The following is a 66,319-nucleotide window of genomic DNA, read 5'->3' on the forward strand; positions in this document are numbered from 1 at the left end:
CTCTGGGGTTGCGCGCTCATCTCGCATTATTGGCCGAGGGCTGTGCTGGTCAAGAACCGTAATAATAAATCAATCAATCAATTGGCCGAGGGAGCCGGCGTACAGCTTCCAGATCATGTGGCCAGCATGACAAAGCCGCTTCTGGCAAACCAGAGCAGCACATGGAAACGCCGTTTACCTTCCCGCTGTAGCGGTTCCTATTTATCTACTTGCATTTTGATGTGCTTTCGAACTGCTAGGTTGGCAGGAGCTGGGACCAAGCAACGGGAGCTCACCCCGTCACAGGGATTCGAAACGCCGACCTTCTGATCAGCAAGCCCTAGGCTCAGTGGTTTAACCACAGCGCCACCTGGGTCCCGGGTGATATGATAGCCATGTTCAAATATATGAAAAGATGTCATATAGAGGGAGAAAGGTTGTTTTCTGCTGCTCCAGAGAAGCGGACACGGAGCAATGGATTCAAACTACAAGAAAGAAGATTCCACCTAAACATTAGGAAGAACTTCCTGACAGTAAGAGCTGTTCAGCAGTGGAATTTGCTACCAAGGAGTGTGGTGGAGTCTCCTTTGGAGGTCTTTAAGCAGAGGCTTGACAGGCATGTGTCAGGAATGCTTTGATGGCGTTTCCTGCTTGGCAGGGGGTTGGAATGGATGGCCCTTGTGGTCTCTTCCAACTCTGATTCTATGATTTCAACATTGCCTGTACAGTCTGGATGTAGCCTATGTTCTTAAACTCTGATAATGCCTCTTCCTTGGTGAATAGAGGACAGATTTGTCTACTATGCCAAGTTCTGCCAACTGCATTTTTTGTTTATGACCAGTGGGACCAACAACACAAAGTTATTATTATTGAAATTTCTATTCCACCCTTCATCTGAAGATCCCAGGGCAGTTCACAAAACAAAACAAAACACAAAACTGAGAATGCAAAATACATAATAAAACTAAAACAAACCAATAGCTTGGGATTAAGAATTAAGATTGCCGGAAGAAATATCAACAACCTCAGATATGCAGATGACACAACCTTGATGGCAGAAAGTGAGGAGGAATTAAAGAACCTTTTAATGAGGGTGAAAGAGGAGAGCGCAAAATATGGTCTGAAGCTCAACATCAAAAAAACCAAGATCATGGCCACTGGTCCCATCACCTCCTGGCAAATAGAAGGGGAAGAAATGGAGGCAGTGAGAGATTTCACCTTCTTGGGCTCCTTGATCACTGCAGATGGTGACAGCAGTCACGAAATTAAAAGACGCCTGCTTCTTGGGAGAAAAGCAATGACAAACCTAGACAGCATCTTAAAAAGCAGAGACATCACCTTGCCGACAAAGGTCCGTATAGTTAAAGCTATGGTTTTCCCAGTAGTGATGTATGGAAGTGAGAGCTGGACCATAAAGAAGGCTGATCGCCGAAGAATTGATGCTTTTGAATTATGGTGCTGGAGGAGACTCTTGAGAGTCCCATGGACTGCAAGAAGATCAAACCTATCCATTCTTAAGGAAATCAGCCCTGAGTGCTCACTGGAAGGACAGATCCTGAAGCTGAGGCTCCAATACTTTGGCCACCTCATGAGAAGAGAAGAATCCTTGGGAAAGACCCTGATGTTGGGAAAGATGGAGGGCACAAGGAGAAGGGGACGACAGAGGACAAGATGGTTGGACAGTGTTCTCGAAGCTACCAACATGAGTCTGACCAAACTGCGGGAGGCAGTGGAAGACAGGAGTGCCTGGCGTGCTCTGGTCCATGGGGTCACGAAGAGTCAGACACGACTAAACGACTAAACAACAACAACAACAAACCAATAGCACACACACCATTTCACAAACACATTTTAAGACCCATAGAATGTTAATCAACCCAAAGCCAAGTTGAAGAGAAACAATTCCCCAAGGATATGTAAATTAGGGTACCAGCCATAAGGATGCTATTTAGGTGATGGGTTTGGGTGGCGGGGGGAGGAATGTTAGTGAGGTTCAAAAGTATCCCATCTAAGTTTCCTCAGGATTGAATCTGGCTGGCTGCATTTCTTATGTACTGTATTCCTCCTAAGCATAGGAATATAGGAAACTGCCCTCTGCCAAGTCAGATCCTTAGTCTCTCTTGTATTAATTGACTGTATAAAATATTCTGTGATTATAGAACTGTAGAGTTGGAAGAGGGACCCCATGGGTCATCTAGTCCAACCCCCTGCAATGCAGGTGAAGGGAAAAAGCTCTGTTTTCTTGTTTTATCTTGTTTAGCTGTTTTCTTGTTTAGCTTAGCCATAGGCACATGAACTTCAGCTAGCCCTTTTCAGTAGACTGATGTTTATAGATAGCGACTATAGCAACCAGATTTCCCATGCTCTGGCAGAACGCAAGGAATTCATCGGGTTAGAACGACTATATAAATCATAAGTCAATAGAAAAGAATGGAGTCAGCCACGGAGAACCGCTGCACTTAATCATTAATTAATTAATGAGGATGTTGAGGAATAGCGGCATTTAATCAAAAGTTAACGAATAAAGGAAGGATGTGACGGCTTTGTGAAAAATCCCTGATTGGTTTTGCCTTGCTACTGTGTGTTGTAATGGTTATAAAAGGTTTTGTTCTAACCATATGGTGGTCTGATAGGAGACACGTGTATATCATAGAAATGCATGAGGACAGGGGGTCAGCAAACTTTTTCAGCAGGGGGCCGATCCTCTGTCCTTCAGACCTTCTGGGGGGCCGGATTATATTTTGGGGGAAAAATATGAATGATTTCCTATGCCCCACACATAACCCAGAGATGCATTTTAAATAAAAGCACACATTCTACTCATGTAAAAAACATGCTGATTCCCGGACCGTCCGTAGGCCGGATTTAGAAGGCGATTGGGCTGGATCCAGTCTCCAGGACTTAGTTTGCCTACCCATGCATAAGAATGTTCTTCACTTATAAAGGTAAAAAAACACATTGCAGTTCTCCTTCAGAGAGATTTGTCCCTGTGTGTGTTGTGCCAATAATAGGCTTTGTTTTTGCTCAGAGTGTGTCTCTGTCTGCCATTCCTCTGGGGATCCCCGGCCAACAGACCCTTAAAAATTCATCACAGGAGTCAAAGCTCAGGGAAATCTCTATTGTACGGCCATCTGCATCTTTCTTTCTTTTTTCAAATTGTTTTTATTAGAAGATTTTCTTGGGTCCGTCTGCATTTTTCTGATGCAGCTGACCAACTAAGCAACCCCACTGGAGTTTGGATTATTACAGACAGATAGACAGACATAATTTTATTCGTATGCCACCTTTCCACATGCTCAAGGCCGCTTTCAGCATGAAAAAATGAGAGCCATCATTGCGATCCATAGGTAAAAGTAAAGGTAAAGGACCCCTGACAATTCAGTCCAGTCACAAACAACTCTGAGGTTGCGGTGCTCATCTCACTTTACTGGCCAAGGGAGCCAACGTTTGTCCGCAGACAGTTTTTCTGGGTCATGTGGCCAGCATGACTAAGCTGCTTCTAGCGAAACCAGAGCAGCGCACGGAAACGCCGTTTACCTTCCTGCTGGAACGGTACCTATTTATTTGCACTTTGACGTGCTTTCGAACTGCTAGGTTGGCAGGAGCAGGGACCGAGCAACGGCAGCTCACCCCATCGCAGGGATTCGAACCGCCAACCTTCTGATCAGCAAGCCCTAGGCTCAGAGGTTTAACCCACAGCGCCACCCACGTCCCACAGTTAAAAGTAGAAGTCGACAAACGTGTCCTCTCTTTTGCTCTCTTCAAAATATGGCAACCCTAATTTATTTGTATTTTTAGTTATTAGATCAAAGAATTAATGTATGTTTTAACCAAGTCAGCCTGGTTGAGCCAACCACATCAGTTTTTGGGGTTTGTAGTTAATTGTTTCCCTGGAGTGAAACGAATCCTCACAAGCGACTGATTCTTATCTACAAAGAGATTGATCACTTCTGGACAATGCTGGGATGGTGTCTTTCCTTAGCTCCTTGACTCTGTCCAAACACTAGCATGCTTTAAAAAAAAAACACCAGCTAGGCAATAAATAGCCTTGTGGCACCTTGAAGACTGAGGAATGCATAATGGCACAAGCTTTTATGGACTGCTTTAATTGTTATGCTGGGTTACAGGAATATTCTTAGTGTTTTTTAAGTGTCAGGTGTAACTTCAGCCTGAACACAGCAGAGTTTGCGCAGGTTTTTCCGGAAGCTTCTGGCGGTAACTTAAATGACTAGACGACTGGACACAGAGTATACTATATACAGGATTTATTAAAATTAAAAAAACCCACAGAGTTTCTATGTACAGCTTTAGAACTCAAAAACAAAGTAAAATAAATCCTTTCCTCTCTGTCTCTCTCTCACACACACACAACCGATACAGCACCTCTCCTCCTACACTGACCACACTCCACACACACGTACTGTGCTAGCTTTCTCTGATAACAGGTCTCAGTGCTGATATCAACCAATGAGAGCGCAGTTACTAAGGCAGAAGTAGACCTTGGCTTTCTGCCCAGTGTTAATTGCTTGTTCTAGAGCTGATTGTGTGAAGAAGCAATCTGATGGTTTCTCATGCTACTAATTTAGCAAAACCCAAACAAATATATGGTTTTCCTTTTTTTTTTTTGCAAAGTGTGAGGTCGCTGGAAATGAAACGCAGAAAAAAACACAGCCGACAGCTGCAATTTGTAAAACAGTTACAGTATTGGAAGCATAGATATCCTGGCGCTAGCCAATTAAAACATAATGTGCTGAAAATAGTTTAATCCACAAGTGTTAACACAACTGCTTGATACATTTCAATTCAGAGGTTTCGATTTGCAGCAGGGGTCAGCAAACTTTTTCAGCAGGGGGCCGGTCCACCGACCCTCAGACCATGTGGTGAGCTGGATTATATTTTGAAAAAAATAAAATGAACGAATTTCTATGCCCCACAAATAACCCAGAGATGCATTTCAACTAAAAGGGCACATTCTACTCATGTAAAAACACACTGATTCCCGGACCGTCCGCAAGCCGGATTGAGAAGGCAATTGGGTCGGATCCAGCCCTCGGGTCTTAGGGTTGCCTACCCCTGATTTACAGTCTCCTTTTGATGCTGCATGGCTCCAGGAAAGCCACTATTGAGGACCAGTGACATTTCAGCTGCAAATGACCTTAAAGCCCAAGATGAAACCTTGCATCCTTTCAATACAAGATCTTGTGCATCCTAAAGAAGCTTGTGATTTCTGTCACGCCCCCCCCTCATTTGATTGGCTTTGGTGTGCAAGGTGTAAAAACACTTCTGCTCAGACAGGTCACATCTTGAAAAAGGGGGGAAAGAGGAGACCCAGATAACAATTGACTGGTCAGCTTGATGTTTATACCAGTGTTATAAGAAAAAAAACTGCTCCTTTTCCCCTTATGGGGTACCCAAGAGCCCGTATAGAGTCCTTATGTAGGTTTTCTATCAGTAGGAGAAAATAACAGAAGCCAACCAGAGAATATTGAGAAGCAAAGCAGCTAGTAAGCATGATCTTTATTAAACTGTTGCATCAGGGTCCCCCGCTCACCCCACGCAGGGAGGGAGGAGAGGGACCCAGAACATTGGTGCTATTTCCTTTGGGAAGATATAGAAGGACAGATCCTGAAGCTGAGGCTCCAATACTTTGGCCACCTCATGAGAAGAGAAGACTCCCTGGAAAAGACCCTGATATTGGGAAAGATGGAGGGCACAAGGAGGAGGGGACGACAGAGGACGAGATGTTTGGACAGTGTTCTCAAAGCCACGAACATGAGTTTGAAAGTGTGTTGCTTCTCTCCTGTCTGCCAGGACACCTGATACTTTTATGCCTTATCTGATTTCCTTTTCTGGGTAGCCTGGCCATTCCTTTGAGGTGGTAAATACTTCCTGAATCTCTTATGCATATATATAGTGTGCTCAGCTTAACAGATACTTGCCAGACTGTATTCGAAAAGGGAGGTGTAAACCCCTACAATCCAAAGAGAATTGGAAAGCTTCCCCCATTTCCTTCCTCCTTGCAGAGAAATATTTGAGGTAAAAACAAAATAAATGCTTCCAGTAGCACCTTAAAAGGTAAAGGGACCTCTGACCATTAGGTCCAGTCGTGACTGACTCTGGGGTTGTGGCGCTCATCTTGAGTTATTGGCTGAGGGAGCCGGTGTACACCTTCCAGGTACAGTGGTGCCTCGCTTAACGAATGCCCTGCTTAACGAAAGGATTTTTTGAGCGGAGGTTGCCTCGCTAGACGAATTCGTTTTATGAAAAATTCGTCTAGCGAATCGCGCTTTCCCATAGGAATGCATTGAAATTCAATTAATGCGTTCCTATGGGCAAAAAACAAATTTAAAAAAAATTCAATGCATTCCTATGGGATTCACTAGACGAATTTTTCATTATAAGAAAAGACCCGTGGAACGAATTAAATTCGTCTAGCAAGGCACCACTGTAATGTGGCCAGCATGACAAAGCCGCTTCTGGCGAACCAGAGTAGTGCACGGAAACGCCGTTTACCTTCCCGCCGGAGTGGTGCCTATTTATCTACTTGCACTTTGATGTGCTTTCGAACTGCTAGGTTGGCAGGAGCTGGGACCGAGCAACAGGTCTAAGGTAGCACCATAAAGACCAACTAAGTTTGTCATTGGTATGAGCTTTCATGTGCATGCACACTTCTTCAGATACATATCTGAGGTCAGTTTGGCAGAGTCAAAATGGCTTCAGGATTGTTCTCCTGTACTATTTCAGACACATGCTTTATATACTTATGTACATATGTGTTTGCCTTGTATATTTATGAACATTATATATATATATATATATATATATATATATATATATATATATATATATATATATATATGAATGAGAGCCATCTTCAAACATCTCAGGGAATGGCTGTCACATGAAAGGAGCAAGCCTGTTCTCTGCTGCTCTGGGGGGGGGGGGTAGGACCCAAACCAATGGATTCAAGGTACAAGAAAGGAGATTCCAACAATTTTCCGGTGATAAGATGACAGTGGAATGGACTCCTTGGGAAATGGTGGACTCTCCTTCCTAGTATCTCTGGTCTGAACCTTGTGTAGAAATTAATTCTCTCCACCACCAGAATGAGTTTGAAGCTTTACTACAGGACAGTCTTAAATACTGTGTTACAAAGAAAGAACGAAAGAATGAAAGATATTGCAAAAACAAGCGAGTTTCAGTTCCATAAAGTTCCTCTCTCTACTCCCAGAGTAAGATATTAAGCATCTGTATTAAAAGGGAGTTTCTCTGTATCTCTCCAATAATACCACTGCTTCTGTGGTTTGCAAGCGTCCTCTAGGGGTAAATTCACTTACACAAATTCTCAGGTTACATCCCGTGATGGTTCATGGGATCAGTTTTGCTCATTCACAATGGAAAAACACTAGATTTGTGTTTAAAGAAAGAACTTCCTATGCAGAGTTTCTAAATACAACGCTGTTAAACACAGCCTTTTATGTACAGTACATTAAACTGTAACAAGCTTTGTGCGCGCGCGTTTATTCTACCGGTACTACTTAGTTTCAGCCCTGGCCCCTTAGAAACCTCCTGCAAAGAATCATTCCGGAGAGACAGGGCACTGCGTGAAGTCCACGGGAAGAGATCCTTCTTTCTCAGCTGCATCCAGTCGCGTCTGCTTTTCATAGGACGACTCAGATCTGGCAGAGTCCGGATTGGGCAAAACTATGGAAACGCAGCAGGGGCCTCTCTTCGCTTTCGGTTTCCTTTCCCTTTGCAGAGGCAAAAACCTCCCGGATTTCTGACTTACTTTTTTTTTTTTAAGCGGGAACAAACAGTGGCTGGCACCAGTTGCTGGAAACTGGCACCAGTTCTTGGAAACGAAAGTGCCCAGAGAGCATATCCAAAGGGAAAGCGCGCGCGCTTGCTTCCCACGCGTTGCTTTTTCGTTCTGCGCGCCTTTGCAAGAAAACTCCGCGCAGTTTGCGAAGCTGAATAGAAAGAGGGCCGACCCCCTAAGTCCCCGCCTCCCTGGCCCTCAGGCCGTCCAATCCAGCTGGGGCTGGCCGGGAGTGGCGTCTCGAGGAGTGAATTGGAGCTTTGCTCGTCTTCCTCGGGGAAAAGCTCTCCTCCTGCGGCTCCCGGGCGCATCTCTCTCTGTCCGCCTGCGGGGCTTGGGCGCACTGGGCGGGGTGCGTGCTGCTGCTGCCTGCCTGCGTACCCGCGCTCTTGTCCCTGCTGGAGCGCCTCCTGCCAGCTCGGGCAGGCAGCCTGTGAGCGGTGAGAAGGGCTTGGCGGGAAGGCGTCGTCTTGGCCGGGGCGAGCCGGGCGTTGCAGAGCTCTGGGTTCGAGTGTCGTGCTTCGGGCCGTGGAAGCGCAGGGTGGCCAAAGGGAGGGGGGGTTCCGTCCCGGGGAGAGCGGCCTCGGGTGTGCAGAAGCCCCCTCGGGGGACTTGTAGAACGAGAGAATGGTAGCGTTGGAAGTGACCCCGAAGGTCCTCTAGTCCAACCCCCTGCCGCCACTTTCCGAGGGCGACCCTGGGACTGGAGCGGCCACCGCTCGGGTCTTTTCTGCGCATCCAAGGGGACATGGCAGGGGCTGGTCTACCTTGCGGGGTTCGCGTTTTGGCTTTTAAGGAGGTCGTAGGCAGGCGTGGTCCGAAACATGCCCAGGCGACCCCCGGAGCATTCCGGCAAGCGAGTTCTCTTATTTGGAGATGGGGAAAAAGGAAAAGCTGCGGTTTTGCGCGGCGGGGTTTGCGAAATTTAAGAGCAGCGGGACGACGTGGGGCAAATGTTGTGATGTGAACCCCATGTGAAAGCGAGAGCAGAGGTCCTCTTTGGGACCAGGAATTGGTTGCAGGAAGCAAATGGTAGGAATAAAGGAACAGCTCTCCAAATGGAGAGATGTATTAAAAGGTAGAAAAGGTAAAGGAGCCCTGGACAGTTAAGTCCAGTCAAAGGCGACTACGGAGTGCAGCGCTCATCTTACTTTCAGGTGGATGGAGCCAGCGTTTTCTCACGATTTAGGGAGCTGTGCTTTTAAACTTGCTCTTAAACGATACAGAGTTCCGAGTGAGCAGTGAGGTGGCCAAGTTTGCTGATGATACTAAACTGTTCTGCGTGCGTCCTTATAGCAAAAAGAGATTGTGATGAACTCCGAAAGGACATCTCCAAACTGGAGTGAATGGGTGGTAAAAGAGCAAATGCAATTCATTGCACAGTGGTACCTCAGGTTACAGACGCTTCAGGTTACAGACTCCGCTAACCCAGAAATAGTACCTCGGGTTAAGAACTTTACTTCAGGATGAGAACAGAAATCACGCGGTGGCGGCAGCTTGGAGGCCCCATTAGCTAAAGTGGTACCTTGGGTTAAGAACAGTTTCAGGTTAAGTACGAACCTCCAGAACGAAGTAAGTTCTTAGCCCGAGGTACCACTATAAGCAAGTGTAAAATGCGTGTCAGAGCCCCAAAACCTTAATTTCACATACAGATGCTCATAATGCCTGAACTGCCAGTGACTTTGCAGGGGGTTGGACTAGATGACACTTGGAGTCCCTTCCAACTCTGCAATTCTATGAAGCAGACCTGGCGCCATGGTAGATAGCTTGATGAAGATACTAAATTAGCCATGCATAAAACACTCCCTGTTGCTTTTTCGGCCTTCAGAGAAAGAGCCCAGACCCTCCTCAGAACTGGTGTATGGTTCTGACAGCTAACGCTATCACACAAAATAAAAAAAATCCTTCTAGTAGACCTACTAAGGGCAATTTCTAAACCAGTCCTGACCTGCATTGCAGGGGGTTGGACTACATGATCCTCGGGTTCCCTTCCAACTCTACAATTCTATGAATCTTTCCAGATCTGCTATAGTTTCTCTGCTGGACAGGCTTCAGGAGTAAAGCGACTTCCTATCAGGGCTGACATTCTGGCACACGGTTTTGCAAATTATTGCACCAACTGTTGTCACCTTCTCATCAAGCTGCTTGGCAATAGTCTTGTAGCCCAGTCCAGCCTTGTGCAGGTCTACAGTCTTGTCCCTGACATCCTTGGACAGCTCTTTGGTCTTGGGCAGGCATCCCCAAACTGCGGCCCTCCAGATGTTTTGGCCTACAATTCCCATGATCCCTAGCTAACAGGACCGGTGGTCAGGGAAGATGGGAATTGTAGTCCAAAACATCTGGAGGGCCGAAGTTTGGGGTGATGCCTGGTCTTGGTCAAGGTGGCTGCTTTGGAATCTGCTGGATTGATTGCTGTCGACAGGTGTCTTTTGTACAGGTACTGTAAAGAGCTGGGATTACAGGTAAGACCTCTCCCTTACAGCAGGTGCACCTGGCTGGTTGATAGGGGATCAAATACTTAATTTCACTCATTATAATGCACATCAATCTCTGACTTTTGTCTTCTGGGTTTCTGGGGGTTTTTCCTGTTGTTATTCTGTCTCTCACAGCTACAATAAGCCTACCATTAAAATTATGGACTGGTCATTTCTTCGTCAGAGGGCAAACGGGCAAATTTAGCAGGGGATCAAATACTCCCCCCCCCCTGTATGTCTGGAATTTCCTGGAGTCATCTGAAACACTCTTCTTTGCCAACATCTACTCTTTGATTCAGGTTTTTGACTGTACTCCAGAGTTGCCCCCCCTCTCTCTCCCCACCCTGCCAGAGTTCCCTGTCACTGAGCAGGGCCTGTAGAATTTCCAGCTCTCAAAAGCCCCTTCCTTTGGTCTTGAGATTACGGAGGGGTGGGTGGGGAAAAGTGATGCCAAAGTATATAGCCAAATATCTAAGAGCTGTTTAACACTGGAATGGTCTCCCTATGGGCAATCTATCCAGAAGATAAATTGTTAGTGATCTGACATGGTTACGCTCCCTGCCTCTGTTCCTTCCCCGCTCCCCGCCTCTTGTTAAGTTCTTTGACGGCATGTAGAACAGCTTTTAATGTCCTAATCAGTTGGGAGGAAGTGATAGAGCTGGGTACCTTCTTTGATGTTGGACATTGTTTTGAGAAAGTGAGGCACTGGGAGGGGGTGGCTAAGGAATAATCAGCACGTAGCCAGTGGGGCTGGCCACACAGGCTAGCTAGCTATAAATTGGATGGTTTGGGGGCAGAATTGGGAGAATCTCATGCAAGGACTGATGGCCACAGGGCAGTGCAAACTGCGGCTACCTGGGGGAGTCACTTTGCCGCTTCCAAGTGACAGATTGAAGTGCTTGCTTGGTATGTATATTTTGCTTGCTGTTTAGAATAAAATCTTTAATCTTCTCGCTCACTTGTGTTCTGTATTGCTTCTGAATCTCATTTTAAAAGAACCACCTTGCATTTGGCAAGACACCTTCCTCGGAGGTTTTTGAGCAGAAGTTGGATGGCCATCTGTCCTGGATGCTTTAGCTGAGATCCCTGCATTGCAGGGGGTTGGTCTACTCTAGAGGACTCTTGGGGTCCCTACCAGCTCTACAATTCTGTGATTCTATTATCGTTATGGCAAGAGCTTCTGTGTCATTTATAGCTGCGTAACAGCTTTTGTGAAAAGGGCTTGAAAACTTGCTGTGGAGGTTGTCCAAGAGAGCTTCTGGTTTAGTTGTGTACTGGTTGGTTGGGTCTGTGGTTTTTGAGCCGTCCGTGGCTCCTTATTTCCTCCTTCTGGTTGCAATTTCCTTGAGTGCCTCTACCTTTCTGCATTTTTCTTTTAACCTTGCCGTGACTGTTCAACAAAAGGCTTCCGAATTCCTTATTTCTGTCATTCCGATTGTAAGCAAAAGTTAGTGGTGGACCTTAGGAGCGTGTTGAGGGCCAACCAACTTCTCTGCTAAGCATGCTAGAGAAGTATTTATATTTCAGCGCTGGGGTGAGGGCCGGTAGGCAGTGTCTTGCAGAGAGAGGCGCAGAACTACTAAGTCCCTGCCCTCAAAGTGCCTGCAATTGAAAACACGTTTATATTATTTATTTCTCAGGATTTATATGCAGCTCGATTGGAACAAAGCCTCAAAGCTGCGCATGATAATAATAAGACAATAAATAACCTGTTTTAAAAGAAAGAGTTAGAGGATTGGAGGAGGAGAGGTAGGCAAATACAGGTGAAACTTGGAAAATTAGAATATCATCGAAAAGTGCATTTATTTCAGTAATGCAACTTAAAAGGTGAAACCAATATATGAGATAGATGCATGACATGCAAAGCAAGATATGTCAAGCCTTTATTTGTTGTAATTGTAATTACTGTATTTGTCGTTAGGCGGGTCAATTATAAATGGAATGTAATTAATGAAATGTAAGAGAGATGTTTATTTTTGTATTATTGTAACTATTTGTTTTATTACCGTGGAATTTCCAAAAGAAAGCATTTGTAAAAATTAAAAGAAAAATAAATAATAATAAGTTGCATTACTGAAATAAATGCACTTATCGACGATATTCTAATTTTCCGAGTTTGACCTGTACAGCAACCTCACAAAAGGATTGAGAGGAATAAGCCAGAGGTCACAGATGTTTGGAAAGTTGATCTGTTTTTAGGCTAATGTTACTTTAGCTTTTTGGAAGACTTAAGTTATTGCTTCTTAGGGATAATTTAAATTGTTTAATCTTTTCTTGTGAACTGCTTTGAGGTTTTTGTTTATACAGTCAAGCAAGTTTCTGGACTCAGAAACTAAAATATAAACCATCACAAAAAGAATGGCCAGGCTGCCCAGCTAATGCAATCAGTGGCCATTATCAGGTATCCTGGCAGACAGGATTTCTGCTGTAGACCACCTCCTCCTGTGATGTATGTATGATGTTTTGGGAGGTGGTCTTGGGCTGCAGAGTGGGCAATTTCAAAAGTCTATATAAGGGCTTGCACACCATTGTTTAGGGGGTTCTCTCCTTCCTCCTCCGTGTGGTGAGTGGGGAACCTGTTGCAACAGTTCCTTTAATAAAGATCAGGCTTACTAGCTGCTTTGCTTCTCGATATATTCTGGTTGGCCTCTGTTTTCTCCTACCAATAGGGAACGCACTTAAGGACTCCATGTGAGCTCCGGAATACCCCATAAGGCAGGCATAGGCAAACTCTGGCCTCCAGGTGTTTTGGGACTACAATTCCCATCATCCCTGACCACTGGCCCTGTTAGCTAGGGATCATGGGAGTTGTAGGCCAAAACATCCGGAGGGCCGAGTTTGCCTATGCCTGTCATAAGGGGAAAGGAGCAGTTTTTCTTATAATGAAGGCTCGGGCCTAATAAAGCAGGCTTGCTGAAGGAATCACAGACTCAGAGTTGTGGAGAAAAAGAAAGTAGAAAAATTTTATTGCAGGCTTGCAACAAAATTAATACAGACACAGCAAGTTGGAATTCTAAAAGCTGGCCACGATCCCTATTTCCCTTTGACCTCTACAGTGGAACCTCGGTTTATGAACACCTCAGTTTACGAATTTTCGGTTTATGAACGCTGTGGACCCATCTGGAACGGATTAATTCACTTTCCATTACTTTCAATGGGAAAGTTCGCTTCAGTTTATGAACGCTTCAGTTTATGAACAGACTTCTGGAACCAATTGTGTTCATAAACCGAGGTACCACTGTATACCTTTAGGACAGGCATCCCCAAACTTAGGCCCTCCAGATGTTTTGGACTACAGTTCCCATCATCCCTGACCACTGGTCCCCTTAGCTAGAGATCATGGGAGTTGTAGGCCAAAACATCTGGAGGGCCGCAGTTTGGGGATGCCTGTTTTAGGGGCAGTCCCATCAGTACAAAGCATCCAATCAATTTGGCCAGTTGAGATCAAAGAAACACCAATTGGAGAGGGCAAGGCCTATTCCGGGTACCATCTATGAACATCCGGGATTGCTTCATGTGGAGATGAGCATCCCAACCCTTATACAGCACATCTGGGGTTACTGTGACCCAGTGAGTTGCGAAAGATGTGCCTTTGTCCCAGATCATAGCACCCTGCATCTTATGAGGCAGATCTCCAAGGTTCCCTCCTGTGTGTGCTCGCGTCCAGCGTCCAGCTATAACGTACAGGCAGAATCTAGGTGCTTTCCAATCATAAGTGCATTTCCATCACAGTTACAATTATTGATGCAATTACAATTAAACTTTAGTAAATATTAGAAAGCAACATAATACCGTACACAAAAGACACTTCATCAATGCATATACAACCATTTGCAATACAGCGTGGAAAGACAGGCATAACCCAGAGCCCACTTCTTGAAACATCCGTCCTTATCTAATGTTCTTGAAACATCCATCTAATGTTCTTGAAACATCCATCTAATGTTCCAGGCGTTCTGCCAGCCGGACAAAAGGAACAAGAACATTCTTTAACCAGGCAGAATCTATCTTATCTGAAGAAGTGTGCTTTTACACGAAAGCTCATGCCTATGACAAACTTAGTTGGTCTCTAAGGTGCTACTGGAAGGAATTTTTTTATTTTTTGTTTCAACTACGTCAGACCAACACGGCTACCTACCTGTAACTAATTCTTTAACCAGGTGGCTTTATGTAAACACAGCCAATGCTGATGGTGATAGGAACAGCATTTTAGTAAGGCAAAGGGGAACAAAACATATGATTCTTAGAAAGACAAAATGACTTATACCAAAAGGCAAAATGGCTCATTCCCTGCAGTTATATGCCAGGAAAGCATAGTCTTACTTCTCGTACCTGAGACCTATGACCTATGCCTACTCACTTCAATAACACAAGTTTGCACTTAGATCAATGTCAACCCAAGGGGTGGGGAGCCTGGATGTTCATGGACGCACCCAGTAGCCACCTGAGCTTTCGGGTAGCGGAGAGCCTTACCCAAGGGGGAGACTACCCAAGATCGTAGAGCTGGATCAGAGGCTGTGAACTTCCAGCCTGCCGGCTGAATTAGACCCAGAAGGGGTCCCAATTTGGCCCCCAAGGAGGCTAGTTAAAACAGCCTTAGTTGCTGTTTTGACTGTTTTAACTCCAGGGCCAGATGAACTACATCCAAGAGTATTAAAAGAACTGGCAGAGGTGATTTCAGAACCACTGGCGATAATCTTTGAAAATTCTTGGAGAACAGGTGAAGTCGCAGCAGACTGGAGGAGGGCAAATGTTGTCCCTATTTTCAAAAAGGGGAAAAGAGAGGACCCAAACAATTACCGCCCAGTCAGCTTGACATCAATACCAGGAAAGATTCTAGAGCAGATCATTAAGCAAATGGTCTGTGAGCACCTAGAAAGGAACACTGTGATCACTAAAAGTCAGCATGGGTTTCTGAAAAATAGGTCATGTCAGACTAATCTGATCTCATTTTTTGACAGAATTACAAGCATGGTAGATGAAGGGAACGCTGTGGATGTAGCCTATCTTGATTTCAGCAAGGCATTTGACAAGATGCCCCATGATATTCTTGTAAAGAAGCTGGTAAAATGCGGGCTAGACAATGCTACCATTCAGTGGATTTGTAACTGGCTGGCTGACCGAACCCAAAGGGTGCTCATCAATGGCTCCTCCTCATCCTGGAGAGTAGTGACTAGTGGGGTGCCACAGGGTTCTGTCTTGGGCCCAGTCTTATTCAACATCTTTATCAATGACTTGGATGATGGGCTTGAGGGCATCCTGAGCAAGTTTGCAGATGACACCAAATTGGGAGGGGTGGCTAATACCCCAGGGGTGATATGATAGCCATGTTCAAATATATGAAAGGATGTCATATGGAGGAGGGAGAAAGATTGTTTTCTGCTGCTCCAGAGAAGCGGACACGGAGGAATGGATTCAAACTACAAGAGAGAAGATTCCACCTAAACATTAGGAAGAACTTCCTGACAGTAAGAGCTGTTCGGCAGTGGAATTTGCTACCAAGGAGTGTGGTGGAGTCTCCTTCTTTGGAGGTCTTTAAGCAGAGGCTTGACAGGCATATGTCAAGAATGCTTTGATGGTGTTTCCTGCTTGGCAGGGGGTTGGACTGGATGGCCCTTGTGGTCTCTTCCAACTCATATGATTCTATGATTCTATTATTCTAGTTTCCCCAAACCACACCCACCTTCCCTGCACTGACACCCATGCCATTATCTCCTGGCTCCCATTTCAATTGCCTTAGTTGCTGTTTTGACTGTTTTAACTGATGTGCTCTTGTTAATGGACTTGCCTGTTGTCCATTTAGAATACACTCGTACCTTGGAAGTCGAACGGAATCCGTTCCGGAATTCCGTTCGACTTCCAAAACGTTTGGAGACCAAAGTGCGGCTTCTGATTGGCTGCAGGAAGCTCCTGCAGCCAATCGGAAGCCCCAGCGGAAGTTCGGATTCCCCCCAAAAACTGGAACACTCCCTTCCGGGTTTCGATTGTTTGGGAGCTGAAACGTTCGGCAGCTAAGCCGTTCGAGATCCAAGGTACGACTGTACATGTTTTTGTTTAAACGTTTCAATGAAATTGTTTTGTTGTGTGTTTCAATTATGCATGGCTATGTTTTTATTTTTTAAAAAAAGAATTGGATTTATGCTCCTAGACAGTTTGGAAGCTATTTGGACAACTAAGCAGTGTACAGATAAATGTCTTGCAAAATTATGCCGGTCTAGACAATGAGTGCAGCTCCCAATCTGCATTGACGCCCCAAACTTGGGGTCAAATTCTAGGGGTTTACATGCACAAGGTGGTTGCTAAATCCAATTGGCAAATAAATCATTAAGACAGTGTTTCTCCAACTTGGGTCCCCAGCTGTTGTTGGACTACAACTCCCATCATCCCTGACCTAGCTAGGGATGATGGGAGCTGTAGTCCAACGACCGGACTTCTGCTGGAATAGCTTATTTGCTGTCAAGGTGTTTGATTGTATGGATAAAGCACCTAAAACAGGGCTTCCCAAACTTGCTTCTCCAGCTCTTTTTGGACTACAACTCCTATCATCCTCAGCTAGCAGGACCAGGTGTCAGGGATGATGGGAATTGTAGTCCACAACAGCTGGAGACCCAAGTTTGATGAAGTGAGGGCCGACCAAAGGGATTCAGGATTGAAGTTGTTGAGGGTTTTTTAAATGATTTTACACCAGGAAATAAACTGCCACAAGGGCCAGATTAAACTGACCAGATTAGGGCCCCCGAAATGGACTTTGGAGATGCCTGCCTTATGGGGTACCCAAGAGCCCATATAGAGTCCTTATGTAGGTTTTCTATCGGTAAGAGAAAATAACAAAGGCCAACCAGAGAATATTGACACAAGGTTTATATACTTGCCTATGTGTTTGCCTTGTACAGTTATGAACATTTATTTTATATATATATAAGACCTTAGAATTCCTATAGCACCTACCCAAAAGCACTGTTCAGAATAGTGGTTTGCACAATCCACCAAGTAAGGTAAGGAGACTACAAAATTAAAAGCAGCGACAATTAATTGCGTAAAAGTAAAAGTGGATTTTGACAAATCAGATAGTAATTAACGCTTCCGGTGCCCCCCTGCTGCCCCCTTCCTCTTAGCAATGCCCCCTTCTCCAGCTAATCTTCTCTCCCAGGGAATGGCACTGCCCATTTTGGAAACCACTGCTTTAAGAAATGCTGTAGTGGGTGTCACTGCCCACATCCACAAGTCCTTTTATACCATCCCAACAGCCATAGATTCTTCCAAACAATCTGGGGGAGTGTACTATGGAGGGAGGGGGCTGGCCTCAAGCCTATGGTGGGTGGTGTGACCAGAAAATGGGGTGTCTGTGTGTGTGCCTTTAACAGCCCAGCTCCCCTTTTAAGGGACTCAAGAGTCCCCCAAGTTTGTCATCGGTCAGTAAAGAATGAGGTGAGGCAGGATCCAGTGAAGGGAAGGGCAGATCTTTATTATTCTCTTGCAATAATTATATATTTTTTATTCTGTCCCCCATTTGGTAGGAGGCAGGGACCCAGAACAAAGGTGGGCAAGAACTTTTAAGGGCTTTAGGAATTGCCCACCCTAAAAGCATCATTCATGTGTCATGCAAAGAGGCTGGTTTGCAACAGGAATTGTGGCTTGTCTGTCAAGATACCTGATAAGGTTTGCTGATGGCTTTACCTGGCCAGCCTGGGCTATTCTTTTGAGATGGTAAATGTCTCAGTTCCTGAATCCCATCCACAAATTTACACCTATTGATACACAGAAGTTGCTTTATTAACAGTCAGCTCTGCTTAACAGACACCTCCCAGCAGTTCATAGAAGTTTGTTTATTTATGGGATTTACAAGTGAAAAACCTGGAAAGGACTCCTTCTACTGCAGAGAAATGTCTGGGGTCATTTAAGAGAGCAAAATACAGCTTCAGGATAGCTCTCCTACACCATTTCAGAATATGGCTTATTTATTTATGAAATAATTTTAAATTGATTTTACAAATATAAAATTATAAAGATAACATAACACATATCCACAATTAAGAGATTCCTCCGAATCTCTGGACTTCCCATCATCCCCGCCATGGGTTCTGTTATTAAATCTTTTTTACTGCATCTTTTTCAATACTCAATTTTTTTAAAATATAACTTCATTATCTCCTTAGTACTTGCTACATTACAAGTGTTATTGCAATCCTACTGATGTTTCCATCTGTTTACAGTGGTCTCCAAGAAAAATTATAAATTTTTCCCTTTTTTATAATAATATTTATTCATTTTATAAGAAACAGCAAACAAAAAAAGAACAAAATACAACATAATTTTTTCCTATTCCTTATTGAAGTTTTGGTCTTCTTGGTTCCTGAGCTTTCCAGTCAATTTTGCCATTTCAGCGTAGTCCAACAATTCAATCTGCTATTCTTCTCTGGTAGGGACTTTATCTTCTTTCCATTTCTGGGTCAGAATATGGTTTATGTGTTAGGTTTTTCCTTTAAGACTGATGTGGTCATTGGTGCTACACAGAGATGTGTGTTTGTAACCTTGATCTGAATATTAACACCCCTGTGAGCTTTTGCTAATTTGAATAATTGAAGGTAGAGTTTGCTCACTGTAATGTGATTGGTTAATTGACTATTTTGAATTCTGTACCCTGTTTCTCATATTTTAAGGCATCCCCATAAAATAAGCCATAGCAGGATTTTTAAGCATTCAAGGAATATAAGCCATACCCCGAAAATAAGACATAGTGATAGGAGCAGCAGCAATGCCGGCCGCGGCAGGAGGAGGAGGAAAAAAATAAGACATCCCTTGAAAATAAGCCATAGTGTGTTTTTTTGAGGAAAAAATAAATATAAGACGTGTCTTATAATATGAGAAACACGGTATTTAAGCTACCCAAATGGTTCATGGGTGTGGTGGTGTGGTGTGAGATATAGAGGAATGGAGTAGAGGAGTGTGTTGTATATAATCCTATATAATAATGTCCAAGATGTCCCTGCGTCCAAGCTGTCCCGTGTGTCCCTGGGGTACTGCGCATGTGCCCCAGGGATACAGGGATTGGACAGCAGAGACTGCGCGCGCGCACTCTCCCCCCCCTCTGCCTCCTCCAACCGCCGCTCCCGCCGGACACTGCCTCACTGCAGGGCACGTCAGGGAAGCGAGGGTGGAGGCCGGCGAAGGCCTCCTCACAACCCTCCCTGGCCCGTGAGAGGAGCGGCGGTTGGAGGTGGGGGGGGGAGAGAGTGCACGCGTCCTTCCTGTCGGCGGCTGGGGGAGAGGAAGGAAGGAGGAGAAAGCGCTCCTCCGTTCCTGTCCCCCTGCCGCCGACAGCAAGGACAGGTCCCAGGGTTCGGAGAAGCGCTGCGCAAGCGCTTCTCCGAACCCTGGGAGGTCTCCTTGCTGTCGGCGGCTGCGGGAGAGGAACGGAGGAGGAGAAAGCAGCGCTTTCTCCTCCTCCGTTCCTGTCCCCCTGCCGCCGACAGCAATGACAGGTCCCAGGGTTCGGAGAAGCGCTGCGCAAGCGCTTCTCCGAACCCTGGGAGGTCTCCTTGCTGTCGGCGGCTGCGGGAGAGGAACGGAGGAGGAGAAAGCAGCGCTTTCTCCTCCTCCGTTCCTGTCCCCCTGCCGCCGACAGCAATGACAGGTCCCAGGGTTCGGAGAAGCGCTGCGCAAGCGCTTCTCCGAACCCTGGGAGGTCTCCTTGCTGTCGGCGGCTGCGGGAGAGGAACGGAGGAGGAGAAAGCAGCGCTTTCTCCTCCTCCGTTCCTGTCCCCCTGCCGCCGACAGCAATGACAGGTCCCAGGGTTCGGAGAAGCGCTGCGCAAGCGCTTCTCCGAACCCTGGGAGGTCTCCTTGCTGTCGGCGGCTGCGGGAGAGGAACGGAGGAGGAGAAAGCAGCGCTTTCTCCTCCTCCGTTCCTGTCCCCCTGCCGCCAACAGCAATGACAGGTCCCAGGGTTCGGAGAAGCGCTGCGCAAGCGCTTCTCCGAACCCCAGAATTTTCTAGAGCCCGTTATTGAACGGGCTGAAATACACTAGTTGTAAATAAAAGCAAGCAAAGATACTGAAGACGACTTTGTTATTTCGTCGACCCTGCCTCTGTTGCCACTCGGTTGGTGCGTATTGCCCAACATTATGTACCTATGTGTGTGTGCCCAGTCTTGTGTATTTATTAACATTTTTGGTTTTGACACCTTAGAATTACAGGGGCGGGGGGATGCTTTGGTCGTTTCTCGGGGAAAGTGGGATCTGCGTGGTACCCGACTGCAGAAGTTGATGGGACCACTGGACCTTTTGAATGGTTGTACAGAAGAGGAGATTTCAGCGAGTGCTTCTTGCCATGCCTGAAATTGCCCTCTGTTTGCATGCCCATCTTTGGAGGGCTGATTGCTCAGGGGGGAAGATACCCATTGCATGCCCAAACCCCTGGTTCAGTCCCTGGCCATGCCCAGTTAAAACAACAAAGGAACAGATAATGGTATGATTTTTATTTCTATGCTGCTATTTTCTGAATGAAAAGCAGCTCCTCCTCCTTCTTCTTCTTGGCATCCATCTGTCTCAAACATCTCTCGAGACAGTTGGATGACAACATGTGGCATTTCATTCCCCAAAGTTGCAAAGCGGCTTATAAACAATAAATAGCAATAAAATTCTAGAACATCACAATGATTATGTAAAGCAGTGTTTCTCAACCAGTGTGCCTCCAGATGTTTTGGGACTACAACTCCCATCATTCCTGACCACTGGTCTTGCTAGCTAGGGATGATGGGAGTTGTAGTCCCAAAACATCTGGAGGCACACTGGTTGAGAAACACTGATGTAAAGCATATAGAACAGGCATCCCCAAACTGCGGCCCTCCAGATGTTTTGGCCTACAACTCCCATGATCCCTAGCTAACAGGACCAGTGGCCAGGGATGATGGGAATTGTAATCCAAAACATCTGGAGGGCCGAAGTTTGTGGGTGCCTGATATAGAACAATTAACAAATCATCAGTTAAAATAACTAAAATCTGTGACAAAACAACTAAAAAAATAAGCTAATCAGCACAATTGCAACATTATAAGAGTCACAAAGTACTACAGCATTCCTAATCTATGAAATAATATTAACTCAACATAATCTAAGCACAGTTGAATTCTTAGCAGAGCACACTTTTTATAGTTTGTACCTTAGTGGAAAGAGGCGTTTGCATATGTATTTGGGCCTTAAGTATTTTGACATCTGAATTAACATACCATTTGTTATGGCCTGTGGCCTGGGGGAAGCAATTCTGGTAATCGGATTCCTTTGTGTGGTTAACTTAAATAACTTGAGCATTTAGCCTCCCTCCCCACCTTGCTGGTGACCTGAAAGTTATATGAAATTACTGGACTCGAAATAGATTCAACCAGCTTTGATTCAGTTCAGTCGAGAGTTCATCAAGCTGTCGAGCTGGAAGATTAGCAATACTGAAAATGCTACTGTTAGCAGCAGGTCGCTGCAAAAATGTGTGTGTGCCTATCTATATTTGTATATATTCAAGCTTTGCATAGAGGCGATACAGGCTGCAGCATTTACATTCTGGGGCCTTTCAGCTGATGCACACACGCCCACGTGCCCTGTACGTTCCTGTGCAATACAGTACTACTAACTCTTCCTGCCTTTCCAGTGGGCTCTGATAAGGAAAGGTCTTGGGGTGTGGATTTGCTGTCTCTGGTCAGCAAAAGGAGGAGTCTGCAGCCAAGTTGAAGAAGCCAACAGTAGCCCCATTTCGATAGCGTTTATCAAATGAAACCGCCGAAGATGGCTTTCTTTCTTTCTTCCCCCTGCCTTTCTCGTCTCGACTAATCGCCCTTCCAATTGCCGACTGTGCAGGCTCAAATGAAGGGGGCGGAATAGCGCTGAAAGGTGCAACAAAGAGAGCTGGACTTGGCCGGCAGTGGCCGGGTCCCAGGGCACGGGAGAGCACAGCTAACAGGCCTGCTCTGATTTATGGCCATTGTCCGGGATTTGCTGGAGGTGAATGGCTGAAGAAAAGGGCTCTGTGTCCCTGCAACCCAGCTTGAGATTCTTCCAGTCGGCCACCAAGCACCCCAAAAGGTGAAGGGTTTAGATACTAACACAGAGAAGTGAAGCCATGGTCTCTCTGATGTTCCTCATTGGTGGATACTTCCTTGAGAATGAGCCCCCATTGAATACAATGTGGGTTGATAAGGAAAAATCCTGGGGTGCGGATTTACTCCGCTGCCCAGCTCGTTGGGGTTCCACTCCCCGCGGATCTCTCCAGCCAGCAAAAGGAGGAGTTTCCAGCCAAGTTGAAGAAGCAAACAGCGCTCAGTAGACCTGATCTTTATTTGTTGCAACAAGGTTCAAACACACAAAGAGTAAGAACCCCGAGCATGGGGTTGCATGGACTTTTCAGACCTCTCCCCGTTGCCCATAATACCTACAGGTGAAACTCGGAAAATTAGAATATCGTCGAAAAGTGCATTTATTTCAACAACTTAGTATTTTATTATTTATTTTTTTACAAATGCTTTCTTTTGGGAATTCCACAGAAATAAAACAAATGGTTACAATAATACAAAAATAAACACCGCTGTTACATTTCATTATTTACATTCTATTTATAATTGACCCGCCTAACGACAAATAATTACAATTACAACAAATAAAGGCTTGACATATCTTGCTTTGCATGTCATGCATCTATCTCGTATATTGTTGTTGTTGTTGTTTAGTCGTTTAGTCGTGTCTGACTCTTCGTGACCCCATGGACCATAGCACGCCAGGCACTCCTGTCTTGCACTGCCTCCCGCAATTTGGTCAAACTCATGTTCGTAGCTTCGAGAACACTGTCCAACCATCTCGTCCTCTGTCGTCCCCTTCTCCTAGTGCCCTCAATCTTTCCCAACATCAGGGTCTTTCCCAAGGATTCTTCTCTTCTCATGAGGTGGCCAAAGTATTGGAGCCTCAGCTTCAGGATCTGTCCTTCCAGTGAGCACTCAGGGCTGATTTCCTTCAGAATGGATAGGTTTGATCTTCTTGCAGTCCATCTCGTATATTGGTTTCAACTTTTAAGTTGTGTTACTGAAATGAATGCACTTTTCGACAATATTCCAATTTTCCGAGTTTCACCTGTACATTTTTCAACAGCATCATCGATACACCACAAATATGTCAAAAAGTAGGAGTGTTCGGCATGTAGAGACATGAGCCCATCACACACCCCTGTCAATAGCCCCAGTTCCTCTTCCCCAAAGAACAATTAAAGTATTTACGCATCCCCCTTGCTGCAAGGCTTTTCCTTTGAAAGTATCAGGAGTCAATCCACCATCCTGATGGGTCATTGCTACAATTTTAAAGGGTGGTTTTCTGAGCCTCTTTGCTGCTGTGTATGTAAGGTGACGCAAGTGGGACCCAGGTGGCGCTGTGGGTTAAGCCACTGAGCCTAGGGCTTGCTGATCAGAAGGTCGGTGGTTCGAATCCCTGCGATGGGGTGAGCTCCCGTTGCTTGGTCCCAGCTCCTGCCCACCTAGCAGTTCGAAAGCACGTCAAAGTGCAAGTAGATAAATAGGGACCGCTCCGGCGGGAAGGTAAACGGCGTTTCCGTGCGCTGCTCTGGTTCGCCAGAAGCAGCTTTGTCATGTTGGCCACATGACCCGGAAGCTGTCTGCGGACAAACGCCGGCTCCCTCGGCCTATAGAGCGAGATGAGCGCCGCAACCCCAGAGTCGGACACGACTGGACCTGATGGTCAGGGGCCCCTTTACCTTTACCTATGTAAGGTGCCTGTGTCAACGGTCATTGTCCAGGCCTTAGTTACAGGCTGCCGTGGGGACTTGGGATTTTGGGAGTCTTTCCCACCAAACCTTCCAGGACAACAACTCTAGAATCATAGAATTGGAAGGGACCCCAAGGGTCATTATGTTTTTATGTGTTGGAAGCCACCTAGAGTGGCATAAATAAATAAATAAATAAATAAATAAATATGGTGATGATAATGACGACGACGATGACTTCCATACTGTGTGTGCCTTGCAAGGAGTGTAACCCATTGAAGGCAGGGGGACTTTGGGTGGTAATCAATAAAATTTCATTCTGAGTAGACCGGGTGAAATGAATGAACATTGCTAAGTTGATTCCAACAGGTCTTCTCCATGTTGCAGATTTGCCACTCGTCAAATCACCTGACAGCAGGGGGTTCCTTTCGCTTGCGGTGGCCTTGCAGGGTGCTTTGCAAAGTATTATCCTGAGGTGCAGTTTTCAGCATGGTGCCAGCAAACCCCAAGGTTCTTACCTGCCCCATCAGACCTGATGCCAGATGTTGGGCAGGTGGCCATGGCTTAGCCAAAATGTCTTGGCGTGTTGAGTTCAACCCACCGCTAGAGGTTTCCAAACCTTGCTATAAGGGATTCCCCAGACGCAGAAATATAACTTCCAATATTATTGGTTTGGTTTGTTATCTTGCGTTTTTATCTTGTATTTTGATGCTGCGAACTGCCCTGAGCTATACGGATGATGGGCGGCATACTAATTTAATTAATAATAATAAAAAAGAACTAAATTGGTATACCGCCAAGGACCACAGGGCAATTCACAACATAAAAATGCAAAATGAGAATACAAAATGCATAATAAAACAAATACAAACCAATAACTCCCTAATGAAATAGTTGTTCATTTGGAACTGGTAAGTAATGTTTTTCTGCATGCTTTACTTTCTCAAGTTATGCTAAACCAAACAGTGGCTTAACACAAATAATTGGGGTTATTGGCTTGTTCTTGTGGTTTTTATCTTGCATTTTCGTGTTGTGAACTGTCCTGAGATCTACGGGTGAAGGGTGGTATGAAATTTTTTAATAATAATAATAATAATAATAATAATAATAATAATAATAATACGACTGCAGCTGCTTCACGGTCTTTCCTGCATTGTGATTTTTGCATAACACACACTTCCTGATTCGCAGTATATTGCCAGGTCAAAAATGATAGAACTGATATCACGATACGGACTTAAAACTGGTTTATTTCGTGCATTGTGATGTATCAGCATATCGTGATGTTTAGCGGGTGTTCCAAACCAGCTCCACCAGCTCAGACGTTGTGATATATCAATATACAGTGTTTGCGAACGCAATCCGTTCTGCGGAGGCGTTCACTCGCTGAAGGCACATTCGACGCCGCGGAACCTAGATGTAAACACTTCTGGGTCCACAAAGCTCGTAAACGGAGGTTTTCGTAAACGGAGGTAGTCGTAAACGGAGGTTCCACTGTATCTCAATGTTTAGTTGGTGGCATATCACAGTGTTGAAAGCCCGATATTGCAGAGCCCTACTCGAGAGTTACAGGTGAATCTTGGCTTGTGGTTTATCTCCCCCAGACAAACCACGAGTGCTAAACCAAGATGAACTTCCGTTGCAGCATGTGAGACCTGGGTTTGGAGATAACAGTCTTCCCAGCCAAGACAGAGTTGCCAGCAGCTGTGCTCTAGAGAAACGGAAGTGAGCTCAGAGCAGCTAACTTCCTGCTGATTTGCAGCTTCTGGGCTAAATGCCTTGCTCAAACCTTCCACCAAATTTGGTGGGGCGGGGGCAGATCTTGGCAGCAACAACAGAGGTTATCAGCTGTTTTTACCAGCCATTTGCTGCAGGGGCCAGTGGCTGCACAACGGCAGACTCACCAGGTCAGGGTTTCTCAAGCTTTGGTTTCCCCAGCTGTTGCTGGACTACAACTCCCATCATCCCTGACAACTGGTCCTGCTAGCTAGGCATGAGGGGAGCTGTACTCTTGACAACGGCCCAAGTTGGAGAAATCCTTTTCCTTTTTCCGGATGGGGAGAAAAGTCAGGGATGCTGGAGAAAGTGAGCTGCCCAGTGGCGAGCCCATGCCAGTTGGTGTTTTCCTGAAGGGGGACCCCAAAGGGGCAATAAACCCTTTGATGTGGTCCTTCCTGTGGCAGATAGGTGGCCAAAAGCGGAGACGTTTCGCATGCGGAGACGTTTCACTGCAGGGCTAATAGTTTTATGCCATCCGAAAGGCACGGGAGGTTTTTTGTCCTTCCTGCTCTTATTTGTCTGCTTTCTGCAGGAGAAAACGCCGGCCTGGTTGAGGTGTTCCGCTGCAAATGCAACCATGGGATATCACCCCTTGGTAGAAACACACAGTTTCTCCTCGAAAGAAGCCCAGCAGCTGCTCCACAACAAGTTTGTCGTGATCCTGGGCGACTCCAGTGAGTATCTTGTTGATGTGGCAATTGGGATGCAGTTTGTTCCTCAGCCGCAACAATTCCCGGCCCTCGAAACACAGGTTGTGCGCCTTTTCTTTTGCCGGGAGTATGAAAACAAGTCCTTCGGTGTGTCCTCCTCTCTGCCTCTCCATCTCTCGAGCACAGCCTCACTTCCTCTTTCAAACTGCCTCTCTGTATATTTCTATCTTGATAAATTGGAAACGCGATCTGCGGAAACTCTGTGGGCTGCCAATCTCGATGCTTAGCATGCGGTTGAGTGTTGATGTGCTTCTTAACTGCTTATCATGCACTTTCCATCTCTTTGCTAAAACCTTAGAGCTTTTTTGTTGTTGAGGATATGCAACCCATCATTTGCCACTCTGCATGTTACTACCAGCAAATGCTTCCCAACAATGTTGTTTAGTCGTTTAGTCGTGTCCGACTCTTCGTGACCCCATGGACCACAGCACGCCAGGCACTCCTGTCTTTGCACTGCCTCCCGCAGTTTGGTCAAACTCATGTTCGTAGCTTCAAGAACACTGTCCAACCATCTCGTCCTCTGTCGTCCCCTTCTCCTTGTGCCCTCCATCTTTCCCAACATCAGGGTCTTTTCCAGGGAGTCTTCTCTTCTCATGAGGTGGCCAAAGTCTTGGAGCCTCAGCTTCAGGATCTGTCCTTCCAGTGAGCACTCAGGGCTGATTTCCTTAAGAATGGATAGGTTTGATCTTCTTGCAGTCCATGGGACTCTCAAGAGTCTCCTCCAGCACCATAATTCAAAAGCATCAATTCTTCGGCGATCAGCCTTCTTTATGGTCCAGCAATACAGATCTTTAAATACTACTACTACTACTACTACTACTACTAATATATTATTTATACTCTGCCCATCTGACTGGGTTTCCCCAGCCACTCTGGGCGGCTTCTAGCAAAAGATTAAAAGTGCATTAAAACATCAGTCATGAAAAACCTCCCTAAACAGGGCTGCCTTCAGATTTCTTCTAAAAGTCAGATAGTTGTTTATCTCCTTGAAACCTGATGGGAAGGCGTTCCACAGGACGGGCGCCACTACTGAGAAGGCCCTCTGCCTGGTTCCGTGTAACTTCGCTTCTCACAATGAGGGAACCGCCAGAAGGCCCTTCGCGCTGGACCTCAGTGTCTAGGCTGAACGATGGGGCTGGAGACGCTCCTTCTGGTATACTGCGCTGAGGCCGTTTAGGGCTTTAAAGGTCAACGCCAACACTCAGAATTGTGCTCGTAAACGTATTGGGAGCCAATGTAGGTCTTTCAAGACCAGTGTTATATGGTCTCGGCGGCCACTCCCAGTCACCAGTCTAGCTGCCGCACTCTGTAGTTGTAGTTTCTGGATCACCTTCAAAGGTAGCCCCACATAGAGCACGTTGCAGTAGTGCAAGCGAGAGATAACTAGAGCATGCACTACTCTGGTGAGACAGTGTGCAGGCAGGTAGGGTCTCAGCCGGCTTACCAGATGGAGCTGATAGACAGCTGCCCTGGACACAGAATTGACCTGTGCCTCCATGGACAGCTGTGAGTCCAAAATGACTCACAGGCTGTGCACCTGGTCCTTCAGGGGCACAATTACCCCATTCAGGACCAGGGAGTCCCCCACACCCGCCTGCCCCCTGTCCCCAAAAAAACAGTCCTTCTGTCTTGTCAGGATTCAACCTCAATCCGTTAGCCACCCTCCAACAGCCTCCAGGCACTCATGCAGGACCTTCACCTCCTTCACATCAGCATTGCCTCCTTTGCACCGATGAATGATCCCAAGGGATCCTCTTGGACTGGTGCAGACTTGATGTGGGATCAAGAGTGGGCCTGTCCTTGCAAGGAAAACCTATTGCGGTTTCCCCAACAGTGGGCATTTATCGTGGAAGCGCAACATTCACTGTACCAAATGGTGCCAAAACAACCCCCTCTCACCTTTCCCCTGTTTGGCACCTGTTTATTTAAACAATGCAGCTATGTGAGATCACAAATCATTCCCCAAATAAAATTGTAAATGAGCTTCTCTGCCTGGATAGCTCAGTTGGTGAGAGTGCGGTGCTGATAATGCCAAGGCTGCAGGTTCGATCCCCGTATGGGACAGCTGCCTATTCCTGCATTGCTGGGGATTGGGCTAGATAGTCCTAGATAATCTCTATTTTGAGACAGACAAACTCCCATCGCACAAAGAAGCCTTTCTCTTTTCCGATCTTCCATCACAGTTTGAGAATCCCTGTTTGCAACAACATGTCGTGGAGAACCGTAGAAGAATAGCCAATGCCCTTGAAGAGACGTGTGGATATTGTTTCTGGTTGCATATCACTCCCAGAAAGTTTTTATTTTGATACTATACTGTACTGAAATGTTTAAATGTTTCTTTGTTTGCCATTGAATCTTCCCACAACACTTACCAGTGTGGTGCGTTGCACCCTTTGAGAACCACTGCCCCAAAACCCTTTGCAGTGCAGAAATCTGTTTCCTCCCCACTCCAGAGCAGTTAGCGCTCAATATGCTCCTTTCAGTCTAGGTTGATTCTAGACCCTGCTTTCCAGGAGGGGAGTTGTGCCTACTTGAGACAATTTAAAAGCCCATTAGGTTATCCAAGCCGCCCCCCCCCCCCAGCATGGTACTGCAGGTCTACGAGAAAGGAAGCAGTGATTAGAATCCCCCTCCCCGCCCCCTTCTTTTTCTTGTATTTCAAGATTCAGAGTCACCTTTTATCACTCAACAGTTATAATTCCATAATACGAATGAGTTCCTGCTCACCCATCCTCAATGTTTATAAACACAATTGCATACAATTGCTTCTTAAAATTCATCGTGTCCCATTTCATCCTCTTAAACAGGTTTCTTAATATATTTTATTTTTTCTTAAACTTCACACTTGGAAAATTATTTTTAGTAGACCAGAGAGAGTTTCCAGTCCTCCTAGATTTGTGTCTCTTAGCAGAGCTGCCAGTTTTAACATCTCTGCATATTCCATGATTTTCACCAGCCATTCTTCCTTTGTCAGTATTCTTTCCTCCTCCTACTTCTGCACATAAAGATTCCTTGCTGCTGTGGTTACATGAAATACAGTTGAAGTTTCCTTTGCAATCTATTGTACATCTTTGTCAATCTGTCTTCAAAAGGATTCTGCAGGGTAATGCAGAATCACACCAGAAGGGGGGGGTTCGTTTTTGGAACGAGCACAGTTTCTTCAGAAGAGCTTCTTGGAGGGGAAAAATATGCAATAGCTCTAGAATGGTGTGCAGATAGAAAAAAACCCCTCATATTTTGTCTCCATAGATTCTAGAATAAAATGTGTGTATGCAGCCTTAATCGACAAGACATGTTTTCTTCCCCTTCTAGTTTACCGATCGATATACAAAGACCTGATCTCCATCCTGCAGGCCGACAAGTTGCTCACTGTTGATGAGCTGAAGCAAAAGGTGGTTTTTTCCTTTAAAGTATTTTCATAGAATCCTAGAATTTTAGAGTTGGGAGGGAGCATAGTTGTCTCAAGGACACAGCTGCTGCACAAGCAATAATTGTGCAAACTTGTGCTTGGCTACCCCCCATACCCGTCAACTCTCGGACTGAAAAATCTGGGATCAGCAGCGGTGCGGCACCGGTGCCGGCGCTGCCCGATTTCTGGTGCCCAGGCATGGGCAGACCGGCACCGGAAGTCGCTTCTACGCATGTCTGGACATGCATAGAAGCGACTTCCAGTGCCGCTCTGCCTGATTTTTGAAAATCCGGGGGAATTACGGGATATTTCGCCATTCGGGACAACAGCGGGAAACGGCTTTAAAAATGGGGGTTTCCCCGCGAAAAACAGGAGACTTGGCAGGTATGGCTACCCCAGTTCAGGGCAGAACTGGATCCACATTCCCTGATCAGTAGCTTCTGGGCAATTCCTTTTATTCAGGCACCACAGTCCTTGTCTTATACTTAGAGGGGGGGGGGAGTCCGGCTGGTTGGACCGTTCTGTTCGGCAGTAGGATGGAAGCAGGGGGGGGGTGTTAGGTGGCTGTTGACCAACCGAGACCCCCTCATTCTGTGGTTCTCTGGCCTGAGATTTCTAAGAGTAATGCCCTGGCTGCAAGGGGCTTGCAAAAGAGGCCTTGTGTACAATCCTGATCTCTGCTTGCAGGGAAAGCCGTCTTTTGCCAATGATAAATTGGTGCAACATAGTGGGTTAGGCTGCGGGAACAGATACCGGGAGGTGCGCGAGTTCTGCACGGATCACCACCTTGTGCGATGGTACTTCATGCCCCGCGTTTATTCGGACTACGTGGAGCGTATCCTGGACGACCTCCAAACGGATCCGAAGCCGGACGTGGTCATCTTCAATTCCTGCCTCTGGGACCTCAACAGGTAAGGCACTCGGGATCGAAAGGTGTGCTGTGCTTTGGCTAGGGCTAGATCCATATTTGCCAAATGTCTGATAGCAGCGGCGTCCTTCTCTCTGAAGCTTCATAAGGCAGGCCTTTTGCCTGGTTAGAACAACGACTCAGAGGAGCTCACCCCTTCTGCTTTCCGTGTGTGGGCTTCTCTGAGATATCTGGCTGACCTACGCTTGGAAACTGGGTGCTGGGCTCTTGCTCTCTAGATGGACCGACCTTGCTGTGATCCTGCGGCCTCTGCCTTGTGTTATCCAGCCCTTCGTTGCTGATCCTTCCCTCCTGACCAGAATCCTCATATGTCTCTGCATCAGCTGAGAGTTGAGGTGCTTTTGTTGCTGCTTTTTGCAAGGACTCAGCAGAAATACTGTGCTTCCCTCTCCTTAAAAAAATAACTGCTGGAGCAGGTAGTCACGCAGAGAAGTGGTGGGAAGACTCATAGAATCGTAGAGTTGGAAGAGACCACAAGGGCCATCCAGTCCAACCCCCTGCCAAGCAGGAAACACCATCAAAGCATTCTTGACATATGGCTGTCAAGCCTCTGCTTAAAGACCTCCAAAGAAGGAGACTCCACCACACTCCTTGGTAGCAAATTCCACTGCCGAACAGCTCTTACTGTCAGGAAGTTCTTCCTAATGTTTAGGTGGAATCTTCTTTCTTGTAGTTTGAATCCATTGCTCCGTGCCCGCTTCTCTGGAGCAGCAGAAAACAACCTTTCTCCCTCCTCTATATGACATACTTTTATATATTTGAACATGGCTATCATATCACCCTTTAACCTTCTCTTCTCCAGGCTAAACATACCCAGCCCCCTAAGCCGTTCCTCATAAGGCATCGTTTCCAGGCCTTTGACCATTTTCGTTGCCCTCTTCCATGGGTGGTCTCCAAAATAGCCTTTTTATTTCGTTGATAACCAAACATGATCCCAGATTGGAAAATCAAGGGAACATGAGACCAGGCGTGTGTGTGTGTGTGTGTGTGTGTGTGTGTGTGTGTGTGGTGTTCTTGTTACCTTGTGAGATAAAGGTAAAGGGACCCCTGACCATTAGGTCCAGTCGTGACCGACTCTGGGGTTGCGCGCTCATCTCGCATTATTGGCCGAGGGAGCCGGCGTATAGCTTCCAGGTCATGTGGCCAGCATGACAAAGCCACTTCTGGCAAACCAGAGCAGCACATGGAAACGCCGTTTACCTTCCCGCTGTAGCGGTTCCTATTATCTACTTGCATTTTGACGTGCTTTCGAACTGCTAGGTTGGCAGGAGCTGGGACCAAGCAACGGGAGCTCACCCCGTCACAGGGATTCGAACCGCCGACCTTCTGATCGGCAAGCCCTAGGCTCAGTGGTTTAACCACAGCGCCACCTGGGTCCCACCTTGTGAGATATTTTATAGTTATTTCCATAAGGATTCGGTATCTGATGCGAGCTTATGAGTATTCTGGTTATGTTTGTAACTTACATATTTATTTATTTTCATATTAGCTGCCTTGAGCATAGTTTGAACTATGGAAAGGGAACGAGCAAATAAAATGATGTATTATTCATATTACGAAATATTTTCCCTTTGGGAGTTACTGGTGTTCACTGAATTCTAGTCCAGCCCCCTGCCCAAATGCAGGAATCTTGGCTAAAGCATCCATGAAAGGTGACCAGCCAACCTCTACTTAAAAACCTCCAAGGAAGGAGAGACCACCACCTCCCAAGAATGTCCATTCCACTGCCAAGCAGTTCTTGCTCTCAGAAAGTTCTTCCTGATATTTAGTTGGAATCTCCTTCCTTGTAACTTGAAGCCACGGGTTCGAGTCCTACCTTCCAGAGCAGGAGAAAACTAGCTTCCTCGCTATTCCATGTGACACCCCTTGAGATATATGAATAGGGCTCTCATATCCCCTCTCAATCTCCTCTTTTCTCAGCTAAACCTACCCAACTCTTTCAACCGTTCCTCATCAGGCTTTGTTTCCAGACCATTGATCATCTTGCTCACCCTCCTCTGGGTGGATAAAAATCCATTATTATTATTATTATTTATTTAAAAATCATATTTTTAAAATTTTAATCGGATTTTTAAAATAAAATGCTTTTGGAAGAAAAATCTTTCTAAATATAGTTTTCTATTTAAGTTACATTATAGTCCAAAGGCTATTCATCAGGAAATAAGAATTTGTTTTTCATGTGTGCTAAAAACTCAGTCTAAGTTGTTGTTCTAGTTACAGGTAGGTAGCCGTGTTGGTCTGACGTAGTCGAAACAAAATAAAAAAAATTCTTCCAGTAGCACCTTAGAGACCAACTACGTTTGTCATTGTTATGAGCTTTCGTGTCCATGCCCACTTCCTGTGGTTTTTAAAAAATTGTTTAACCACATCAGTTAAGAAACATGGGTTTATATGCAATAATGTTATTGTTTAAGTTAAACAAATTGTTTAAATTGTTATTAAAGAAATGATTATTTTTCTCTTTCCAATAAAGTACAGCAGAAAAGTTGTCCAAATATAAACAGGTAAACCTCTCAACAATTTCATAATTATCTATGTATTTCTAATAGTTATAACCAAATCAGTAACTTTTGATAAAACTGTAAAAACTACTCTGAAAATTTATTATTCCAAAAACGAAACCATCTGGTTGTATATATTAAGGTTATATCAGCAAGAATGAATCTTTCTGTAAAAAAATAATAATGATTTAACTCAAGTCTTAATGACTGATGAGTTAAATCAATTTGATTTGCAGACGACACCAAATTGGGAGCGGTGGCTAATACCCCCGAGGACAGGATCACACTTCAGAATGACCTTAACAGATTAGACAACTGGGCCAAAGCAAACAAGATGAATTTTAACAAGGAGAAATGTAAGGTACTACACTTGGGCAAAAAAAATGAAAGGCACAAATACAGGATGGGTGACACCTGGCTTGAGAGCAGTACATGTGAAAAGGATCTAGGAGTCTTGGTAGACCACAAACTTGACATGAGTCAACAGTGTGATGCAGCAGCTAAAAAAACCAATGCAATTCTGGGCTGCATCAATAGAAGTATAGCATCTAGATCAGGGGTCCCCAGACTTACCGGCGTTTGGGCCGGTTCCCACCGCGCCGATCGTGCGGCGGGCCGGAGGGTGGGGGAGCGCGCGCCTGTGCGGGCCGGCGGGCGGGGGAGTGCGCGCCCGTGCGCATGCGCACGGGCGCTTACTGGCGCGGCGGCGCGATTCCAGGTGGGAAAAGCGCCGACAATCCGTTGTGCGCATGCGCGTGGGCCTCCCCCGACCCGGAAGTGCACCAGAAATGACTTCTTCCGGGTTGGGAGAGGCCCATACGCTTGCGCAGAAAGGATTTTCGGCGCTTTTTTCCCAACCCGGAAGAGCGCTGCCGCGCTGCGCACTATAAGAGCGGGCGGCGGGCAGCGGGGGTCGTCGCGGGCCGGATTGGCAGGCTAATTGGGCCGCATCCGGCCCCCGGGCCGTAGTCTGGGGACCCCTGATCTAGATCAAGGGAAGTAATAGTACCACTGTATTCTGCTCTGGTCAGACCTCACCTGGAGTACTGTGTTCAGTTCTGGGCACCACAGTTCAAGAAGGATACTGACGAGCTGGAACGTGTCCAGAGGAGGGCAACCAAAATGTTCAAAGGCCTGGAAACAATGCCTTATGAGGAACGGCTTAGGGAGCTGGGTATGTTTAGCCTGGAGAAGGGAAGGTTAAGGGGCGATATGATAGCCATGTCCAAATATATAAAAGGATGTCATATAGAGGAGGGAGAAAGGTTGTTTTCTGCTGCTCCAGAGAAGCGGACACGGAGCAATGGATTCAAACAACAAGAAAGAAGATTCCACCTAAACATTAGGAAGAACTTCCTGACAGTAAGAGCTGTTCGGCAGTGGAATTTGCTGCCAAGGAGTGTGGTGGAGTCTCCTTCTTTGGAGGTCTTTAAGCAGAGGCTTGACAGCCATAGGTCAAGAATGCTTTGATGGTGTTTCCTGCTTGGCAGGGGGTTGGACTGGATGGCCCTTGGGGTCTCTTCCAACTCTAGGATTCTATGATTTAAATCAAATCCACCCTGGCACACGAGAGTCCCTGCCTTCTTCCCTTCAGCTTTCTTGGCCAAGACAAATGCCGTTATCCTTTTTTGTTTTACCACCAAGATCCTGATGGTCTTCCTTCTTCCATGCAGGTACCAAGAGAAGGTCGCCAGGGAGTTTCGGCTGCCGACGGCCATCAAGCAGTACAAGCTCAACCTGGAGAAGCTCTTTGAGAGGCTGGATCGTGTCCTTCCTCAGAGCTGCCTTGCCATCTGGAACACAGCCCTCCCCATAGGGGAAGAGCCTTTTGGAGCCCTCTACAAAGAGATGGAGGGAGGCTACTGCTCAGCTGAGGTGACTGGGGGGGCCACCTCCCACCAAGGGCAGGGTGGTGGTGGGGTGTCAACCTGTCCCCTAGCCCCCCCATCCCCATGTGGGAATGTTAAAGGTTGTAGGAAAGGATATATTGAATAAATGCCCTATTTTTCCATCTATAGGACGCTCCCATCAACAAGCTGGCTGGCGCCGCTTCTCCCCCCCCCCCAATGCCGCTATCCGTTTATTGGACAACCCCAGTTTTTGACGTGATTTTTGAGTCCAAAACCTCATCCAATACATGGAAAAATACGGTATTATCCTACCTTCCCTCATGCTAGTAAGTGATGTAGCAGAGCAGATTCCCCTCAATATAGCTGGAAGCTAGTTTGCAGATTTGTTTGAATCTCTTAGTTGAAATTATGTCCTGGTGTCCCCCTTTAATCCCTCTTGAAAGAATAAAGACACAGGAGTCTTTCTGAGTAAAGTAACAAAAGGTTTACTCACATTTCAGTCCACGATTTGATCCCTGATGAAAGGCAGGCTTTACTTGGTGGTTACATAAACAGAAGTCTTGAGTTTGTCTCATTTGGGGACTGAACTCACGTACTGCTGGCCGAGAGCCAGCAGACAGCAAAATTACATTAAGACAAGAAAATGGCTGCAGGAGAGCAGCATCGAGAGAGCAAGGCGAGAGAGAGGAGAAGACAGAAATCAAGGCAGAAGCAGGACTGAGAAAACGGCTGCGTGACCGGGCTCTTTTGTGGAGTCAGCCAGAGCCATGCCCATCTCCCAGATCACATGTAGGGGGAAGGGTGCTCTGAGGACCGGGGGTCCTCAAACTTTTTAAACAGGGCTAGTTCACTGCCCCTTAGACACTGTTGGGGGCTGGACTATAGTTTGAAAAAAATACATTTTGTTTGGGAACGCAACTGCCTCCCTCCCTTCAACAACTACCACACTGCCCTTAAAGTTTGTGCACTCACAAATGTTAGCAAAAGGAATGCCCGCCAACCCGGGCAAAAAGAAGTGTGCCACGGTACCTGTAGTAGCTAAGCAGCCCGTTGCTCAGCACGAACCAGCGGCGCTGGTAGGCCGTCACGTAGTTGAAGAGCCAGCCTTTGTACGTGTTAGGACCGGGGCCGGCCGAGGTTAGGGTGGTCGCGGGGGCAGAGGGCAAGGGCCCCTCGAGGGTGGTGGCCCCGGCCAGGCTCATGGTGGCGAGGAGGGCGTGGGGAGGAGGAGGGAGGCAAGGTGGCTGCTTGGAGGGAAGGCAAGGGACTGCGCTGAGCAGGGAGACCAGCAATAATAATAATAATAATAATAATAATAATAATAATAATAATAATAATATATTATTTATACCCCGCCCATCTGGCTGGGTTCCCCCAGCCACTCTGGGTGGCTTCCAACAAAACATTAAAATACAGAAATCAAACATTAAAAGCTTCCCTAAACAGGGCTGCCTTGAGATGCCTTCTAAAGGTCTGGTAATTGTTGTTCTCTTTGACCTCTGGTGGGAGGGCATTCCACAGGGTGGGCGCCACTACCGAGAAGGCCTTCTGCCTGGTTCCCTGTAACTTGGCTTCTCGTAGTGAGGGAACCGCCAGAAGACCCTCGGCGCTGGATCTCAGTGTCCAGGCAGAACGATGGGGGTGGAAACGCTCCTTCAGGTATACTGGACCGAGGCTGTTTAGGGCTTTAAAGGTCAGCACCAACACTTTGAATTGTGCTCGGAAACGTACTGGGAGCCAATGTAGGTCTTTCAGGACCGGTGTTATATGGTCTCGGCGGCCACTCCCAGTCACCAGTCTAGCTGCCGCACTCTGTAGTTGTAGTTTCTGGATCACCTTCAAAGGTAGCCCCACATAGAGCATAGGTCTTTCAGGACCGGTGTTATGTGGTCTCGGCAGCCGCTCCCAGTCACCAGTCTAGCTGCCGCATTCTGGGATAGTTGTAGCTAGAAAGTGTCGGCACTGCACAGCAGCGCTGTTGCCTTCCTGCCTCCTGCTACTATTGGGACCAGTTTGCCTACAAGATCCCCTTTCCTCACATGCTCTCCACTTGAATTGGTGGAATTGGCGCTGTTACAGGTGGCCCAAAACAGACCCTCCTAGTGCCCCCATTTTCCAGGGACCTCCCGGCTTCTGATTTGATCCCAGAATGGCCCGCTTTTCCTTAGGATGTCCTTATTTTCATTGGAGAAATGTTGGCGGGGATGGTGTTATCCGATCCCCAAGCTGTCTGAAGGGAATCCTGTATAGGGAAGATTTTTTAAAAAAAATGTTTTATGTTTTATTAAGTTTTTATATACTGTATGTTGGAAGCCACCCAGAGTGGCTGGGGCAACCCGGTCAGATGGGCGGGGTATAAATAGTAAAATTATCATTATAGGAGTCCCTATTTTCATTGTAGAAATGTTGGAGGGTATGCCGTAATACTTATTCCGCATTTGTAAGAACTCTTATCTTTTAATGTGGCACTTTGGAACTCCCTGCCTATTGATCCCAGGCAGGTGACATCTCCATATTTAAGTCTTTCGCCTCTTTAACTTTTTGAAAGCCTTCCTTTATTGTTGTTAGTTTTTCCTATTGATAAATTTTATTTTATCTTTTTTGTAGACGGTTTGGGATTTTTTTTAAAGCACAATCAAGCATTGTATGCAGGTTATGAAATAATAATAATAATAATTAATAATAATAATTTATTATTTATACCCCGCCCATCTGGCTGGGTTTCCCCAGCCCCTCTGGGCGGCTTCCAACCGAATATTAAAAACAGTACAGCATCAAACATTAAAAACTTCCCTAAACAGGGCCGCCTTCAGTTGTCTTCTAAAAGTAAAATAGTTGCTTATTGCCTTGACATCTGGTGGGAGGGCGGGTGCCACTACCGAGAAGGCCCTCTGTCTGGTTCCCTGTAACCTCCCTTCTTGCATGGAGGGAACCGCCAGAAGGCCCTCGGTCCTGGACCTCAGTGTCCGGGCTGAATGATGGGGGTGGAGATGCTCCTTCAGGTATACAGGACCAAGGCCATTTAGGGCTTTAAAGTTCAGTACCAACACTTTGAATTGTGCTCAGAAACGTACTGGGAGCCAGTGTAGATCTCTCAGGACCGGTGTTACGTGGTCCCGGCGGCCACTCCCAGTCACTAGTCTAGCTGCCGCATTCTGGATTAATTGCAGTTTCCGGGTCACCTTCAAAGGTAGCCCCACGTAGAGAGCATTGCAGTAGTCCAAGCGGGAGATAACCAGAGCGTGCACCACTCTGGCGAGACAGTCTGCAGGCAGGTAGGGTCTCAGCCTGCGTACCAGATGGAGCTGGTAGACAGCCGCCCTGGGCACAGAATTGACCTGCACCTCCATGGACAGCTGTGAGTCCAAAACGACTCCCAGGCTGCGCACCTGGTCCTTCAGGGGCACAGTTACCCCATTCAGGACCAGGGAGTCCTCCACACCCGCCCGCCTCCTGTCCCCCCAAAACAGTACTTCTGTCTTGTAAATATGTAGGATGTCTTGTAAATATGCAGGATGTAGAAAAAGCGACTCCTATGGATGTGGTTGAAGCCAACTTCTATGGTGCCAGCCTCGCCTGCAGCTATGGCTTCGACGTCCTGGATCTCCATTTCTTCCTGCGCTTTGAGGACGATCTCCGCATTAAAGACAGGGTGCACTGGAACTTTTTGGCACACCGGTTTATTACCAGGTACCTGCTGACCTTCATTGCTGATTCGTGGGGAGTCGAACTTGAGAAGAGGAATCCCAGCACAGGTGAGTGTGGCTCAAGAACAGGTGAAGGGCTGGATGGAAAGCAGAGGTTGCAGAAGCTCCGGAAGACAATAGCTGTAAAAGAGTTTTTGAGAAGGGGGATTTGGGGCTTCACTCGCTGCTGCTGCTTCTTTGGCGATTCCTCATAGCCGAGTAAGATTTTCTTCCATGAGCACAGTTTTAAAAGTGAGTCCGCAAATGACTGTGGAGGCCAATTCTGGATCCACACGTCCTTCCACAGTGGGGACATTGGTTTCCGGGCGGGAGTTGATCATGGTGTGGATTTGCCAAGCGTGTCTTCCTCTTAGCCCGTTTCTCCCTTGTGCGTAGCTGTCAAGTTCTTCCTTTTTAAAAGGGAAATTCCCTTATGCTGAATAGGCTTCCTCGTGAGAAAAGGGAAAACTTGGCAGCTATGCCCTTCCGTCCTGAGTTCGAGTGTCTTCAGAGGCTGTTCTCCAACTGGAGCACTCGCAGGCCAGTGCTCCCCAATTGTCGGTGTTTATACTGCATTTTTTAAGATTTGCCTTGAGAGTGTCTTTAAACCTCTTTTGTCCACCACCAGCATAATGCTCCCCATTTTTAAGGAAACAGAATACTTGCTAACAGAGTACTTAATATGCCAAATTGTGTGTGTGGATTCTAGGAGAAATGCAGCTGCCCCACAAGGGACTCATGATAGTTGCTTTAGTGGGGTTGTGTGTGAGTGGGTGACCAGGAAGTCCTCCTTTGTGCCCCTTGAGATAAGGGCTCCAAAATCCTAGAATTGTAGAGTTGGGAGGTACCCCGAGGGTCATCTAGACCAACCCCCCTGCAATGCAGGAATTCTTTGCCCAAGGTGGGGCTTATATCGACCCTGAGATTAAGAGGAAGGGAGGGCAAAAAGAAAGGGCCACAGAGCCTGCTGCGGGTGCTGAGCTTCTTGCAAAGAACAACAGGTACAATTTCCCCCTCCCCATTTCTCCAGAATAATGGCCTCTCTCTTGCCTCCCACCTTGCAGGGATTGGTTGGAACGGGACTGCAGCAGATCATCCAGTTTACCCACAACTGCCCCCCATACCCCAGTTGTGCCGTGACTTTTTCTCGGCTGATGACGCTCCTATTAGGCAGCTCGTTGAGGTCAGAGAAGCCCCTGTCAGTTACGGCGGTCCCTATGGCAACAGACCTGTGGCTGGATTCGAATACAATCCCCAGGACCCCTCGGCCCAGCATGGCTGGCTCTTTCCTGCCCACCCGCCTTTTGAGCACCACAGCAATCCGTACGACGGCGGGCCAGGGGGTGGATTGGACTGTCACGACTATCCACCCAACGATGGACAGCTCATTCCGGACCCCCAGTTTAATGACCATCAGAACGGTTCCTGCAGCCGCAGGGGCGGGCGTTGGAACGGCCTGTTTCCCCCAGGTATGTCCCTGCAAACCCCTGTTGTCCCTCTGAGATGCGTTTAGGAGCCCACACGGTCCTGGGAAGAGAGGTCTCCTTGGAGGGATGGGAAGGGGTTTGGCAGCAGCCCCAAAAGGGTGGGGGTGGGGATGAGCAGAGGCCAGGGGTGGATGGCAAGAGAGGCTTTGCTTGCTGGGAAAAGTGGGGGGGGGGGAGGGCGGGGGGACGACGAAGGGGAATTTGAAGCAGGACATCCTACAATTGGGCTTTCCCATCAGCTCCTGCTTTCTGTGCTATTTGAAACTGTGATACAATACAATAGATGGATTCAAGGGCATACACAAGATTTATTTTAGGTGGGGCAGGCTTTATGTTAGGGGGCCCCCCAAGAACCAAGATACCTTGGTTAGTCAAGTATTTCTATTCATTTACTTGATGGGGGGCCACTGCTACGCCCATGGATGGAAAGGTATGTAGTATGATTATTATTTAAATCATTAGTCAGTAAGACTTGATTTAAATCATTTTGTTACAGAAAGACTCATTATTGCTGGTAAAATCTTAATATTTGCAACCAGATGAAGGTTTCATTTTTGGAAAAAATAAATTTTCAGAGTAGTTTTTACAGTTATATCAAAAATTACTGATTTGGTTATACTATTAGAAATTCACAGACAGATAATTATAAAATTATTGTGAGGTTTAATAAGTTAACTCTTTATATTTGAACTACTTTTCTGCTGTACTTTATTGGAAGGAGAAAAACAATCATTTCCTTAAAAACAATTTAAACCATTTATTTAACTAAAACAATAGCATTGCAGCATATGTATCCATGTTTGTTTACATATGTGGTTAAATGATTAAAAAAAACCCAAACAACTTAGACTGAGTTTTAGTACACATGAAAAACAGAAAACAAATCCTTATTTCCTGATGTGTAGCCTTTGGACTATACTGTAACCTAAATAGAAAACTATCTTTAGAAAGATTTTCCTTCCAAAGCATTTTATTTTTAAAATCCAATGTATTTTTTTTAAAAAAATCTGATTTAAATTTAAAAAACCCTATTTTTTTGTTTTAAAAAAAATCATTGATTTTTATCCACCCTGCCTAGAACAGAGACAGTTCAGCTGCTGAAAGTGGTACATACATTTCCTAAGTTGCAGCGAACTAGGCAGAGGGCCTTCTCGGTGGTGGCGCCTGCCCTGTGGAACGCCCTCCCAACAGATGTCAAAGAGGAAAACAACTACCAGACTTTTAGAAGACATCTGAAGGCTTTTAATGTTTAATAGATTATTGTGTTTTATTTTTCTGTTGGAAGCTGCCCAGAGTGGCTGGGGAAACCCAGCCAGATGGGCGGGGTATAAATAATAAATTATTATTATTATTATTACTATTATTACTAAGTTTCCAGAGGGCAGCAGCCTAAGCTCACACATGTCTCAACTGTGCAGCTGATTCTGGGTTTTTCTGCCGCTTTTACTTCCTGTGCCCGCTCCGCTTCCCCCCTCTGACCTCTTTCTCGCTTTCCTCCAGAAACCCACCCCAACGGCTCCCCTATTCCCACACTGGCCGGGCGCGCCAGGCGATTCCAGAGAAGGCGGCGCCCCGAGTTCATACACCACCACCCCCACGAGCAACGCCAAGGCGCCCAGCCCTACCCCGTGTGGCGGGGCTGCGGCAAACACGCTTGGCGTCATTCCCAACGGCCAAGATTTGTCTGGAGATGCCCCTCCCGCTCTTAGCAGGGGCTCCGGCAGCCTTGAATGTTCTTCTCTTGCAGACAGCAGCCCAACATGTCAGGACTGGGGGTGGGTTTTGGGGGGGTGGGGTGTTGCCTGTGGGTGTCGAGGGCTTCTGCGAACGCAGTGGAAGGACGGATCGCTCGATCTCCAGCCTGCTATTGGACACCCAAGTGGGGGCGGGCAGATCATCTTTCTGAACGCAGGGTTGGCCCCCAAGAGGTGCCCCCCCACCCACTCTGGACACTGCTACTTTTTTCATCTTCTTTCACCCCGTGGAAGAAGGGTGTCTTCGCAACCAGCTCTGAAAAGCAAGCTCGGTAGTCCTGCCTCTGACACACACCAGACATTCAAAGTACATTCAGCCCACGTTTTAAAGCCCCTCCCCCAACCCCCCCTGGGAACTATATTTCCCCCGCTCACAGACCTACAGGGCCCTTAACAAACTACAGTTCCCAGAATGCTTTGGGGTACAGTCATGTGCTTTAAAGGTATGTTGTGGCTCTGCCCCTAGTCTTTTTTCTTTTGTAAATATTTTTCATTAAAGATTTCTTGAATTACAAAGGTGTGTGCAGTGTCTCTCATATTTTTACATGTATCTTTTTTGCAAATCAGTTTCATTTGTTAAGACACTAAGAAGAAAGAGGGAAAACGAGGTAGATAGGGGACGGGAGGGTGGATGGGGGGGTGAGAGTAGGTGACGGTGTTTCTGTTTTGCTTAATATATGTAGGGCTTGATGTCCGCTTTGTTTGTGTTGGTACTCCTTTATTTGCTTGTGTTCTTCTGATGGTGAGAGAGATTTGGGTTGGCCAAGGGTGTAGTTGTTCATTTGTAATTGGCTGTTGTCTTTGTCCATGGAGTTTTCTTGGCAGGGATACTGGAGTGACTTGCCAGTTCCTTCTCCAGGTGGATCACGTTTAGTCAAAACTCTCCACTATGACCTGTCCTCCTTGGGTGGCCCTGCATGGCATAGCTCATAGCTTCTCTGAGTTATTCAAGCCCCTTCACCACGACAAGGCATTGATCTATGAAGGGGCCAAGACAGGAGTGCCTGGCATGCTATGGTCCATGGGGTCACGAAGAGTCGGACATGACTAAACGACTAAACAACAACAATTGGCTATGATGGTCTTTGTTTTCATGTGTGAGTGGGGTGAGTGGGTATTTTTGGGTCAGGTTAGCCATACTGATTTGTATGCTGGCGGTAAGTTTTTGTCATCATCTTGTTGGGCTGCGTGTGTGATAAAGGGGAACCATACCGGGGTGAAGGCATCCTCTTCTATTTGTCCCCATGCCAGTTTCAGCTTATTGGTTAGTTTTTCTAGTAACTGCCCCTAGTCATGGGATGAGCTGCAGGTGATCTATTATTGCCCTGTTGATATCGGCACAAACCGCCTGGGTTGTTTTTGACAGGATTTTTAAATTCACCATGAAATGCCGCCCAGGGCTGTAGAGAGGCTGGGTGGAAGCACTTCTTTCCCAAAGGGCTCTACTATCTCCCCGCCATGGAGGGTGGGGCAGACTGCCTTTAAAGTAGTGGGGAGTGGGAGCCGAATGTGGCCCTCTGCATGTTCTTGTCAGGCCCTCTGGACTTTTCCCCAGGGAGTTGAGGTCAGGCTGTGTTGTAGGAATTTAGGGGGTGGGAGTTGAGGTCAGGCTGTGTTCCCATCTATCTTTGAGAACGTGGCTGTTCATGCGAATTTTCATTCAGCTAGCACAGGAAGCCCATTTTCACATTGCACCCGTAGGGTGGGCAGGTGGGTGGGTAGGCAGACACTGGGTTTGGGGGGCAAAATGTGCCACCTCTTTGCATTTTCCAACCTGCGACCCACCTGCCCAGGTGACCCTGGCTTGTGGATCCACAAAGGAAGGACGGTTACTAGAAGTATCTTCATTTCCCCTCCCAGTGCAGCTGACTCTGCTTCTTCCTCTACACGGGAACATATGGAAACTAGTCTTTTGCACTGGGGTCTCAGGAGCATGCTCTAGTGGGAAGGTCTCCTGCACAAGCCCCAGTGAGATAGAAGCTATGCAAGAACTCGCTCCAGAGACCTCGCCACAGGGTCAGGCAAGCTGCCCGAAATGACTCCCGGGGAAAGAGCTTTTTCAGTCTGAATGTAAAATGTTTTTCAAAAGCCTCAAGGTGAGGGGGGGGGGAGGAGAATCCTTATCTCCAAACCCAGCTGGGGCCTGTTGGAGTGAAATCATAGAATCATAGAGTTGGAAGAGACCACAAGGGCCATCCAGTCCAACCCCCTGCCAAGCAGGAAACACCATCAAAGCATTCTTGACATATGTCTGTCAAGCCTCTGCTTAAAGACCTCCAAAGAAGGAGACTCCACCACACTCATTGGCAGCAAATTCCACTGCCGAACAGCTCTTACTGTCAGGAAGTTCTTCCTAATGTTTAGGTGGACTCTTCTTTCTTGTAGCTTGAATCCATTGCTCCGTGTCCGCTTCTCTGGAGCAGCAGAAAACAACCTTTCACCCTCCTCTATATGACATCCTTTCATATATTTGAACATGCCTATCATATCACCCCTTAACCTTCTCTTCTCCAGGCTAAACATACCCAGCTCCCTAAGCCGTTCCTCATAAGGCATCGTTTCCAGGCCTTTGACCATTTTGGTTGCCCTCTTCTGGACACGTTCCAGCTTGTCAGTATCCTTCTTGAACTGTGGTGCCCAGAACTGGACACAGTACTCCAGGTGAGGTCTGACCAGAGCAGAATACAGTGGTACTATTACTTCCCTTGATCTAGATGCTATACTCCTATTGATGCAGCCCAGAATTGCATTGGCTTTTTTAGCTGCTGCATCACACTGCTGACTCATGTCAAGTTTGTGGTCTACCAAGACTCCTAGATCCTTTTCACATGTACTGCTCTCAAGCCGTACAAATGCATTATCTGAAAGGAGAACAGATTTTTGAGGAGAAAAAGCTGTTTCACAAAGGCAGCATTTTTCTCTCTGAAAGGAAATACTATGATAAAAGTGTGTTTGGTAATCTTCTTTTTGTCTTTCTGTTTAGAGGAGGGCTGTTTGTCCTTGCAGTGAAAATGTCCCCATTTTACAGGTGGAGAACTGAGAGACAGTGTGGTGTGAAACAAGTCCATGGGAGAGGAGGGACCCAAAAGCAGAGAGTTAAAGTGCCTTTGGGGTGGGGGTTGTTATTATATTTATTTATGTATCCCACCTTTTTGCGAGACGGTTCGCACAAATGGAAAGGACACGGATGAACTGCAAAAAGCCAAGAACGTATCAAAGGCAACCAGTGCAAAGCAACTGAACGCTAGTAGAACTAAAACAATGTAAAATACAGATCTCTTAAAGTGCAGATAAAAAAAACCCCTATTAATAGCCCTTTCATTAAAAAAACCCAGTCAGTTCCCCAAAGCCTTGTTGGAACAAGAAAGTCTCCACCTGCCAGTGGAAGGACAATATGGAGGGAGCCAGTCTAGCTTCTCTAGTTTGGGAGCCACCACCGAGAAGGCCCTCTCCTGCGTCCCCACCATTGCATTTGCTTAGGAGAGAGTGAAAGGACGGAGCAAAAAGTGGGTGGCACACAGACTCGCCTGTTCACACAAGCACCCACCCTCTGCCCCCCCAGTCTTTCATCCATCTTCCACCCAATCTCCAGGCTTGTGAGCCACAATGGAGGAAGTGGAGGCCCTGCATGGCGTTAACTTGCCATTGCGGGACCTGAAGGCTATTTTCCACACGTAGCTTAAGCCTGGAGGTCCCTCCACTGCCCCCCCCCATTCAAGGAGAACCAGACATCATGGAGAAGGGTTTCCGTTCCAGAGCATGGCCAGGGAAGGACCCCTGCACATTAACACTGGGTTACTCCGCAGGCAGAGGGTCCCAGGTAAAATCCCTGGCAGCGTCGCCAGCTAAAAATGATCTTGTAGCAGGCTGCATGAGGAACCCCCTGTTGGAAGTGTGCCAACCCCAAAATGCCAGCTTTATGATGGGCTGCTGGCTGGTCCTGCCTCAGAGCATCAAATTGTGCGGAGAGCCAGACAGGTCGTCTGCATTTGGGTTTAACTCATCTGGTTTCCCCCTCTGTTCAAAATCTCCTTCCAGGAATCCTACACTGGGGGCTCCCAGAGACTCACAGGCAGGCAGGACTCCCAGGAATTTGTGGCCTGCTTTTTTCAATTTTCTAAAAACCGATTTGAACAAAGAATAGAGGAGAAAAACAGACAGCAGGTGGGGAGTTTAGAGGGGGGGGCAGAACTTATCAGCCAGGTTAAAAATACTGTATCCATTAGCAGCCCACCTTAATTGAAACATACACATTGGTGTAAAGTGTCCAAGTGGGTATCCACATGAGATTGCATTGATAACGTGTTCAAATGAGATTGCTGCATTGTAGGGGGTTGGACTAGATGACCCATGGGGTCCCTTCCAACTCTAAAGTTCTATGATTCTGCAGGAAGGGCAACAAGGTCTTCTGACCATTGCCTAGCTGGTGGGCTGTTTCTCCTTCCAGGCTTGAGGTCTCTTAACAACCTTAAGGGCTTGCAAAAACCCACTTTTGTTGTGGAACTCATGACCTGTGATGAAGATGGTAACTTTTGTTTTGGTCTGCTCTTCCTGCAGGCCTGCAGCTCAGGCTAATGGGTGGCTTAACTGGGAAGGGAAGAGCAGAAGGATCTCTGACGAGGTTTTAACTTGGCTGCCAGCTGAGAAGGGAATCCAACGCTGGTCAAACGAGGCCCATGCAGCTTCTATAAGCGCCGGTCTCTGGGCAGCTTCCAACAAAAATTTAAAATACATTAAAATGTCACACGTTAAAAACTTCCCTGAACAGGGCTGCCTTCAGGTGTCTTCTAAATGCCAGGTAGTTATTTATCTCTTTGACATCTGATGGGAGGGCGTTCCACAGGGTGGGTGCCACTACCGAGAAGGCCCTCTGCCTGGTTCCCTGTAGCTTTGCTTCTCGCAGTGAGGGAACCGCCAGAAGGCCCTCAGCGCTGGATCTCAGTGGAACCCAGGCAGAATAATGGGGGGTGGAGACGCTCCTTCGGGTATACTGGGCCAAGGCCCAGTTTCCCAAGCAATCAGAGACTGTGTCTGCACATTGCCCACTTCTCAAACCTTTTCATAGAATCATAGAGTTGGAAGAGACCACAAGGGCCATCCAGTCCAACCCCCTCTCCTAGGAGACCAGTGGGGAGGGGAGCTTGTCTCAGCAGGAGGGGGAGACACCCATGACTCCGCACCATCTCTGCCTCTTGGCCTCCCTCCTCCCCTGGCCTGCTTCCTCTTCTGCCCCTGATTCTGGTCTTCTCTCTGGCACAGACTCTCCCAGCTCACTAAGCCCTGTTACTTCCTCAGCTTCCGACACCACCTCTTTCCCCGTCTTCTCCCTCTGACCACTCATGATCTTCCCATTGCCAATCCCCAGGCTCTGAGCCCTCTTCCCGTGGGGGTTCCCTGGCTGGTTCCTCCCACTATTCCTCTGCGTCCAACTGGTCCATGAAATACGTCAGTTTTGAGTCTCATTTTCCCCAGTCACCAGTTCTCAGCATTTCCACGTCAGTTTGCATATTCATTTATTGTGAAAGTCCTGTAGAAAATTCATTAACATTCTGTTGCGAATCTCTCCCTAATATACACATTCTTGGCAAAGCAAAATCAAAGGCATTTCTGTGCGGTTTTCTTCAGTGCTATTTTTCGTGAAAAAGAGGTGCTGGAACTCACCATGAACTCTTTCTCTTGTAATGGAAATGGCATCCACCGGATAGGTGCCAGAGCTGAGTTCTGGTTAGTTCCAGCTGGGGAAAAAAAATCCCTGGTTATTTTCACTAACAGTTGCTAGTATGTGCATATTTGAGCAAATCAGTGCATGTTAGGTAGGCTCAATTTTAAGACTCATCGGATCAACTATCTCCCTCATCCCTAGTTGGCACCTGTCTGCCAACAGGCCACAGTCTCTTCCTCCATGAGGCGAGGCAGGTCCCCTCTGGTCCCTGGGTTGCCGGCGTCAGTGAGATCCTCCAATCTCGTAGCGGTAGATGTAGATGTAGAACCGCAGGAGCTTACAGAGGACGGTGGGGAATATCTCTTTGACTCTGCGGAAGCCCAAGCCCTCGTACGTCCGCTGTGCCGCCACTTGCACCATGGAGGTGCCCAGCACCACCTCCTTGTACCCGTGCTCCTGGGCGAAGAGGAGCACCGTCCTCGTGAGAGCCTTGCTGAGTCCGTGGCCCCGGTGCTCCTTTGCCACAGACATGCGCTTCAGCTCCAGTGCCCTGCCATGCAGAGACGGGTCTTCCGGGTGGGTGGCAGCGACGATGCCCGCCACTTCACCGCCAGCCTCCGCCACCCAGAAGTTGCAGTCCTTGGGCACCAGGTAGGCCTGGCGGATGTCCTTCATGTCGCTGGCGAGGGCCTCATGCACGTACTCCGCCCAGAAGCCCTTCATGAGAATCCAGCCCACGGCCAACAGGGTAGCCACGGCACCGAGGGAAAGGAGGAGGGAAGAGGAGCCCAGGTAGGTTACGAGGAGCACGGCCAGGAGCAACAGGTGGGTCCGGGGGCTAGAGAGAACATGCCGGAAACCCGCAGGAGCATGTTCGTTGATGCCCCGGGAGAACATGGTACGGGCGGCTTCGTAGTCCCGATCTTCATACCTGCGAATGTGGTACTTGCCCATCTTGAATTCGCCTTCTCTGTCTCCCTGGGAAACAGAACAAACGGCTTGTCAGATTTCCTTGGGTGGGTGGGACTAATTGCTCGTTTCAAGTGGATTGGGGGAGCCTTTAAAGTGGCCGTCCCTCTTGGGGGCAGTGGGACTACTTAGGGGGGCAGAAAGAGGCAAGGGGGACATCGGATGAGATTACTTTTTTTCAATTGTATTTTATTAAATTTATTTTTGTTGACCTCCCACGCCTTTCCCCAGAGTTGCTTCTCCCGTTTTCAATCTACCAAATCATAACCACAATTTTATAATCTAATTACTTCTGTTGCTCATAGCTCAAACCTGGTTCACAAGTTCATTGTACTATTATATTTCTTTTAAAAGTCCAAAAAACCTATCAATTCTTCCATTAAAAACACTCATCATTAGATTCTCTTAATTTTGCTGTTAATTTTGCCAGTTCTGCATATCTTACTTATCCATGCTTCTTTGATTGGAGCTTCTTTGTTCCATTTCTGCACATATGAATTCCTAGCTGCTGTTGTTACATACATAAATAACTTTAACATTTTTATTTTGATTGGAGGGGGGGGGAGATTTTTGCCTCTATAATCCCTAACGGAAATGCTTTGGGCTTTTTTGATAAACTCATTTTAAACATCTTTTTTATCTCGCCATGTATCATGGAGGCATAAATGACTATTAGGCTTTGAAAAGCTGGCATCCCTGGATCAAGTTCATCAGTTTTGTTGAACTAATTAAAACTAATGAGATTCAATTGGATTTTGAACAAAGGAAGGGTTGCCGTATTTCAAAAAGTGAAAATCCGGACACAAGAGTTGTTGAGCTTTTTTCCTTCCTCTTCCCGAAGTTTAGTTGAGCTTCAAAAAATTGGTGGCAAATAGGACACTGAAGACATGAGTTGCCATACATCTGGATTTTCCCGGACATTTCACTGATTTCTGCCCAGACACTGCTTCCGACTGCAGTATTCTGTGTATGTCTGGGAAATTCTGGATGTATGGCAACCCGAACAAAGATGCGGCTTAGGGAACGGCTTAGGGAGCTGGGTATGTTTAGCCTGGAGAAGAGAAGGTTAAGGGGTGATATGATAGCCATGTTCAAATATATGAAAGGATGTCATATGGAGGAGGGAGAAAGGTTGTCTTCTGCTGCTCCAGAGAAGCAGACACGGAGCAATGGATTCAAACTACAAGAAAGAAGATTCCACCTAAACATTAGGAAGAACTTCCTGACAGTAAGAGCTGTTCGGCAGTGGAATTTGCTACCAAGGAGTGTGGTGAAGTCTCCTTCTTTGGAGGTCTTTAAGCAGAGGCTTGACAGGCATATGTCAGGAATGCTTTGATGGCGTTTCCTGCTTGGCAGGGGGTTGGACTGGATGGCCCTTGTGGTCTCTTCCAACTCTATGATTCTGTGATTCTATGCAATTATCTGTGACAGCTTTGAACTTTATTGGGTTATTCTCTTCCTTAGTGGGTTGTGCAAGCTGCTATTCTGAACAATGCTTTTGACAGGGTTGGGTGGGGGGCTACTGGGAGTGGGTTTTGGTATTCCCAAATATATTGGGAAACACTGCTCTAAAGCCAAATATCTAAAGGACAGCACACATCTCCATCGTCACCCAAAACAGACAGATGCCAACAGGGCAGCCTATTCGGGGAGTGGGAGTAGACTTTTGGGGGGCTTAGGAGCACCGTGACCCATGGCCAGCTTTTGAATGGGGGGCAGGTTCATGTCAAAGTAGCCCAAGTGATGAGCAAAACTGAGTAGGGCAATAAGTCCAGTTCTTAAAGTCGCTTTGCAGCAGACTTCCCAATCACCTCCAGTATTTTCAAGCCCTTAAAAAAAATAAAAGAGGACACACACATTTTGGGTGGTGTGTCACAAAACTCATTTTTTATGGATACATTTGTGTGAGTGGGGGGCACCGATAAAAAGTTTTTGGTGGGGTAGCAGTCGGAGCCTGACTCCCCCCCCCAAAAGCAACCCATTGATTTTAAAATAGATTTTTAAATTTATTTATTGAAACGGAAACAAATTGGAGGTGCATTGAGAGCGGAGGGCAAGAAACCTTTTGACCCATCCCAGAAGGAGACCCATAGGAGCAGTTGGTTAAATATTAAACTTTATTTATTGGCAGGGTGGGGGGGGTTGAAGCACCCAAAGTAATCTGTTGGTGGTATGCAAGGCAAGAAATTAAAATGGGTGGGGACACCCTCCCCCTCCCTTTCATCCCCATCAAGATCAGATTACTCTTGCATTCCATTGCAGCAACAAGACTTTGCCCCCTACACTCCCCCCTCCCCCCCCATCTGCAAGGATTAGGGCTGGGCGGCTCTGAGTCATTTTAGGATTGGGGGGGAAAGTCCAAACAGGTTCATTGCTGGGTCATTTGCAATTCCAGAGGCGTCTGGGATGCCATCTCCTGCCAACGGGCATCTGGGGGGGGGGGAGCAGGGCTTCCTGCGCGTGAAACAAGCGACCCTAGGCATGCAAAGCGTGTCTCCGGTCATGTATTGCATTTATATCTCGCCCTTTTAATAGGAGATTCGGGATTTGAAGTTCATTTGAACCTGAGGCCGCCTCAGGGTTTCCTACGCCTACAGGCATCTAGCTGGCCACCTAGGATGCTGGCTTCGGTGGGATGCTGGCCTGATCCAGCAGGCTCCGCTTATGTGATATACCCGATACCTCCAGTGCACACCTCTCTTCTTTCTCTTACCTGCTGCCAGGTGCGTGAGCAGTCCTGAACTCCTGATCGCAGCAGGACCTCCAATCCGCCTTCTCCCTTCTCTGCCTGCAGCTGGTTTCGCAAGCTGGGCAGCTGCCAGGGAGCGATTCTTCTCTTCCGCCTCCTCCGGGATCAGCCAACCAGAAACCAGGCTGCACGCAAGCTCAAGTTAGAGATCGAGCCTGCTCCTTCCTCCAGGCAAGCAGGGATTCTTCCCCGCACACCAGGCCAGCCCCTGCAGGGTGCTCTGATGCCAGATCCCACCCACCCACTGCACGCCTCCCTGCCTCCCGCTGCAATCGTGAGGTTGCAAAGCTGGCTCGTCTTCAAGAGGATGTGGAAGTTCCTCCCTTGAAGCTTTTAAGGAGGAAAAAGCCCTTCCGGGCACCTTCATTTGCTCAAAGCTCACAGAGGTCTGCAGCGGTGGTCCACCTGCTTGCTACCTGGCCAAGCTCAAGGTGTTACTTGAGGGCATATAAGGCCCTTAACAACTTGGGACCAGTTTGCTTGCGAGGTCGGGTTGCCCCACCTGCACCCAGTCGACCACTTGAATAGCAAAACTGGCCCCGTTCTGCATTTGTTAAGAACCGGATTGTAAATAAATCTACACTTTGGAACTCCCTGCCGATTGATATCAGGCAGGAGTCATTACTGTTCTTTTTGGCGCCTGCGGAAGTCATTCCTACCCAGAAGTTTGAATGAGTTTTAATTTGTTTTAGTCTATTTTATTGTGGCTTTTACTTTTTAAAAATTACAGCTGATTTTTTTAAAATGATGTTTATATTATCTTTTTTGTAAACCTCTTTTGATGCTTTTTCCTGCTTGGCAGGGGGTTGGACTGGATGGCCCTTGTGATCTCTTCCAACTATGATTCTATGATATTTTTTCCCTACAGTCAATGTGGTATATAAATTTTACGAAATAAAACAAATGAAAGTAACTCGCTGTACCCCTTCGACTCGTATGAGGCTGTATCCTGTAACTCAAAGCCTCTCAGGTGGAGAGAATGTGCACACCCTAAACCCTTCTGGAAGATGCAGTCTTTCTGATCACTGGTGATAGACGTGAGACAACCAACTCTCTCAAGAAGCCAGCTATGGCTCCTCAATATTTTTTAGGGCGCAAAAGAGAATGTATCAGGCCAGGCGCTTTTCAGTGCCTGCGTCAAACGTTTTCATTCAGGCATGCCAGCCCAGGTGCTTAGAAAGTTGGTAGGAGTTTTAATCTGTTTTTAGTCTATTATTATTTTAACTTTTTGAAAGTCTTACTGTTAATTCTGTTGGTGCAAAATGGAAGTGTATAGAAAGAATTCCTGGATGGCAAGAACAAGGTTTGGTGCAAGTATTTGTTGGTGAGGAGCCCAGCAGAGATTTAGAATCGAAAACATACAGCAGTGTGGAAATATAGGCTGTTAGACCTTTAAAATACAGGTGGGGACCATTGTACTTGTGTCCAATTGATGCACAACACGCCCCCCCCCAAGCCTTCCCCCTCACACTTTTGACAGGAAGGCGCTTGGCTCAGTGGTGGAACATCTGCATTTCATGCAAAAGGTCCCAGGTTCAATCCCCGGTGGCATCTCTAGGTAGGGCTAGGCAAAGCTCCTTTCTGAAATCATGAAGAACCCCTGCCAGTCAGTGTAGACCGCATTGAGCTAAATAGACCAGACAGTAGAGGGAACAAGCTTGTTTGCTCCTGCTCTGGAGGGTAAGACTCGGACCAACGCCTTCAAGAAACAAAGATTCCGACTAAACATCAGGAAGAACATTCTAACAGCAAGAGCCACTCGACAGTAGAATGGGCTCCCTCTCCTTCCTTGGAAGTTTTTAAACAGAGGTTGGATGGCCATCTGCAGTGGATGCTTTAGGTGGGATTCCTGCACCGCAGGGGGTTGGCCTAGATGACCCTTGGGGTCCTTTCCAACTCTATGATTCTTGTTTCTTGTCCTTTTTCCAGAGCAATCACAAGGCCAACAGCAGTGTCTTGCTTTTTCGAGAATTCAATGTACTCTACACGGGGCTACCTTTGAAGGTGACTACAACTATAACTAATCCAGAATGTGGCAGCTAGACTAGTGACTGGGCGCACCCGCAGTAACTATAGAACACCAGTCCTAAAAGAACTACGTACATTGGCTCCCTGTGTGTTTCTGGGCACAATTTGAAGTGTTGGTGCTGGCTTTGGCCATGTATATCTAAAGGAGCATCTACACCATCGTCCAGCCTGGACAGAGATTCAGCTCCAAGGGCCTTCTGGTGGTTCCTTCTTTGCAAGAGATGAGGTTACAGGGAACGAGGCAAAGGGCCTTTTTGTTAGGTGTGCCTGCCCTGTGGAACACCCTCTCTGCAGATGTGAAACAGATAAATAGCTATGTGATTTTTAAAAGACATCTGGAGGCAGCCCTGTTCAGGGAAGCTTTTAGTGTGTAATGTTGTATTGTGCTTTTACTGTTTTTTTGTTGGGAGCCACCCAGAGTGGCTGGGACAACCACTGCTATTACTGCATTGGCAGAAAAACTTGCGAGAACATTCCCCTGTACAAATGTATCAGAGAGATTTATTATTGACCCTTGGTTTATAGAAACAGTAGTCATAATTTTGCGACCATAATGTGGGGAATGCAAAGAAGGAAAAGTATTATCTCCTCGGGTAGGACCACATCTCAAAGGACACACCAGAGACACAGATCTCTGCCAAAGACAACTGCTGGAGTTATTAAGCTAGTTCAAATGAATGTAGTTAAGAGGTTATGAAAACAGCAGCATTTGGGTTGCATTGAAGAGCACGAAGAATGAATTTCCTGCAAATTTAATCAGACGCAGAGCTCAATGTGCTGCATGCCCTGAGGAAACAAACAGAAATCTTTGCATCAAGGTGATGTGATGGAAGGGCCTCTGAGGCCTTAGCCCATCCCAGAAGGCAAAAAAAAGAAAAGAACAAATGCCCTTGGTGACAGCAGCAATAGTCTCTCCTGCCACTCTGGCTCTTGGGCCAGTCGCTTGCCACTTGGACCAGCAACAGTCCTTTCAAGGAACAAGGCAAAGAGCGGCTTCCGTGCAAGTTCAGAAGTGCTGAGATGAGGCCACCAGAGAAGCCCACTTTCTTCGGCAATGAAAACTCAGTCCTGTAAAGTTACACATCCCTTCCAAACCGGGACCCCCATTTTCTCACAAACACCTTGGAAGCAAAAAGGAAAGGATCCTTCTGGAAATATTACTAGTTACAGTTTCCTTCATTGCTAGAATTCCTTAAAAACTTGGCTGTCAAGTGCCCTCTGCAGCAAACTGGAAAAGTCCGAAAGGAGACACCCCTTTGCTGAGCACCAGAACAAACCACTTCCAATTCTCTTGGCACCACATAATCAACTACACCAAATGTCCAAGGGACAAATGGGATGAAAGACCAGACCCAGGCAGACACCACCGACCACTCCCTGGTTTCCCCCCCTCAGTCCACGGAGGGGATATCATATCGATACTTGGAAACAGTGCAGTTGGCCAACCTGCCGTAGATGGTGGGCAGGACATAGTGGTGATACATGCGGAAGCCAACGCCCTCGTACATGGCACGGGCCTCATGCTGCACCATGAGGGTGTTCAGCACCACAGACTGGTAACCATGCTCTCGGGCAAAGGAGATCACTGTCCTGCAGAGGGCCTTGGCAATGCCAAGGCCGCGATAGTCCTTCCGAACCGACATGCGCTTCAACATGAGCTCTCCCAGGTGTTCCTCGGAGGGCCTGGCACCTACGATGGCCACCACACACTCATCTGCCTCGGCCACCCAGAAACAGGAGCCCTTGCCTCCCAGGTAAGCAGCCTTGATGTCCAGCAGGTCCTCCTGCAAGCAGTGGTCGATGTACATGGACCAGATGTAGCCTAAGAGCTGCCGGCCGACAGCCAGCAGCAGGGTGACGGCCAGGATGGGCAGCAGGAGCGATTTGGAGCTGGTCAGCAGCAAGCAGAAGGTGCAGGCCAGGAGCAGGATTACCCAGGGCTGCTTCAGCATGTGCACGCACAGGGTGGGCACATACTCACTCATCCCTGTGGCAAACAAGTCGCGTGCCGTCTCATAGTCCTCGGCGCGGTACTCGCGGATGTGGTAACGCTCCATGGTGCACCACTGGAGGACGCAGGCTAGTGGGAGAACACTAGAATCAACAAACAGAAAGGAAAGGTTGTTACTACACAAACACACACACGAGAGAGAGATATGTGTGAGAGTGTTGGACAAGGACCTGGACGAGACCAGCGTGGAATCCCCACTTGGCCACAAAGCTCACTGGGTGGCCCTGGGAGCTGGTTGATGCCTCTCAGCCTAACCTACCAAACAGCCAACAATCAGTCAACATTTTATTTGTATGCCACCTTTCCATAGTTCAAACCTTGCTCAAGGCAGCTTACAATATAAAATATTACATAAACAAAAGTGTTCGTAAACAATAAATGAAACCTCAAAAAGCTGAACAACTTCCACATGAGTCACAATAAGATCTAAAATAGAGATACAATGTAACAGCAACAACCCATCCCCCACCCCAAATCCCTAAACAATACTCCAGTCAGGTGCACCATTGAGGGGAGCTGAACTAGAAGTAAAGCATCTAGATCAGGGATTGTCAACCTGGTCCCTACCACCCACAAGTGGGCGTTTAAGGATTCTAGGTGGGCATTAGGGAGTTCTATGGCACAAGCTGAATCCTCCTTCCATCGAGCACTGGTGGGCGGTAAGGATATTTTATCATCAAGTAAGATGCATTAGTGGGCGGTAGGTATTAAAAGGTTGACTACCCCTGATCTAGATAGATGAATGGTCTTAATTAAGAAGTACCTCAAGCAAGAGCTAGCATTAGGGTGTGGTCCTACCGCTGGGTTTTTGTTTTGGCACAATCTTCATTAGGTTATCAATGTTAGTCCTGCAGTTCCATTTGGAATAACAACAAATCACATGAAGATTACAGGTGAAAGGTATGCTGATTCAGGGCACCTGACAGCACAGGCACTTTGGTCTGGAAATGTTTGTGAAGTGTCAATCAGTTTAACTTCACGACATCTTAAACGAAGTCACTGGGATTGAATGAAATGGTGCAGGCCACCTTGAACTCCTTGGAGAAGTAGTAAGTGTGGTAATAATTAGGAAGCAGACACAGCAAAGGACAGAGCAGAATGGAGGGCGGGGAAACCATGGAACTCGCTCCTGCATGAAATAGTGATGGACACCAGCTTGGGATGGCTTTAGAAGAGGACTGGGCAAACTGATGGAGGCAGCGGCGGCTAACAAAGGTGGCCCCTAAGCGCATAACCCCAAAGCTTTTTGAATTTTTTACTTTAGTCAGCTTGCTTTTAATTCGCATAACGCCCTTTATCCTTAGCTCTTAGGGCGGTTCACAACATAAAAACCCAAGATTTTTTTTTAATAAAAAAACCACAAAACACATACCAAGAGCAAGAACAAAAACAAACAAATAACCCCCACGTCCCCTCTGTAATGCAGTAATAATAATAATAATAATAATAATAATAATGGCAGCAGTCAGGAAGACCATTGGAGTCAACAAAACGCCTCTGGGAATGGGAAGAGGGGACAGAGATGCTGTTGCTGCTACTCTCAGGCCCTGCCTTTTTTGGGGGGGCTCCCCATTATTTTGGGGGTCCACCTGGCCGGCCACTGCATGAGCAGGGCTTGCTTCGCTGCCTGACGGGGACCCTCCGGCCTGACTCTCCAGGCGGCCTCCCTCGCCCACCCCAGAAAGCGGCGGGCCTCGCCCCACCCCCCCACCGCCATAGCAACCCCAACCGCCCCGCCGCCTCACCTTCTCCTCAGGCAGCGACGCCCCACGCCACCCTGCGCCTGGCGATGACGTCGATTCCGGAGACGAGCCTCCCCTCAACACGTGACCTTAGGGGGCGGGGGAAAAACACGACCACAGAACAGCGCACAGGGAGAAGGAGGCTTATAAGGAGGGGGAAGGGGAGGAGCCTTGTCTCTCTGCGCGGTGGGCGGGGTCTCTCCCTCCGCTGCCAATCAGCGCGCAGGGGAGGGGAAAGGAAGGGTTCAGCCTTCTCTATGTTGGGAACCATAGAGTTTACGAGAAGGATTTTATACCTTAGAAGTGCGTCTATCTATGCTGTCTTTATAGAGATATAGATATGAACTATACATTTATCTGAAACTACACACAAATGTTGTTTACTCATTTAGTTGTGTCCGACTCTGTGTGACCCCATAGAGAAGAGCACGCCAGGCACTCCTGTCTTCCACTGCCTCCCGCAGTTTGGTCAAACTCATGTTCGTAGCTTCGAGAACACTGTCCCACCATCTCTGTCGTCCCCTTCTCCTAGTGCCCTCAATCTTTCCCAACATCAGGGTCTTTTCCAAGGATTCTTCTCTTCTCATGAGGTGGCCAAAGTATTGGAGCCTCAGCTTCAGGATCTGTCCTTCCAGTGAGCACTCGGAGCTGATTTCCTTCAGAATGGATAGGTTTGATCTTCTTGCAGTCCATGGGACTCTCAAGAGTCTCCTCCAGCACCATAATTCAAAAGCATCAATTCTTTGGCGATCAGCCTTCTTTATGGTCCAGCTCTCACTTCCATACATCACTACTGGGAAAACCATAGCTTTAACTATACGGTCCTTTGTCGGCAAGGTGATGTCTCTGCTTTTTAAGATGCTGTCTAGGTTTGCCATTGCTTTTCTCCCAAGAAGCAGGCGTCTTTTAATTTCGTGGCTGCTGTCACCATCTGCAGTGATCATGGAACCCAAGAAAGTGGAATCACTTACTGCCTCCATTTCTTCCCCTTCTACCTTATTTGCCAGGAGGTGATGGGACCAGTGGCTATGATCTTAGCTTTTTTGATGTTGAACTTCAGACCATATCTATGAGAATTTTTTAATGTATGTGTACAGTACACACACACACACACACAATTTAAAAATTCTCATTATATATATATATGAAATATATAAACACAGATATATATATATGAAATACAGATTTAGACATATGAAATATATAAATACAACATTTATCTCGAAATGATCCTCTTTTTCCCAAATTTAGGATTTCAAAGCCCCTTTATTTTTTATCCTTCTCAAATATCCCTCTATCTATATCTATCTATCTAAAAATATGTACTGTATTTGTGTGTGTGTGTATATGTGATATAGATATCTCTATGAATTATATACTCTGTATAAACTATTATTTGCATCACTGCTCTTTGAAATATCCGGTCATTTCTGTAGTCCCTCCCTCCATGCAAAGTGGTCTTAGAAATCCTTGTTTTTATGGCCGTTACTTAAATGGGTTGACAGTGGTATTATTCTGCTTTTAAAAAGGAAAAAAAGCCAAATATGGAGAAGACTAACTGCGGAAAAGAATGGCAGCTTGGAGAAAGGATTGCAGTTTGGAGAAGACCTGAGCAGCAGGAATCTCCAGAGGCTCTTCCTTCTGTCAGACATCACCTTTCCCCCAGTTTTGCTTGTTGTAGGGATCCCTAGCCTGAGTCTCTTTCATGTGTGAATATCCCTCATCCTTGGTTTGTGTGTGCATTGGGGTTAATCCTGCCAGGTGGAATAACTCCTTCACTCCAGCTTCTATTCCACTTTTGCAGGGTGGCTCCTCATTAGAGAGAAAATGGCCTTGATTTGGCTGGGAAACACAGTTTCGAGGCATCGTTTTTGGTCTGGTTTTTAAAATCCTGGTATCCTTGTATTCGCTCATGCAAAGAAAAGATCCTGCACTGTGTGTCTCAGGGCTGATCGATCAACTTTGGCAGATGCAGCAAGGCTGTTGTTTAAAGAGAAAGTACTGTAAGCAGAGAAGCAACTCCACACAAGTCAGCTTTGGAAGGTGAAATAGCAAAAGGTTTATTTGTTAACACTCTGTCGGAATGCCACTTGACTCGCAAGGACATGTCAATGCCAGCATTTTCATTTTAAACAGTTCTCTCAAAGTGAGGCTCCACTTTTCCAAATGCCCCTGCATGGGCGTACCCAGGATCAAAACTAGGGGGGGGGCAAGGGGAGGGGCCAAGGCACGGAAGGGGAGGGGCCACAAAATGGGCGGGAACGGTGAACTCGCGCTCCGCCGGGCTGTGCCCCTCCCTAGAAGCAGGGCTGGTGGGCGGAGGCGGAGCCCAGCCAAGCGGAGCGCGAGTTCAGCGTTCCCGCCCGCCGCGCCGCGCTCCCTGGTTCCCCGCCGTGCTTGGCCTTGCCAGAGGGCGCGACGGGGAGCTGGAGGGAGGGTGCGGCGTGGCGCGGCGGGAATGGCGAACTCGCGCTCCGCCGGGCTGTGCTCCGCCTCTGCCCACCAGCCCTGCTTCTAGAGTAGGGCAGCTGCCCTAACTTGCCCCGTGGTGGGTACGCCCTTGTGCCCCTGCGAGGCAGGGACAACCACTCACCCACCCACCAGCCTGGGAAAGCCAATACTATGTACCACAGCATGTTCTGGTCAGGGCCCGCCTGTTAGAACCAGCATCACATGCCATTGGTTTGCCTGGGTGTTGACCATCCGCAGCCCTTCTATGCAAGAAAATGAATCAGGTGATATAGAAAAATATGGGGGAGAAATAGCCACTGTGCAAAGCACAACCTGCCCACATCCTTCACTTCCCTAACTTTGCCTATGGGGGCCACCATTTTCAAGAGTTGCCCAACTGGGCCGCTGAGCAGAGATGAGTCTGAAGGCACGGTGGTTTCTGTTTTGAAACATAGAATCACAGAATTGCAGAGTTGGAAGGGATCATTAGAGTCATCTAGTCCAATCCCCTGAAATTCAGGAATCTTGCCCAACATGAGGTTCGAACCCATGACCTTGAGATTAAGGGTCTCATGCTCTACCAAGTAAACTATCCCAGAGGTACCTCCAGTGACAGAGGCTGTAATTTTGGGGCTGGCGGTCCTTCAGTCTTGATTACCTATGTCAGCTTTCCCCAACTTGGTGCCCACCAGACTCCAGCTCCCATCTTCTTCCTAAAGTTCAGGGATGGTGGGAGTTGCAATCCAAAACATCTGGAAGGCAACGAGGTTGAGGAAGGCTGTACTTGAAGGGAGGCCAGCACTGTTTGTGTGAATCCGGTCATTAGAATGAAGACAACGCCCTTAGCAGCAAGGCACCCACTGAACTCAGAAGCTAGGAGTCCAGATAACAACATTTATTTATTGTGACGTTGGTGCTTGGCTGTCAAGGAACCATTTTGTTAGCACCAATGTGGTGAACCTTTGGCCCGCCAGACATTGATGAACCACAACTACCATCAGCCCCAGCAAGCAGAGCCAGTGGCCAGGGATGATGGGAGTTGTAGTGCAGTAACATGAGGAGGTTCCCCATATCTGAGTTCAGGGATGTTCTTAATGTATTTCATTATTTTATTCAGGGGTGTCCTTGTGGGGTTTTCTCTTGCTTGCTGTTCTTTGATCCCTTGACTAGCTTGTCAGTCCTTGAGAGTGTTCCTGTCCTTTAAAGAGTTCTATGGAAGGAAGTATTCTTTTTCTGGGATAAGTGAGGCTTTTCCCAGAAGAGTGCTACGCTCATGGAAGAAGTCACACCTAATGGCCTGGCTTCTTCCATGTCCATCGTCAAGGGACAGCAGCTCTCTCAAGTTCTGGCCCTATGGATAGGATTTGTTATAAAATCATATTGGGGGGGTTGCAGGACACCATTATTAATGAACAGAGAGGGGTAACCACAGCTTGACAGCTACGGCTACCCAGAGTCCTTCGCACCACCATTTCGCCGCCACAGCTTGGCTCTCCTTCCCTCCACAGACCCGCACCCCCTCCGCAGGGATTAACATATTCAAACACCTCCTAAAATCCAACATAAACTCTGCATTTCCCCTTCGCCTAAGGACAAGCATATGCAACCCTTGCCTAGACATCTGCATTTCCCCTTCGCCTAAGGACAAGCATATGCAACCCTCGCCTAGACAATTATCACAGACAATTATCATAAACTCCACCAAGTAACGCAGCCCATTTTTATACAGCCTTACCATTTTATACAAACCTTATACAAACTTGCTATGAACTTTTACCTTCTCGTGATTATATGCTTGCTTCTTGTGATTATATGTCTGCTGGCCTTATGTGCCTTAAATGTGAGAAACCCCTTATATCCCTTGAAAGGCGTCCCTCCCTATATGCCTAAGAACCTAACCACAACCTCAGTATTACTCTTGATTAATTAGACTAGTGTTCCTCTGTATTAGAAAATAGGTTTGTTAGTATCTCTTTGTATTAGAAAATCACTGTTTTATATTTTAGAACTGTATATGTCAGGACTGCTACCTTTTAATTAGAAATCCCTGTATTAGGTATGTTTTCCAGGTATATTTTCTGTATGAACCCTGTATGATCCCAACCCACCTGAGCCTTGCCCTGCTACCACCCTGTGCCCATTCAGGGACACACGGACAATGGAGGGATTAGCTGGAACAACTTTATTCAAATAAATTGCCATCCTCAACGTAGCCCACCCTTCCATGGCCTGGAGGAAAACACCTGCCGGGCAGACTTCCACCCCACCTCTGCACCCATCTCGACTGATTGCCCTTCCTGCCAAACAACAGGGAGCACCATCAGCGACAGGAGAAGAGCAATTGACATCTCCCCATCTGAAAGGAAAAGCCATCTCCGCACCCAGCTAATCCGATCCCCCACCTGTCGCCCTTGTCTCCCCCTCCCTCCCAGTCCAGAGATTTCCATGCATGAACAGGAGGGTATATAGGGGGACTTCACCATTTCCCGGGGTTCCTTCCTTCTTTCCAGAGGCAGGGACCCTACAGCTGTAGTTTTGCATTCTGCAATAAAGGGATCAGTTTGTTTTTCCTGACAGCATTGTGTGGTCTCTGTCATTTTCCCGGCGGAGCTGAACTTAGTGCAATTTTTGGAGCTTCCGACCCGCGTCTGTCCTTCTTAAAAGGCAACGCATTTTGGGGTACATTTTTCATAACAATATGGCGAGCCAGGGCAGGAGACTCCGTTTAGCCGTACTCTTGGGGCGCCGTGGTTGGGGAGCCCAAGCGCACCCAGCCATTTGCAGGGGGGATCCCCTTCCCCGACTGTCCCTGGAGTTCTGGCCTAACTGGGATCCTTAGCGGGACCACACAGGGAAAACAAACAGGATCCAGACGGCCGTGGGGGTTGATTTTACAAGATTTTTCTTCTCCTGATTGTTGCGAGGTGACCAAGCTTCAGGAAAAGAAGGCAGCGCGCTGCGACGTGAGTATCAATAGGGAAATTGGCTTTTCGGGGTGGGAATTGTCACAGCAATCAAACTCTTTCCTATTTTTCATAGCCAAAAAACCCAAAGCCCGTCGGAGTCTGCCCAGGCTGGAAGGTTTTGCGGCTGCCCTTTTCCTCCCCAAGGCTTGTTGTCCGTCGGAGTTTTGCCCAGATAGCGAGCCTTGGCAACTCTCCCTTCTCTCGCTTAGCTATCCCGGGTGAAGACGCCCCTCTGCCATGGCGACCTTTTGTTAGGTATGACCCATGACCAGAGATTGCAAGTGCGCCCGTTCCCTCTTCCTACTTTGCATTTCCTCAGGTCCGATCTGGCATTGCGTAGGCAAGCGTTCAGTAGGACCTGAGTCTAGAGAGCAAGAGGCAGGGAGATTGCTGTGGCACTATTAAATTGTGGGTGGGAATAAGAGTCCTCCTCGGAGTGTGCCCACTTTCCTAGAACGTTTTCCTAAGGAGACTTTCCAAACCCCATTTTTCCCTTAGAGAGCCCTTTAGCAAACCTTCCCAAGCCCACTTTCCTATCGGAGTCGGTCCACTTTCCTATCGGAGTCTGTCCACTTTCCTTAGACGTGCCCCACGTTCCCAAGGAGTCCCCAGAACCCCGAGAGACCCCACAGCCCCGTCGGAGACTGCCCAGGGCTAGAACTTGCGCAAGTGCCCCTTCGGAGACTGACCAGGGCAAAAATGGGTGCACCCCTGTCCAAAGAGACAACTCTGCAGGCTTCAGGGGAGAAATAAGCCCAAGGAGAGCTTACTTCCCGTCTGAACTCTGATAAACGCCTCCAATTGTATTTCAGAAATGTTTCAGGGTCTAAAAAAAAAAACAAAAGGAAAAACCAAAACAAAATGCAAGCTTGCTTAAATAATTTTTATGTAAGGGCTTGATCAACCCAAAAACATGGCAAATATTAAAAAGAGTGGAAGTAGTGTGTAAAGGTTTGTTTTAAAGAGGCTGTAGAAGGGTTTTTTTTCTCTCTCCAAAAGTATAAAGAGGTGTGTGTGTGTGTACCTACCCATTTTTCAACAGAAAAGAGGGGCAGGATGGAAGAAAATAAAGAGTTGTAACTTTGAAAATGCTTGCTCAATGCTTTGAAAAAAAATTCGAAACTTGAAAATATTCACTTCATAAACTCCAGCTATAAGTGGATAAGAGATGTACTCAATGTTTAGAAATGTTGTGGGGTTGTGTTTAGATTGGCCACAACATCCATAGACTGCCTTCTTAAGTGTGCATAGTTAAAACTGCCAACTTGTTTTAGATTTCTAGTATAAAGAAACAATGTTGAACCAATCAATCTTAAACATGATAAATATGAGAATGAGGTGTGCAAATGTTGTTATTGAGAGAGGCTACAAAGGGGAGTCTTTCTCCAAGTGACTAGAGGAATATTGACTAAAGGAAAATTGAACAGCTATTCCTATAAAGGTGATTTGTTTGTCAAAAGTAGAGCTTCCATAGCCAGGAATTGTCTATCTGAGTCTAGTTTTAACTTTGATTGTGTTGGACAGAAGGGTTATTGTCGGGCTCCTGATATCAGTCTCTTAAGGAAAAAAACTCATCTGCTAAAGGGTTCTGTATAAAGTTGGTATTTTCATTCAAATCTTGTGAATCCTGTATCTTAGAGGGTTAGACTAAATGACCTCAGGGTCCCTTCTAACTTCCATTTTAGAGCTATGTGAAAGGCAATGTGTCTGATGTGGTGATGGGTTGAAATTCAGCCCAGCTCTGCTTTCTGGCAAGGAAAGATTATTGGTTTTCAGAGTTGGAACAAGAGTGTCATTGTTGTTATGGAGTGATTATATAAGTTTTTATCACTTTCTCTATTAAGGTTTAAAGTTTAAGCACATATGAAAGTCTTGAACATTTCCCAATCTTTATCCAATCTTAAGATTTGCTAAAGGCTTCTATATAACGTTGGTACTTTTAATCTTCCCCTTCCTTATTTTTCCCTTAGTACACACGTGTGCTTCCGTGATAGGGCATAGCCCGTGTTTCCTTCCCAGTCAGGCATCTGTACTCAAATGTATGTGTATCCTAAGGGCGGTGATAGTGTTGAGATCCCCATATTTCAGAAGGGGTGGACTAGATTACTCAAGCACTGAAAAGTGAGTTTAAACTCTGGTGGCTTAGTGAAATGGCCTGAATTCAGTCAAGCTTTACTCTTTGGTGGAGAAGGATGGAAAGACAGATTTTTAAAGTTTGGCATGAAGAGTTTGAGGTGCCACTTAGAAAGAGGTAGAGATGGTATATCATACATTGGAAATGAATGTCTGGTGTTCCCCCCCCCCCACCATATTGTCAGCTATTTTTTAACTGCAAAACTCCACCCAACAGTTCAAGCACATACAAATTCATAATCAAGCAGAATGAGCCTTGACCATCCCTGTACATAAAGGCCAGAAGAATTAGTCTGGAAGATGGTGAGGCTGAGATGAGTGAGAATGTTGAATATCATTAAGTCTGCTCTGGCCATATCACCCATAGATAAGGGGGCAGAGAATTTAGTCTGCCATGGCTGTAATAAATTAATTAAAAACAAACGAAAACATTTGCAATTACGAATTCACCCCGAACCCTGTAGATAAAGGGGGCAAATCAAGATTTATTTTGCCTGGGGTATGAGATGTTTATATAGTACAGTAAACATGGCTAATTAGTGCCATGACTTCATTAAGGAGTTTAATTTGACCAAACTTTTATTGCAGCTTTCTTGTGAAAGTATTGGGTTGGGTTGTCTGTGAAAACATTGGGTTGTCTGGATGTTGAAGTTTTATATATTTAAAGTTTAAGATTTATAAGCCTGCTTCCTAAGCAGCAAGGAACAGGAAGTAAGAGGTGTCAGAAATATCTCAGGACACAAAAGCTATAGAAATGGATTTAAACTGACCAAAAATAATTTAATTTGACCACTTTTTGTTGCTGGTTTGGTGGAAGTGTAAATTGTTGGGTTTCTGTGTAAAATCTAACCTATTCACCCTTCCCTTCCTCTATTCAAATGGTAATTTAGCCAACACCAGCAACACTTTCAAGTGGTACAATGGATTTCTGAATCATGAACTTTGTACATGCACAGAGGCTATGCCAGCTTGAAGAGAAAAATAGAGAGAAAAAGGAGGTTAAAAACAAAACAAAACAAAACAAAAACAGCAACCAAATGCTGAAGGGCCTGTGCCATGCAGGGGAAAATTTGTTTAAATTTCCTTATGTGTCTTTGACTCCAGGGGGTCACTTGAGAAAACAAAAGGGTCAAGTGTTGGACCATCATTCCAAATCTAATATGCAAAATTCTTTCCAGAGGTAAATATCTCAGCACTCCCACTTTGAGTTCATCGCTTGAGTACTTTCATCGCTTGAGTACTTTTTGTTGTTGTTTGTTTCCCCTTTCAACAGGATACTGATTGTGATTTTAGTCAAGGGCTTAGAAAAAAAACTCCAGACTATGCAAACCAAGGGTCTGCTCCCCCTTTCCAATGGGTATTCAGGAAGCACCTTCAGATACTTATCTCGTATTTGCATTTCACCCCAAGCATTAACTCCTGCATAACCTCCCCCCTTGCAAAGTTCCAACCTAACATGCAAAAATTATTCTCACAGCTT

General features: G+C 46.8%; 3 protein-coding genes across 6 annotated transcripts; 1 reads left to right on the forward strand and 2 right to left on the reverse strand.

Annotated features, from left to right (window-relative positions):
* Positions 1-8,032: 8,032 nt before the first annotated feature.
* Positions 8,033-42,644, forward strand: LOC118077544 (PC-esterase domain-containing protein 1B). Of its 3 annotated transcripts, none has more exons than XM_035101177.3 (8): positions 8,033-8,238; positions 26,336-26,477; positions 29,826-29,905; positions 30,610-30,833; positions 35,025-35,226; positions 38,716-38,956; positions 39,952-40,356; positions 41,875-42,644. In XM_035101177.3, the coding sequence occupies exons 2-8, from the start codon at positions 26,381-26,383 to the stop codon at positions 42,081-42,083; spliced, it is 1,458 nt and encodes a 485-aa protein (XP_034957068.3). In that variant the 5' UTR covers positions 8,033-8,238; positions 26,336-26,380; the 3' UTR covers positions 42,084-42,644. The 3 variants fall into 3 exon arrangements, with proteins under 3 accessions (XP_034957068.3, XP_060134305.2, XP_034957069.3); XM_060278322.2 differs by lacking the exon at positions 8,033-8,238 and adding an exon at positions 11,039-11,178; XM_035101178.3 differs by lacking the exon at positions 8,033-8,238 and adding an exon at positions 25,788-25,931.
* A 4,980-nt stretch (positions 42,645-47,624) lies between these two features.
* LOC118077537 (N-acetyltransferase family 8 member 3) lies at positions 47,625-51,756 on the reverse strand. The gene is made up of 2 exons (XM_035101165.3): positions 51,473-51,756; positions 47,625-48,768 (listed from the first exon to the last, which is right to left on the reverse strand). The coding sequence occupies exon 2, from the start codon at positions 48,742-48,744 to the stop codon at positions 48,073-48,075; it is 672 nt and encodes a 223-aa protein (XP_034957056.3). The 5' UTR covers positions 48,745-48,768; positions 51,473-51,756; the 3' UTR covers positions 47,625-48,072.
* A 2,261-nt stretch (positions 51,757-54,017) lies between these two features.
* LOC118077548 (putative N-acetyltransferase camello) lies at positions 54,018-57,422 on the reverse strand. Of its 2 annotated transcripts, none has more exons than XM_035101182.3 (2): positions 57,293-57,422; positions 54,018-55,630 (listed from the first exon to the last, which is right to left on the reverse strand). In XM_035101182.3, exon 2 carries the CDS (start codon positions 55,591-55,593, stop codon positions 54,928-54,930), a length of 666 nt encoding a protein of 221 aa, XP_034957073.3. In that variant the 5' UTR covers positions 55,594-55,630; positions 57,293-57,422; the 3' UTR covers positions 54,018-54,927. The 2 variants fall into 2 exon arrangements, with proteins under 2 accessions (XP_034957073.3, XP_088516804.1); XM_088660678.1 differs by having other exon boundaries at positions 56,311-57,341.
* Positions 57,423-66,319: the final 8,897 nt, after the last annotated feature.

The sequence above is a fragment of the Zootoca vivipara genome, chromosome Z1, assembly GCF_965207765.1.
Source record: "Zootoca vivipara chromosome Z1, rZooViv2.hap1.1, whole genome shotgun sequence".
NCBI lineage: Eukaryota > Metazoa > Chordata > Lepidosauria > Squamata > Lacertidae > Zootoca > Zootoca vivipara.

Bases quoted from the DNA above. Each gene is read 5' to 3' on its own strand.
- LOC118077537 (XM_035101165.3), bottom strand. From the start codon at position 48,744: ATGGGCAAGTACCACATTCGCAGGTATGAAGATCGGGACTACGAAGCC.
- LOC118077548 (XM_035101182.3), bottom strand. From the start codon at position 55,593: ATGGAGCGTTACCACATCCGCGAGTACCGCGCCGAGGACTATGAGACG.
- LOC118077544 (XM_035101177.3), top strand. From the start codon at position 26,381: ATGGGATATCACCCCTTGGTAGAAACACACAGTTTCTCCTCGAAAGAA. The intron at 26,478-29,825 runs GTGAGTATCTTG...TTCCCCTTCTAG, and splicing joins CGTGATCCTGGGCGACTCCA to TTTACCGATCGATATACAAA. The intron at 30,834-35,024 runs GTAAGGCACTCG...TCTTCCATGCAG, and splicing joins TGCCTCTGGGACCTCAACAG to GTACCAAGAGAAGGTCGCCA.